Source organism: Aedes aegypti, chromosome 1, assembly GCF_002204515.2.
Source record: "Aedes aegypti strain LVP_AGWG chromosome 1, AaegL5.0 Primary Assembly, whole genome shotgun sequence".
Lineage (NCBI taxonomy): Eukaryota > Metazoa > Arthropoda > Insecta > Diptera > Culicidae > Aedes > Aedes aegypti.
Window position 1 is genome coordinate 290,977,166 of NC_035107.1, and position 54,818 is coordinate 291,031,983.

General features: G+C 41.8%; 3 protein-coding genes across 3 annotated transcripts; 1 reads left to right on the forward strand and 2 right to left on the reverse strand.

The window, feature by feature from the left end:
- Positions 1 to 1,750: 1,750 nt before the first annotated feature.
- Positions 1,751 to 18,276, reverse strand: LOC5577655 (titin). Its single transcript, XM_001656603.2, has 3 exons — positions 17,865 to 18,276; positions 17,535 to 17,687; positions 1,751 to 7,174 (listed from the first exon to the last, which is right to left on the reverse strand). The coding sequence occupies exons 1-3, from the start codon at positions 18,042 to 18,044 to the stop codon at positions 2,360 to 2,362; spliced, it is 5,148 nt and encodes a 1,715-aa protein (XP_001656653.3). The 5' UTR covers positions 18,045 to 18,276; the 3' UTR covers positions 1,751 to 2,359.
- Positions 18,277 to 24,760: 6,484 nt separating this feature from the next.
- LOC5577654 (ubiquitin-like domain-containing CTD phosphatase 1) lies at positions 24,761 to 28,254 on the reverse strand. The gene is made up of 2 exons (XM_001656602.2): positions 27,936 to 28,254; positions 24,761 to 25,693 (listed from the first exon to the last, which is right to left on the reverse strand). The coding sequence occupies exons 1-2, from the start codon at positions 28,105 to 28,107 to the stop codon at positions 24,876 to 24,878; spliced, it is 990 nt and encodes a 329-aa protein (XP_001656652.2). The 5' UTR covers positions 28,108 to 28,254; the 3' UTR covers positions 24,761 to 24,875.
- Positions 28,255 to 28,288: 34 nt separating this feature from the next.
- LOC5577653 (E3 ubiquitin-protein ligase FANCL) lies at positions 28,289 to 47,953 on the forward strand. The gene is made up of 3 exons (XM_021838132.1): positions 28,289 to 28,518; positions 46,820 to 47,719; positions 47,785 to 47,953. Exons 1-3 carry the CDS (start codon positions 28,420 to 28,422, stop codon positions 47,920 to 47,922), a joined length of 1,137 nt encoding a protein of 378 aa, XP_021693824.1. The 5' UTR covers positions 28,289 to 28,419; the 3' UTR covers positions 47,923 to 47,953.
- The last annotated feature ends 6,865 nt before the right edge of the window (positions 47,954 to 54,818 follow it).

Consider the following 54,818-nt stretch of genomic DNA (forward strand, 5'->3'; position numbering starts at 1 on the left):
TCGGCTGTTCTTTCGAGGTTGTATAATGGAAGTGTAAAAATTTTAATCAATGATTTTCTCTTCATAGAGTTATAGGCTGTTCTTTCGAGTTGTACCGTTTGAGTTGAAGTCTGAGCGACAGCGGTAAAAAAAAATCGACTGACAAATTTGTCTTGAACGAAATTCAAAGTTGACAGTGACTTCAAAAAATAAATGAAAATAAGCCCCTGTATTACTTGTCTGTATTACATCTTGTCAGTATTACAATTTCCAACAAGAGATTTGTCCTTCTTTTAGTTATCGGCTATTCTTTCGGAAGTTGCACTAGCAAAGTGATTGTTGGCATCACAGTTATTGACGCTTTCAACAGTGGTTTTTTCTTCTTTTATCATAGGCTGTTCTTTAGCGATGTACTTTTGGAATTGTGGTCAGTTTAATATCAGTTATCATTTTCATCTGACATTTTTCAAACCATAGTCTAATGACATTTTAGAATATGTTGAACTCGCATTGCCTCCAGCAATATAAAAATATAATTATGCATTACCAAATAATATATCGCTTTTGGAAGAGGGCGGGAAAGGTCTCTAATGTTAACATGTCAGCATTATCATCAGTTCGAAAAATGATTTATTGCTGTGAACACAATCATTCTCACAAAATCAAGTATACGCCTGTGAGTAAAATTTGGGTTCTCACTTGGCTCATGAAGAATAGCTGTTGATTAAAAGAATAATAAATCTTTGATAGCATGAAGAACATGAATTCAAATGAAAATCAAAATTCTATGAAATAGGTATATGGGATTCATCTGTCGGATCTTCAATTTTTCGTGCCAAGAAAATTCGGGGTTATGGTCCATTCGGGGAAATGGTATTCGGGGTAACGGACTATTCGGGGTAATGGTTTTCGGGGTATTGGTTTTCGGGGTACTGGACCATTCGGGGTATTGACTTTCGGGGTGATGGTTTTCGGGGTAATGGTATTCGGGGAAATGTTATAGGATCCAACAAGAGGGACTATGCTACCATTTAGGGTCCTTAGATATCCTAGATACACTAGTTTTGATTTATTCTACGAGTGGCATGAGATGAGAATTGTCGGTGTCGTATATCGAGGTCACAATTCTTGACTCGAGTGAAGTGACTCTCCATTTGATTTGCACGGCGAGTCACTTCACTCGAGTCGAAAATTGTGAGCTCGCTATACGACACCGACAATTCTCACCTCACGCCACTCGTAGAATAAACCCATTATTAAACAAGCAGTTAAACTTATCTGACGTGTTTTTTCTCTTGCCTGGAAAAGCCCAGTCTATAGATTTGCTATCTTCGTCGCATTTATTCTACATCTAATGAAAAATATTTGTCGATCCGACGTAATCCCACATATAATGCACAAAAATATAAAATAAAATGAACTCTTTTGCATATAAGACCATAAGCAACAAAATTGAGTAAAAAATGCGAATGATCAAGGTTTAACAACCTTTTTCACAAGTATCGTATTGCTTTGCGGTCTTCGGCAATGTGCTTCATCGTAAAATAATCCTATCAAGGTCTTCATTCAGATATTTTTAGTAGAGGTCTATGGGCGAACATTGGCGATTTTTATTGGCATTTTATAGTTTCACCGATGGAGATGAAATATTGCACAGTTGTTTTGGGACCCAAATGCAATCCAAAAAGTGGACTGGAGCGATTTTTAATATAATCCCACTCTAATCGGGCATTCGGATACGTCTAAGCCCAGTGAAAGACATTCGGAGGAATAGTTTTCAAATTTGATGATTTATTACTTTATCCAATAGCGCAATCGATATTGTAATTCACTGTGACACTATTTTACCTTGCAGTTGTTGCTACTGTTCGTTTGCATTTCCTAAATATCGAACTTATTACATTCTCTTACGATCGACATACATCTACGATGGGGAGGATATTCTACTGTTACAGTCAGAATCTATATAATATTGGGTTTCTTTTTTCTTTTTTTGCATGATAGGAATCAATCCATCAATAAAACTAAAACAGGACCAACAAAAGAGAGTACAGTGATGGGTTTCTTATTTTTTAACGAAATAAGGATTTGTTTCGGCTCCAAGAAGAGCGGTCACGAGAGGTACAAAAAATTATAAGGTGCAAATATAAAATATACAAGCTCTGTTGAACGACATTAATGAATACCCATAAACGGCAGAATGAAAACTATACTTTTGGATGGCTTATTCTTGCCGAGCAATGATTTGAAATGTGAGTGTTTGTTGGGCAGCCTAAAATCTTAATCCGATCCAATAGGCTTTCACTAAATACAATTAAAGATTGTGGGACGTGAGTGCAATAGGGGGGAAAGGAGGGGAATTTCAAAAATGCGTAATGAATTATGACGACTGCTGGCCGCTATTGCCGCTTCCGTCCAGCAGTAAATCCTGTCCTACTCCGAGCAGGCTGTTGTTGCCGTTGTCACTGATTGGCATCATTTCATGCAAGAGTTCCCGTTCGATCACCATATTGAGATCGTCTTGCGGGGGTAGAGAACTTAACGGCTGGGCCGCCTTAATTTCTTCTAATTTGTTGTTCAGCAAGCTGTCCAGATCATCCTCCAGTCCGCTGATACCGACGTTGTTTTCAACGCTGGACAATCCCGTGGAAGAACTTTGAACCATGTTCTGAACGCTGCTGGAAGGAACGAATGAGCTGTCCTGTGCCAGCTGCGTTGGATCGGGCAAAGGTTTTAGTCCACCGGTGAGAAGATTCTGCAGCTCCTCCAGTTGAGACTCCAAGCGGGCGTCAGCACACTCGTCACTGGTTGAGGAAGGTTTCGGGGCTTCTGTTATAGGTGGCGGTTCCACCACCGCAACCGATTCTTGTTGGGGCTCTTGTGATTTGAAAGGGAGATTTTCCTGCCCCAGCGAATTTTGATCGTAATCATCCATTGGAATATCGGAAATGGGCGACGTGGAATTTTCCGGCTCGTCATTCAACAGTGGCTCATTTTGATCTGGGACATCCGAACGCTCGATCCTTTCGTCGATGTTATTTTGCTCTTTCTGTTCTGTGACTTCTTCGTTTTCTACCCTTCGCCCCGCTACGTTTTGTTCTTTTTCTTCGTGCTCATCTTCTTTGTCCTGATCGTTTTGATCAATTTTATTTACTTTCGGAGGTGAATCAACGTTCTCCTTTACCACATCTGAAGGACTTTCTTCCCCTTCTTCATCATCTTCATGTTCATCAGCTTCATTCGGATCTTCGCTATTCCTCTGTTCTTCGTTTTCCAAAGGAGGTTCTGCTTTCTCTTCTACCGCTGCAAGTGACGGACTTTCTTCCTGTTCCTCTCCGTCGTTATCTTCATCCTTTTCATTCTGCTCTTCGTCAGCCTTCGGTGAATCTTTCTTTTCCTCTTCCACAAGTGAACTGCTTTCTTCATTCTCTTCTTCCTCACCATCATCCCCGTCTTCTTCGTTTGGATTTGCTTCTTCTTCTTCTGATGGAACAACTGAATCTTTCTTTTCCTCTACAACAGGGGAGCTACTTTCTTCTTCCTCCTCTTCTTCGCCATCGTCTTCGTCCTCCTCAATCTGATCCGCTTTATGTTCCTCTGATGGAACAACTGTATCCTCCACAGCAGCTCCAGCACTCTCCTCCCCTTCTTTTTCATCATCCTCTTCTTCCTCTTCCTCTTCGTCATTCTGATCTTTAGTAGCCGCTTCCGCTGGACTTTCTTCCTTTTCATCTTCACTCTTCTGAACAGTCTCCTTTTCATCTTCATCATGCTCCTCGTCCTCGCCTTGTTCTTCTTCTTGAACCGACGAAGGAACACTCTTGTGATCATCCGCTTCCCCTTCATCGTCCCCTTTCTCATCGGATTGCTCTTCTTCAGTAGACGACGGAGTTTCCGGTTCTTTTTCTTCGGCCACGTCCTTGGCGACAGGTTCTTCGTCTTGTTGTCTAGTTTCGCTTTCCGAAGATTCCGGTGGAGATTCGAGCTGCTCTTCCTTGATGGGTACGGGAAAATCTGATTCTTCCGCCTCTGAGGGACTCTCTTCGGAAACTTTGGGTGGTTCATCTGGAATCTCCTGTTTGATGGGCATCGGGAAGTCATTTTCGGGTGATTCTTCTTCGGCTTCAGCATGCGGATGTTCCTGTTGATGCTCTTCCTCGGGCTCATCTACCGGTTCCTGTTTGATTGCTATGGGGAATTCCGGTGCGCTGACCTTTTCGGCGGCTATAGAAGCTACCTGGGCGATGACCGGAACTCGTCGGTCACTTTCGCTGTCAGATTCGGCCAAGGGGGTGTTTTCACCAGAAGAGCTGGCTGAAGAGGTGGATGTGGTTGGCGCGTTCCCGACTACATTGGTAATAACCGGCAAAGGAGATGGGGCCTGTGGAGGAGCAGATCCAGCGGCAGCTTTGGCAGCAGCTTCCGCAGCCATTTTCTGTCGGAGCAACGCGAATGGATTGATTTTGCCCTTGGATTTCTTCTTCTTGTCCTGTGCTGGCTTGGGATCCTCTGGGGCAGGAATGGATGGGGGCATTTCCACATCCGGTTGAGGTGCATCCGGTTTTTCCTGTTTAATACGGACTCCGTCGAATGCAACGATCGGCGAGGCTGGTTTGTCCTTGCGAGACAATCGTGATTTCTTCTGTGGTGGCGGAGCTTGTTCTTCTTCCTCGTATTGTTGGGCCGGTTCTTCATCGGGATCTAGCCTTTCCTGTTTTATTCGGATGCCACCAGGAAGTTCGGCTTGACTGACGACGGTTGGTGTTTCAACGCGTTCGTAAGCTGGATCGACCTTCTCCTGTTTGATCTTCACCGCCAGGAAGTCGGGCTTCTTGTAAACCTTCGTCTTCTTCGATGCTTCTGACGGTTCGGGAAGGCGTTGATCCTCTTCGTCGTCGTCGTCGTCATCGTCTAGGACAATGGTCTTTATTGCTCTGGTCGATTCGGTGGCCGAGTTCAGCATACCCTTGTTGATCTTCAGGATGAGTTTGGGCGATTCTTGCGGGGCGCTTCGAGATGAACTTACAGGAGAGGCAGGTGAAGGAGCAGCAGAAGCACGGGACTCGGGTCGTTTCCGTTTCGCCGCAGGTTGTTGCGGTTCTTCTTCCAGGCCGGGTTCCTTTTTAATGGTGATTGCAAGCTGCTCATCGAATAGAGATTCTGGTTCCTTCGCAGGTTTCGGAGCTGCCACAACCGTTGGCTGTGTTGGTTCTTCGGGTTGAGGTGTTTGTGTTGCTTCCAACCGAGGGCTGTCGGTTTCTTCCTGTTGAGGCGATTGTGCTTCTTCCTGCTGTGGTGTTTCCGGTGCAATCGTTGGTTCTTCCGGTTCGACTTCCTGTTTGATTGGCCTTGGGAATTCAAGTTCTTCAGTTTGCTGATTTTGTTCTGCTGCAGGAGCTTCTTCTTGTTCGGCGGGTTCCTCCTCGTTGTCATCATCATCTTGGAAACCGGAATAATCGTTCCCAGCATCATCGTACCCATCGTCCTCTCCATTTTCAGCCATGGGCTCTTGCATTTGGGAGGGTTCCGTGTCGATTTCGGTGTATTCCTGTTTGAAGGTTGTCTTGGCAAGGACCACCAGCGGTAATTTTCCAGAACAGAACGCCAGCTGCTGATCCAAAGTCATTTCACCAACTTCCTGAGCCAACGCGTAGGCTTCAAGATCTTCCTCAGTCTTTTCTTCTACCGCTGGAGGAGGGGGAGTTGGTTCCTTAGGCTCCGGCGGTGCAGGATCCTTCTTCTGTTCTTCGACTGTGGACGATTCTGTTTCAGCCTTATCTTTGTTCTTGTCCTTCTTTTTCTTCTTCTTCTTGGCTTTAGCTTCGGAAATACTGGCAATGGCTTCCGTGACCGAACTCAGGAGGTTATTGATGGTGGTAATATCGCTATCACGGTCCAGCTTGGCTCCGGAGGTTAAAAGTGATGTGATCTTCTCGGTTTGAGCCGGAGGAGGGGGGACCGGTTTGATGGTGACGGTTGGAGTGGAGTCTTTCTTGTTTTTCTTCTTGCTTCCCGATGGGGCCGGGGTAGGAGTAGGGGCCGGAGAGGAAGCTGCAGCTTCGGGCTCGAGTGGCGGTGGGAACGGAATTTCACGTTCCTCCTTGGGCAGTTCTGGTTCAGCAAATGCAACACGACGTTTTCTCCGATCGGGTTTCTCTGTGGCCACAGTCGTTGCCGCCGCAGGTTTTTCAGCTGGATCGACGGGTTCAACTTTCGGAATAATGACTGGCTCTGGCGGTGGAAGTGTTCCGGTGCAGTACATCATGTAGTGACGAATGAGAATTTGTCTTTTGACAAAATATTTGCCACATTTGGGGCAGTTGCATTTCGGTTTGAGGAAACAACCGTGCCATTCGTACAGATTCTGCGTTTTGAACTTTTTGCTGCACAATCGACATTGGACGTCGGGATGAAGGGCCGGAGGTCGTCCCCGAGCAACGCGACCGCACGCATTCAACGACATGTGCTTGACTAGAGCCAAGTTTTTGTCATACTTTCGCTTACACTTAAAACAGGTGTACAGAGTACGGGTAAGCTGATGCCAGAGATTGTGGTCCTTGGATTCCAGGACGGTTTCGAAAGTTTCCCGACATGAGCCACAACCAAACTTGCGAACTGAAGGTGTGTGTTTTGCCACCAAATGAGCAGCCAATTCGGTTTCCGTCTTGAACTCATCCGTGCAGTACGAACAAGGGTGTTCGAATTTGATCTTTTTCGGCGGAGGAACTGTCTGTTCAACTGTCTCTGCCACTTCCTTCGGCGGAGAAGGTTCTTTCCTCTTGGATCTTGTATGCTTCTGCTCGTTGACTTCCGGTGCTTTCGCTTCCACTTTCTCTTTTTTAAGTTTATCATCTTTCTTATCCTTCTTCTCATCCTCTTTTTTCTTCTTCTCGTCGTCTTTCTTTTTCTTTTCGTCTTTTTCCTTTTGCAATTGCAATTGCTTCATACGTTCCTTTTTGGTAAGGGCCTTCACGGGAATAGCCGGAACTGGTTCATCTTTTACATCCACCGGAGCTTTGATACGTGTAGTTGGAGGAGCCGGGGATGGCGAGGGAGACGGCGGTCCTCGCTTTTTCTTGCCCTTTTTACCCCCAGTCGGGATTATGGTGTTACTGCTGCTTGTCGCCACTTCCACCACCTTCTTCACGTCCTCCTTCTTCACATCCTCCACTTTGGATACCTCCCCGAAGTTCAACTAGAAATACGCAATCAGAAAGGTAATAAAACTCATATCCGGCAAAAAACACAGTGCAAACATTTTCGAGGTCATCAAATGTAAACAAAATTCTGTCTTCAGATCCTGCAGGGACAGGCCCATACTAGCAAAACCTTATTTGGGTTTTGGAAGATTAGCTCGAAATTTGTAGTGCAATGCAACCTTTGGACGAAATGTTCTTCAAACAGAAAGGTAAACTTTAGGAAACATTTCGAAGCGATTGTTCTTATGAGCTTATGAATATAAGAAACATAACAGGACTGGGGACCCAGATAGCCGTAGCGGTAAAGCGCAGCTATTCAGCAAGGCCAAGCTGAGGTACGTGGGATCAAATCCCACCGGTCGAGAATCTTTTCGGGTTGGAAATTTTCCGGACTTCCCAGGGCATAGAGCATCTTCGTACCTGCCACACGATATACGAATGCGAAAAGGGCAACTTTGACAAAAAAAGTGCTCATAAGAACACTAAGCTGAGAAGCATACTCTGTCCCAGTGGGGACGTACCGTCAGAAAGAAGAAGAACAGGACTGCCAGACAGCAAAAAAGTAGTAACTTTAGCGACTAGATCAATAGTTTAACCAAATAGTGACTAAAAAGTGACATTAAAACGAGAAACATTAGTTCAAAAAACGGGTATGTGTCTTATGCCAAGGCGCCGTCCACAAATTACGTAACGCTCTAGGGGGCTGATACAACAAATTTAAAAAAATCATACAAAAAGTGCTACGGACGGGGGGGGGGGGGGGCATTGTCGAAAATTTTTAATTTTAGCGTTACGTAATATATGGATGCCGCCTAATATATAATGAAATATATACGCGAAACATTAACTGTAGTAATTTGAAATATTTCTCTACAATGTCTGATCTGGGACAAGACTTTAGTGCTTGAAACAGTTCGGTCTTAGTAAAGGACTCACCAAATTACAAGAGGCTTGAATCGGCATCAATGACTTAAGTGTGACTAAAAGATAATACAATAAAGATCTCACTCCTTGTTATGGGCGAAATAAGCTACGCATAGATTACAATCCTTTCGGTTTTATCAATTCAGGTCGATGAAGAACTTTTCAAATTTTTAATCCACGAACTCCGAAGAAAACAACTTGCTTATTATTCGCATTATTTGATTTTTTTTTTTCCACAGGCTAAAAACAGACCAACTCTTGCTCAGCCTTAAGCTGGAACTGTGCAATAGTTTTTAGCCTGTGCAGTTCTTGGAAATATAGCATATAACGATTTAATTTCCTTATATTCTCGAAAAATAGCTATAGGCATTTCTGGAGAAATCCTTGATGAAGTTTAAAGGAGAATTTTTGATGTTAGTAATGGAATTTTTTGACGAAATTAAGAAAAAATAAAAATTTGTCTATGTTTAGTCCAAAACCGTTTACGAAATTTCACCAGAACTTCCACTACACATTTGTCACAGAACTCCGAGAAAAAAAAAAAAAAGATTATATGTTTCAAATTTCTACAGAATATTCTCCAGAAATTTCAACAAAAATGTTTTTTTTTTACTTCGAATCCGCTACTTCCAGAGTGTCTACTCGTTTACAGAAATGAAATTTCCTGATATTTCCAGGTTTTGTCCAGATCAGGGTTCTAAATTTTCGTATCAATGATGCGCAATCTACGATTTTTCGCACGTAAGGAGAATGCTTTTTTCACTTCCTCACGTGAACATCTTTTATCGCTCACATTTATTTTCCCTGGAGCTACGATGGAGGATAACCGAAAATTACTCCACTCTGGGGATAATTTATTTTTCATTCCATCATAAGCTCCCGAGAATTATCTCTATGTGGATAAACAAAAACTAGTGCCGGCGACGGGATTCGAACCTAGAACATTGCTAAAAACAACCGCGATGCGTGCACGCTAACCATACTACCACACCAACTTGACGAACGGAGTGGTTAATTTGGTGTATAAAAGCAACTGCTGCTCGTGGCGATGGATAAAGGAAAAGTTCTCCATGTATCGGAGAAAGAGAAAACAAACTTCTTACAGCTACGGAAATGTGCAATTATCTATTTTCGCTTTGTTTTGTGGACGGATAAAATCGCAAGGCAGCTTATCGCTGAAAATTGCTGTGAGGGATAAATCCATTATCGTGAGAGTGAGTGAGAATTCAGAAGCCTGGTCCAGATTTACAAATAAATTTCAGGTTTACGAAATGCTATAAAATACATGAATTATCAAGTGGATAGGTAATTTTAGATGAATAAAAACTCATTTTTAAAGGAAGTTATTAAACAGCTTCGAAACACTTGACCAAAAATACCGTAAAGTGTCGTAATTCAGCCTAACTAAGACCCTAATTCGCGCATTTTTTGAAATTCTCCAAGAATTTGAATCGTATGCAAAATGCAAAGTGAACAACTGCCTGAAATTTTAGGAGAAATAATGAAATTTTTGATGAAATGCGCTGAATTATGGTACTTTACTTTATAAATTTGAAAGTGTTGTTACCTTTATGGTTATAGATGATTTTATATTTTCTTTGTAAGGTAAGTGGGTTTGTAAAAGCTTTTGAAAATATCTTGAATCAATTAGAACCCAAAAGAGTTTTAAAATAGTTATTTATGGAACAAGTTGCATAACGATGATTTCTTCGGCACGGGTCGTACATTTCAGGGTGTCCATTCAAAATCATTTTTCCGATTCCCGGATGCCTAAAAGATTAAAACCGGACGACATCATGGTTCTGCGATTTCATATTTTTAGATATTTTAAACAGAAAGCTTTAACATCAAATTTGATTTAAAAGAAAAAAATGTCCTACCATGGCTTTCAAAGCAATGTCTTCAAAAAACAAGTTTTTTCATCGATCAAAAACTTTATGTAGTTTGATATTTCAGAACACCATTTCATGTTTGTGTTATAAATAGTCATTAGGGTCCAAAAGCCCTATCCCAATGTTAGTATCAAACGCTTAAGTTTAGGGCAGAAACACATGTTCACTCAATTTTCAAATGATTTTCATTGATTTAAGCCCAAAAAACTTTTTTTTTATGATTTTTGAGATTTTGTCACATCTTTTGGTTTAAACTCAAATTTTAGGTATATTTTGTTTTCCGAGTCCCTTCCGAAATGTCAGATAGGAACAACTCCAGTGTTAAAACTATAAGCTCTGTGGCATTTTTATCGAAAAAGTGAATGTCAAACATGATCACAAGTGTCAAGGTTCATATTTGGAACCATTTCAAAAATTGAAGTTTAAAAATGTTATAGCCGTTATTTGAGCTAGAAAAATTGCTAAAATAGTTGCAAGAACATGCTCTTTCGTGTTATTAAATAAAAACAAGAATTCATTAAACATTTTAGGACCCAATTGTTGAATAACATTAGAAACACTATTGCAGTCCCACGAATAGTAATTTTCACATAGAAGAAGATTGTTTGAATATTTTCACTAACTCTTAGAAGGATTTTGTAAACTCTCCAATTGTTTGCTTTTGCAACTTTTTTTGTCATATAAATGTTCAAATTTTTAGGACTGTATTTAAGTACTTTACAAGTCAAAATAAATAATGAAATCCAAAATATTGTGGGTTAGAAACGATTTGAAATTTGTGAGTTTAGGACAAACAGATACCGTCGATGGGGGTGAAAATGGGTCTGGGGGGTGAGATTGGGTCAAAACGGAAAAATATGATTTATGAAATATTTTAGCTAATAACGGTGATATTACTAAAATTAATAATTCATATGTTAGGGAGCATATTATTACACATAATTCATCACAATATACATTTTTAGAAATAGTAGTTTTTGTTTACTATATCAATCTCACAAAATTGATTTTAATAATTATTACCTTAAATTATGGGTTTTCATTGTTTGTTCAATACCATGTTGTTGTTTTGGGTTTGAAAATTAATCTGACACTTTGAGGCCCGGTACTCACGCTGTCAGTTCGTGGCAAACTAGATGTTGGTAACACGAACAGCAGCGACATTAGCATTCTTAGGTTAATGCTTCTACTGTTCTAATTCTCTGGAATTTTTTGAATATTCGTATGGAAACGAGTTTGGAAACTTCACAGCCCATTTTCTCAATGCCTACTTTTTACAGATGGGACTGACTTGCGATTCACGGCAGTATAGTCTAGTTCAGGAAGCCGAAACTGCACATGAATCTCATCCGAAAGAATCTCAAGTGCACGATCCAGGACAGTGGGATGGCTCTGCTGCCGAAGCTCACGAGTATTCGGTTGGCGGAATGCAAATCGGTTGAAGAATACGTCAATGAAATTATGTCGACAAGCCACAAATTAGCCGAGGTGGGCTTCAAGGTGGGTGATACGTGGCTAGCAAGCTTGCTCCTGATGGGATTACCAGAAAACTACGAGCCGATGGTTATGGATATGGAAGCTTCGGGTATCAAGATAACAGCGGACGCAGTAAAATCAAAAAATCTGCAAGATGTTATGATCACGAGCGTTCCCAAGTCCTATGGATCGGATTGTGCTTTTGTAAGTAAATAGTAAAAGAAGCCAAGAAGAACAAACAAACGAACAGATTGCACATTTTGCTTCGGACTGTCCTCAGAAAGGCGAAAACGAAGATTCCGGTGCTAGACCGCATTAAAGGAAGAGATCGAGAAACGCCACATTCTATGCCAATATGAAATAGTTGAAGGACCAAGAACAATGAATATTTAATTCCGGTGCTACTGTTCATATGTGTGGAGACCGAAGTAAACTCATCGATGTCAGAAGCACCTCACAAGCTATCAACGTTGCCAATAACGCAAAAGTTCCGGTGGTTGCAGTTCGAAACATTTTCCTAGAAGCTGCAATACAGCCTGGATCGTATGAAATTTCACTCTCAGATGTTTTATGTGTTCCAGATATTCAGACGTGTCAACAGTGTTGACGAACAGCAATAGAAATGGAGCATTAATAACAAAACTTTCGATCCTTGAAGGCCTTAAAAATTGCGTACGAGAAGCAGCCACAAGATATGATGTAGTCATCTCTCCATAACTCAATAATGAAGGGACCATCAAGTTCGGGAGATATCGAGTTACAGAACACTAAACCAGTGCGAAGAATGTGATTCAAGGGACCATCGAGGTAGCCATGACCACCAAATTTTACTATGGTTCTCTTACACGATATTGAGATACGGATTATTGAGTAAGGGAGAGTTGACTGTACCTAAGAGCACACTTCAAGACTGCATAAAAACCTTCGAGCTGGCAAATAAATGGTCAGGAACTACCGTGAAGGCCCCATACTCTGCGCACTTAAGGCTTTTCAAATTTCAAACAGCTGTAATTAATTGAAAACAAAACACAATAGTCTGAAATTTTGGTAGCAAATACTTATTGATCTTATGTATAAGGAAAAAATATAAAAGCTTCATTAAGTAATGATTTTTATTGCAAATTTTTAATTTTTCTCAAGGGTGTCCGTGTTCCTAACTCTGCGCACTCATTTTTGCAATGCTCCTTATTCTGCGCATTTCTTTATAACAGTCGAAGTATTTTACTAAAAGCATTACTAGCAGTTAAACTCTGAATTAATCTTCATGTTCTTACTTGGAATGTCTCTAACATAGAAGTTTACTAAATGAAGTGAATTTTATCTATAATTCAATCCATGATAATTACTGTTAAGGAATGCCATTAAGTGCAACTTTCAAAATAATCGAAATCATCATATGATTTCCAAAAAGGCCCAGATAGCCGTAGCGGTAAACGCGCAGCTGTTCAGCAAGACCAAGCTGAGGGTCGTGTGTTCGAATCCCACTGGTCGAGGATCTTTTCGGGTTGGAAATTTTCTCGACTTCCCAGGGCATAGAGTATCTTCGTACCTGTCACACGATATACGCATGCAAAAATGGTCATGGCATTGTAAGCTCTCAGTTAATAACTAACTGTGGAAGTGCTCATAAGAACACTGAGAAGCAGGCTCTATCCCAGTGGGGACGTAACGCCAGAAAGAAGAAGAAGGAGATATGATTTCCAAAACATGTAATTAACTTAGTTTTCTAAAATCTAAACCAACATACAAAAAGGGTACAAACTACGTCTTTTTTTTGCGTTCACCCTTGGCGTATAAAGGAAAATTAGCTTGGACTGTTTATGTATTTTCACTAGAAAATATAAAAACCAAATTTTCTTTGGTTCGGTTCGGGTCCGATTAATGAACGATTCCTATTGCAGATCAATAACAGTACTTTAATGGTACGATTAAACCTCGATGTTCCATTACTCGATATTGACTCATGAAACTATACAAAAAATCTAAATTATGTTATTGTATGATTAGGGAGCATTCAAAAATTACGTCCATCGTTGAGGGGAGGAAGAGTCTATAAAAATGTGACAATGTATGCATTAGATACTGTTGAGTGTAATATTTTAAAGAAACCAGACTACATTAATTTGGATTACCCATGTTTTATTTTTATTTTGCTTTTCCGTTTCCGCTATATGCGACTGTAGAAGCTTTTTCTTGTCAATAAATGAAAGTCGAACAGAACACAACTGTTCTTTCTGTGCGCGAAAAATTATTCCGAATTTGCGATTAGAAAATTACAGTCCACTGATCGATATGACCAACAGATACTGTAAAAATCGCGACAGGAATTGAGGGGACGGAGTGTAGAAATCCTTAAAATATGATGGACGTCATTTTTAATCTTCCCTTACTATGATGGTCGCCTCAAACAATTTTCCAAAGCATTTCTATTCCATATCACGATGGTGTCGACAAGTCGATGGTTCCCTTCAATATCAACCTTTGGAGGGTTGATTGTTTGTTGAAAATAACGTTTTATAACTGCTGCGCATAGTAAGGAACATCGTTGAAAAATGGTTTCTTACTATGCGCACTTAAGAAGAATAAGAAAATGAAGAAAAAAAAAGTTGCAATATACCAGTGATGATTGCTCGATAAATAAACTAGTGCCTACGTACTAAAAATCTGAAATATATTCTCTTTAATTTGCTTCAAATGACTTAAGTGATGCGGTACTACCTTAGCATTTTTGCTAACGGGCAGTCAATTTGGACGTTTTTCAACATTTTTAAAGCTATTTTATTTTTTATTAAAGTAATAAACGTAAATTTGTCAAGCAAATTCTTCGCGTACTTTTTTATTACTATTGTAGCAATATATGAAAAAAAGTTGTAAACAAAAATTTAAGTATTTTACCAGATTTTGGTGGATTTTGGTAAAAATGCGCAGAGTTAGGAGCTGCGCAGAGTTAGGGGCCCTCACGGTACAAACGCGAAAACATTATCACCTGAATCCGAGCAACCGCTAGCGCAACCTAGACTTATATGGCGCTGGCCAACAAGGGGCTGTCCATTAATTATGTAAGGAATTATGGGGGGAGGGGGGGTTTGAGATTTCTTACGTGCCATACAATTTATTTTGGATTTTCATACAAAAAATCTTATGATGGGGGGAGGGGGGGTTGAAAAATCCCAAAAATTGTCTTACGTAATTAATTGACCGCCCCAAGGAGTTTATGGAATTGAGCAATAATTTCGCTAATATGCTTCATACACTGTACATCATGCAAAGATTGAACCCACAAGACATGTGCTGACATACGAAGCACCCTTTGGCCTTTCTGTGGGTTTGGTGTACATTTTGGCGGTGCAAATCTTAGTGTCCGAGTATAGAGGACATAGTGTCTGACCATAGAGGACACATTTCATTGTATACGGTTTTTGATACATAATGTAACCCACCATAAAAATGAATTGTATGAATATATTGTTAGTTCTTTAGACTTACACAAACAAACGGTAAAATTAATGTAGATTTTGAAATATCACCAAAAAACAAAAAGTGTCCGGGCACAGAGGATTTCCACCTATCTGTAGTGTTTGTACATAATTTGTATAACCACTAGCGCCGCCTAGCTGTTGAATTCCTAAAAAACGGCTCACCAAGGGGTAGTCCTTAAACTAGGTTACAACTTTGCTGAAGACACCGTTCTTTTATCTAGTGAAAATCACAAGAATATTTAACATTGAAGTAAAACTAGTTTCAACAACTACTTGGCACTTCCATCCAGCGGGCGGTGATGCGGAAGGAGGCTTTGCCCCCCACTTTCCTACATAAAATGCACCGTGATGCCAGATTAAAAAATTATAATCATGCGTATACAATTTTTGGTGCTTACAAATTTTATAACTCGTTTATTTGAAGAGCCACTAGAAAGTTGTGTTCTAAAGAAATGTTCACTGTTTCATGCCCTAAATTATCGGCTAGGGAGAGAATTTTTAGTACGTCCTTAAAGTACCTTTTTCTAATTAATTATGAAAGGTTCCGTTTTCCCATACTAAATAAATCACTTTCCCATACTAAACTTTTTTAAAAGACACGTTAATGCTTCCAGTGGGCTGTTCGCCCTTTGAAGGAAACACCACACTAGACAACGGACTAGCATGCAACGCCCAGTGGCACAGTCGAATAACATTCCTCGCGAAAAGTTTCTCGGCATGTGGCGAGAATCGAACCCACACTCTTTAGCACGATGCGCGTAAATGCCTTGGTGACACTACCCGCACGGCTAGGAAGCCCACAAACTTTAAGTCGCTTGTATAGTAGCTAAACGATTTTTTAGAATTTTAAGTTTTGAAGGGGCCCAGATAGCCGTAGCGGTAAACGCGCAGCTATTCAGCAAGACCAAGCTGAGGGTCGTGGGTTCAAATCCCACCGGTCGAGGATCTTTTCGGGTTGGAAATTTTCTCGACTTCCCTGGGCATAGAGTATCATCGTACCTGCCACACGATATACGCATGCAAAAATAGTCAATCGGCATAGAAAGCTCTCAGTTAATAACTATGGAAGTGCCCATAAGAACACTAAGCTGATGAGCAGGCTCTGTCCCAGTTGGGATGTAACGCCAGAAAGAAGAAGAAGGGTTTCATTTGGGCCCATTTCCTATCATTTGTGACTATGCGGTTTTTCGATTTCGAAAATTTGTCAAAATCGATTCAGCCTAATGGTTGGAAAAGCCTTCAGAAGAAAGTAATAGCTCCCTCGATACTTCTACCGACGATGATCCGAATTTTGGCGATGCAATCAAATCTCTGGATTGTGTGATTCGCTTTATAAAGTATGATGCTGCAGAAGTCATCCGGTTGAACGTCCTGCGCAGAATAATGATTGAAGCTGAATGGCTAAAACGAACATGCTGAATTTTTTTTTATTCCATAGTGCTAACAATGCCTATAGCCCACCTAACGGGATCCGAATAAAAACGCAGCTCATTTAAAGTTAGTGCAACGAACAAATCAATTAATCAAGTTTTAAAAAATCGAAAAATAAAATTGCCAGATAAATCTTTATTGAACTGGGAATAGAATATACTTTTACCAGCTTAGCAATCTAAAGTACTGCTTTCTAGTCTTAACATTTTTTATCCCAAATAAATAAAAATCACTCAACGGTTAAAGAACTGAACAGCTCAAGTAATAAATTCATATCGGCGCTGCCGAATGTTTTATTGAAAAGAGTTTTGTGCTTCAAAATGTTTAGTTCTCGGACGTATAATACTAATAATAATAATAATAGGGTAGAAGCACCGGTTTAGGCCATACGCCAGTTGTAGCCATAGTGGATTATACACCATTTTACATAGCCAATCAGCATGAAACCTTTTGTGTTCAGTATATCACATTCATATGATAGAGCTACATTCATTTACTCGTCCAAATTGATTCAAAACATAAGAAAAACAATTCATTTTCTTTATAATTTTAAGTTCCATACACCTAATTTGGCCAGGGCACTCCTAATTTGGCCACCCTCATGAGAAATTAATGCAACGGGATTTTGAAAGTGAAAAAATGGTTTTAGCTCAGTATTGATATTTTACACACATAATATGGATTGAAAGCTTGCATTTGACATATTTGTAGTATAAATACGGCTGCCTATTTAATTTTTATTGACATTTTCTCTTAGACCCTATATAATAATTAAAGCTAGAATCCTTCGTCGTGGATATATTCTACCATATATCAGTCATAAAAAAAATCTCTGAATATGACAAAATAGAAGATACCCTGTATTTCAAATTTTCTTGTTTTTAATATTAAAATTTAACTTCAAAAAAGTGACTTTAATCAATTTTTGTTGCAAATAGTTGCTTTCTAGTTGATCAGCTCAAAAACAGCGACCACGTCACTAAAAAGTATCACGCAACCAGCCCTGAAAGAAGCACTATGCATTCATTACAAGGAGGGTCATCCCGATCAATGTTACCCCGTTTTACGGTACTTCCAGAAACTGCAGTCAGAATTGTGTTTACATTTTGTGTGTTGCACATTGTGTGAAACCCTCCCCCTTGTTCCAAACTCACCAACTTTCGCGAGGGTTCCACCAGATTCAAGTTTAAGATAGACCGGGTCTGGAGATTGGTGGCCGCGCACATCAATCGATACTCGTAGAAATCGTTGATCTTGTCCACACAAAGCGCGCAGATGTTTTGCGGCATTTTGTCGTCCTTGTGAACCTACAACACACAGAAAGCGCATCATCAAAAGAGTTAAGGGAAAAAGTTTAAATCCCCGCCCCACTCGCTTTGGCAAAAACACAAACAATCTCCGAGAAGGCGAAAAGCGATAAAGCGCAAGAAAAACACAATCACAAACTAGCTATACATTTTCATCTTTGGCTTTTCCTCCATTACCTGTATGCCGACGCATTCTTCGATTTTTTTCGCTAGCGACGCTTCTTCGTCCTCGTCGCCTACTAAGATGGTCTCTGCCCCGTCAATAATGGGAATCTTGTGCGGCTGATCGACTCCGCAAAGGCGACAGATTTTGTAGATCCGCTTGTGCAAAATGTTGATCGCGAAACGCTCCATCATGCCGGGAATCGGTTCCGACGGCCGGAAGTCACTTTGGACACGGTTCCGACGGGTAAAAATCGATTTTTTCACTGGCACCACAACCGAGCACACACAATTCGACTCTAGTTCGGGTTCGCTTCCATGTTTTTTGACACTTTTTCCACTCCTTCTTCTTGCGCCTCCTACTCCTATCTGCGGCTCTCGCGGTCGGGAAGAAGTTTTGCTGCTCCTCTGGCTGCGATGCTTGGTTTTGGTGCGCTTGACAGCGAAGAAGTGTGGGTGTGTGCGTGCGGCCATTGTTTGGAATGCACTTTCCGGGCGTTGTGGTCGTGAAGTCTTGAAGGGGGGTTCAGTCCATTACACCGGTGTTGTATTTCACCTTCGGATACCCAGTGGGTTTGTAAGCTATTGACACGCCAAAAAATTTGTTCGGTACCACGTTTCGAGTTAGGCAATGACCATTGCTGAACAACCAGTGTTGTTCAGACTCATTTCCCCGAAAATAACATTTTCCGAACTACGAAGCCAAGAACTACTATAACCATGCTCTATCCTCCTAAGATAGAAAAGCAGATGGTTAAGCTTGAGTACTGCACACAAAATCGATAAATTTTTGATCCCAGAGAGCCACAATTCAAGTTTCGGTGAAATGAAATGAGTGAGAGAGTGAGTGCGAATCATTTCACCGAAACTTGAATAGGGAACTAAAGTGTTTAATGGAATCTTGTTTTCATTCAATATTACGAAAGAGCATGTAACTGCAACTACTTTAGCATTTTTTCCCGCTCAAATCATATTAAAACTTTAATTTAAAAATTGGATCCATAAATGAACCTTGACACTTGAGATCATGTTTGACGTTCGCTTAGTCGACAAAAATACCACAGGGGTTCAACTTTTTAACACCGGGGTTGTTCTTTTCTGACATTTCGGAAGGGACACGGAAAACAAAATACACCCAAAATTTGAGTTTAAACCAAGGGGTGTGACAAAATTTAAAAAAAACTTAAAACATGTTTTTTGGGCTTAAACTATCGGAAAACATTGGGAAATTGAGTAAACATATGTTTTTGACCTAAACTTATGCGTTTGGCACTAAAATTGGGACAGGGCTTTAGGACCCTATTGCGGCCCACCGAGATCGAAACTGTCGGATCCCATGTGCAATACTCAAGCCCAACCACCTTCCCCTCCATCTCAGGAATACAACGCACAGTTATAACAGTTCATGGCTTCACAATTCGAATTTCGGGGAAATGAGTCTGGTCAACACTGTGAACAACTATCTCAAAAATATTTCTTTTGAAATAGGGTCCTAAAGCCCTGTCCCAATTTTAGTGCCAAACGCATAAGTTTAGGTCAAAAACATATGTTTACTCAATTTCCCAATGTTTTCCGATAGTTTAAGCCCAAAAAACATGTTTTAAGTTTTTTTTAAATTTTGTCACACCCCTTGGTTTAAACTCAAATTTTGGGTGTATTTTGTTTTCCGTGTCCCTTCCGAAATGTCAGAAAAGAACAACCCCGGTGTTAAAAAGTTGAACCCCTGTGGTATTTTTGTCGACTAAGCGAACGTCAAACATGATCTCAAGTGTCAAGGTTCATTTATGGATCCAATTTTTAAATTAAAGTTTTAATATGATTTGAGCGGGAAAAAATGCTAAAGTAGTTGCAGTTACATGCTCTTTCGTAATATTGAATGAAAACAAGATTCCATTAAACACTTTAGTTCCCTATTGTTGAACGTATTTTTTCAGGATTTACTCCAATATTTTTCCTGAAACTTCTCTAAGGTTTCCTCCAGAAGATCCATTTCTAATAACATGTTTAATATCAAGCTAACTAGCTGTTCCGCCATAGAGAAGTAAAAATTTCTGCGAAAAAAAATGATCAAGAAATTTTTTACAGCGAACTGCGATCAAATAACCATTTCTTGCATGAAATCAAAACATCCAATGACCATTTCTTGCAAGAAATTTCCCATGCATGGAGATGGGCGATTATTTTTCTTATCAGGTGCATAGTCACCATCACAAGGAATTATTTCATCTACTATTTAAAGAACTCTTACCTTATTCCTCCATAAAATAATCCAACAAACCTTATTCCTCCATAAAATAATCCAACAATTTCTTTGAGAATTTCTCTAATCTAAGAAACCAACTCCTAAGCGTCATCTAAAAATTGTTAGGATTTTTTTCAGCCATTCCACCTTAAATTTCTCGAAGAATAACATTTAGAGTTCTTGAGAATATTTCATGAACAACGCCGAATGTTCATGTTTTTTTTTCAGGAATCACATGGAATTTTTTCACAAAATGTATTTATTATTTCAGAACAAGTACCATCCGTGTACCAGTATCCACCCATGCGCTTATTTCCGTTGACTAGTTTAAAAGTTAATTTTTCGAATCAAAAACCAAAATTTTTCGCACGGATATTAAATATTAACAACATTCAAATCACAGACAAACAGACGTCACACTCTCATCATTGTCCATCGACCACCTTTTTAACGATCGATTCAAAAATATGGTAGTTGGCCTATCCGCCACCCGCAGCGCTCGCATCGTTTTTGTTCGCATTTGACGTTTACACACTACCGCTATCTGTTGGCCCATCGGCCAAACACGCTTATTTTAGCATTAGGCGTACATGTCCTCGTGACTATGATTTTGATCGAGATTTGCTCTAAGTGTTACGTCTGTTTGTCTGTGTTCAAATGAAGTCCTTTGACATTATTTTCATTTGATAAAATAATCCTTTGTATTGCAAATACAAGACCTCGTGAGCAGTTATTGGGTTGCTAGGTATTTTTGTGTGTTCCAATAACCTTACTTACCTTACCAGTCAGACTAAGGCCTGGGTGGCCTCTGCTGTACGTAGGAGACGTCTCCATTCGACTCGGTCCATGGCTGCCCGTTGCCAGCCACGCATTCTGCAAAGGGTCCCCAGATCGTCCTCAACTTGATCGATCCATCTTGCTCGCTGCGCACCACGTCGTCTTGTGCCGGTCGGATTGTTTTCGAGAACCATTTTCACCGGGTTGGTATCCGACATTCTGGTGACATGCCCGGCCCACCGAAGCCTCCCAATTTTTGCGAGGTGGACAATGGTTGGTCTCCCAGCAGCTGGTGCAATTCATGGTTCATCCGCCTTCTCCACGTTCCGTCTTCCATCTGCACTCCGCCGTAGATGGTCCGCAATACCTTCCGTTCGAAAACACCAAGGGCGCGTTGATCCTCTGCACGTAGGGTCCATGTTTCGTGCCCATAGAGGAGTACCGGTCTAATCAGCGTCTTGTAGATGGTCCCTATGGTCGTGCGATGGCGAACTTTGCTCGATCAGAGCGTTCTGCGGAGTCCAAAGTAGGCACGATTTCCAGCAACGATGCGTCTCTGGATTTCTCTGCTGGTGTCGTTGTCAGCGGTCACCAGTGAGCCCAAGTACACGAATTCTTCGACAACCTCGATTTCGTCACCGTCAATATGAACTCGAGGTGGGGGGCGTGCCGTGTCTTCTCTTGAGCCCCTCGTTATCATGTACTTCGTCTTTGACACATTGATGTTCAGTCCGATTCGCCTAGCTTCAGCCCTTAGTCGGATGTACGTGTCTGCCATCGTCTCAAAGTTACGTGCAACAATATCAATGTCGTCGGCGAAACCAAGTAACTGAACGGAATTTCTGAAAATCGTGCCACTCGTGTCTATCCCCGCTCTTCTTATCACACCCTCTAAAGCAATGTTGAACAGTAAACACGAAAGGCCATCACCTTGCCGTAACCCTCTGCGAGATTCGAAGGGACTCGAGAGTGTCCCTGATACTCGGACTACGCACATCACTCGCTCCATCATCGCCTTGATCAATCATATCAGTTTGTTCGGGAAACAGAATTCCAATAACCACTCATGCAAAAAATTAAACAAAATTTTAAAGAAATGTCGATTTTAGTATACAGCCTTGTTTATTGCAGTAGCAGTTATGATTTGATCATAAAAAATATCAGTATAAATAACGAAACTCGAAATAAGGCATTTTTTAGTAAGTTCGTCACGGAATCTGTTTACTGTGAGCGGAAACAGGAACACTTAGATGCAGTAACAAATGAAATTAAATGCCGCTTATTACCTATACTTGGAGCTACAGTGTGACGTGAAGTTAAAGGAAGTGGAGAACGACACGTTTCGATGGCCAGACTGTAGTAGCGTAGCTGACCAACGTGTGCTAACCCGGCTAAGGATTGGTCACACATAGCTTAACTTTTTACTGAAGGAGCCACCGCCCAGTTGTGAATGCTGTGGGACGGTTTTAGATGTGCGTCACCTGATACTGCAGTGCAGAAAATACGATGCACAAAGACAAAATAATTATATCAGTTCAAGAAGCCCTGAGCAACGATGAAAATTGCACAAAAATATTACTGAAATTTTTAACCGAAACACAATCATATAGCCAAATATGATGAATTGTAAACTTATGATCATTCAAGTCCGACACGAATGCATTCAGGTGTAAAGTGTCGTAAACACACAATCAATCAATCAATTAATCAATCGATTTTGACTATACTTTCATCAATGTTGCGTAAAATAAATCATTTCTCGCATTAATTTTGATCTAACCCTAAAAGCCATTGGTAACCGAGTGTGTAGCTTGATGTTTCTGAACAAACGAATAGATTTAGTTATTCAACAATGCTAGAATCAAGAGAAGATCCTTCTCTATCTCCCAATGATGATAGTTTTTATCGTGATCCATTTATTTGCTTAAAAACAACGAGCTACACACTTGGTTACCAATGGATTTAAGGGCGTGTTCATAAGTTATGCGAGATTTCTCGCATACTCTGAGATAACGCCCTAAAAGCCATTGGTAACCACGTGCGTAGCTCGTTGTTTCCGAGCAAAAAAAAGAAATAGCATCAAAACCAACATCACGGGCAGGTAGATATTGATCCTCTCTTCCACATAGCGTTGTTAAATAACATGAAAATCCATTCAAATGCTCAGAAACAACGAGCTACACACATGGTTACCAATGGCTTTTAGGGCGAGATCAGAAGTTATGCGAGATTTGTATAAAATATTTGAAAAGTCGTACATATTAGATCTTAATCAAGTCCAAAATAAAAAAATGTTCCAGTTGAAACCAAGACTATATGTTTCATCAAGACTTGGATAACAATAGCAAATATTATATTAATATTTTTCAAAGTTGTTGCAGATATTTCCATCTAATGAAAACGATAGTCGTCATTAAATCAATAAGAAAATCGATTACCTGTTTTATGTTATGGCGTAAGATTTTCTGATTAAACTGGATTAAACAATAAAAAAGTTGATTTTCATAACAGCACATTAGCACAGGCAAACAGACGTCACACTCTCATCATTGTGCATCGACCACCTTTTCAACGGTCGTTTCAAAAATATGGTAGGTGGCCAATCCGTCACCTGCAGCGCTCGCATCGTTTTTGTTCGCTTTTGACGTTTACACATTACCGCCATCTGTTGGCCTGTCGGCCAAACACACTCATTTTAGCATTGGGCGTACATGTCCTCGTGACTATGATTTTGATCGAGATTTGTTCTAAGTGTTACGTCTGTTTGTCTGTGACATTAGCTTCACTCTCGGTCAACTAATAATTTAAATAATTAGCTATATGAGCATTTCCAAAGCTGTTGTCTTTGTCCCTTATTTTATAATTTCAATGTTCCATATATTGACAATAGTTTGAAATAACTTAGCACGCTTAGACAATTTGGAGCTGATGATATAGTATCTGTAGATAGCCCTCGAGCGGAAAGACCATAGCAAAATTAACTTGATAATCAATCCATTTGGACTAGCAGTTAAGGTGAAGCATCTCGGAATCCAAAGATGGCCGTCACAATGGCCGACTTATGCCCCTACTCACGTTTTCAAAGGCACTAAACTGGAGAAATACTAGGCAAACTTTCCTGATCTTCTTATTTTAAGCTCTCTACTAATGCACAAAGTCAAAATGAAAAATGCACTGTTATCGGATGCTTTCTTCGCGAGACTAGTTTCTTTGAAGTTTTTGCGTAATCTTAGAAGTTTGACTCCTTAAGGGATCGACGAAGAAATAATTGTATTTAAATTGGGTAGATTTGGGTCAAAATTATGGTAAACTCTAAGCCATTAGAAAAAAATGTTATACTTTAACAAATTCTATGAAGTTGGACCAAAATTAAATTCTAAAATCTTAGTACAAATTGAAAAATTCAAACAAAATCACGAAGATATAGATAGAAAATTATAAAAATCTGACATACATGGAAAAGAGTATGGTAGAATATGGAAATATCGAATTTTCAGTAGGATTTCAGTTGTGTTTGATAGAGTAGTTTTTCAGAGCACTGTATTTTCGAAAAATTATCTTTCCAGAAAGCGGCGACAGTTTGCTGTATATTAACCCGAGGAGAGTTTGAATGTTCCCCATATGATGTTTTTCATTAGCGTTAAATGAAAATATCAAATAAAAAACGTATGGAATAAACTACTAATAACATAATCTCATGTCTTAATATCTCTGCTAGAAAATGGATCGGATTTGTATTTTAAATTTAAAACCATTAATGTAGACAAAACAGTTGAAATTTAGCGTGACAATTTGTATACTATCCCTTGAATTGATTGTTGCAAAAGGGTTCATATTTCCCGGAAAGGAATAAACGTTTCGAAGAAAATCATGCACCACTACTCACCTCTGCTAGAATTTAAATGCAGTACCTTTTATTTGTAACCAATAACTAATCGAAACGTAATCAATTAAAGCATTCATGGAATAAGGCCATCCTCTGCATCCGGGCAAACCTTCGCCTTCCCCTAGTCGTCAGTCGTTTCACGACGCTTCTTCGGTTTGTAGCTTTCCCACTTTTTGTGGTTCAGCTCGTTAAAGTCGTTGCAATTGTCAGCGATATCTTTGAGATACTTGGTTAACTTCAGGAGCTCTTTATCCTTGTGACGGTTCAAATGCGCCTCTGCGAAAGGTTTGATCCTCAAGCCCGACTTGGGGTTCATGAGAAAGTTTCGCCGCAGGTCATCGAACATGATGGTGTTCTTGGACGAATATTGACTGTACTTGCCCCAAATCACCCCGAGTGGTTTGACTTCTATAACTCCTCGCACCGGACAATGGACTGTGATCATCGCCTCCGAGTCCAGCATGAATACCAGCTTGTAGTCGGGATGAGTCGTGACTCCCAACAGTTTCATCTTCTCTACAATCCACTTCATCGATGTGGCAGACCAAATTGCAATGTCGTAATCCTGATAGGCGGATGTCAGAAACTCGTGCAAATAAGGTCGCATTAACTCTGCTCCATTTTCGGCAGCCGATCGGTGATCAAACAAAGTGTAATCGATGTCCAGCACCAGCAGACGTTTGCCCTCTCGCGGAGGATTCAGCTCGTTGATTTTGTAGTCCCGAACACGCTTGTTGATTTTGGCCAGATAGACTTCCTTGTTCTCAAGTGGGACCTTCTCGTCATCATCGTTGTCCAAGTCGTTCACAACGTTCCCGATGTCGTCGGGCTTTGATGATGCTTCTTCGATGTCTGCCTCCAGCGAGCCCACCATCATCAGTTTGAAGTTGGCCTTCAGCTCCAGGAGACCGAGACGTACCTCATCCGTCGCGAATTTGCCTGTGAATGAGAGATTACGATTTTAGGATGGACAGTGTTAAGTTAGGCACTCAATCTAAATTGTATCTGCCTCAATACTAAGGACCTGCCTATATGCATGCGAATGATCTTAAAATCTTGGAAGAAATTTGATCACCCCAAAAGGATTAAAAGCTTTAGAATAGTCAATGCTTAATGATTTTTTTTCACAAGCATCGGATTGTCTTATGGGCATTAGCAGTGTTCTTCATCGCCAGCCAAACCTCAAATTTTCAAGACCACTAATCTCAGAACATTCTTTTGAGCTGAAAACTAGATCGATTGGTTACCATCAGTAAGTGGCCAGTAGAGTGATGCAAATTTTGAAATTTTAGCTCCCCTATGCTTAAACGATTTTATTTATGGAAAATAGCATCCTCCCAAAGTTTGAGGTGATTCGGAAGAAATTTGACTGTGCACACGCCATTTGAAGTTTATATGGAGAATACTGTGGTGGATATTGTCAAGCGCATAAAACACGGCAGGCTGCGTTGGGCTGGTCACGTTGCCCGTATGCCGGAAGAACGACAAGCAAAGATAATATTCAACAGAGAACCCGGACGAGGCCGCCGACTTCGTGGTAGGCCGCGCACACGATGGCTTTTTGCGGTTGAGGAGGACTTAAGGGCACTTAACGTTCAGGGCGACTGGAAGCGATTGGCCCAGGACCGAGCCCAGTGGAGAAGACTCATCCATTCGGCGCAGATTCATCGTAGCGAATTGTAGCCCATCAAGTATCAAGTAAGTATGGAGAATACTGTGGAAAACGCCAACCTTTAGTGTTCAGCCCTCTATTTCTTCGTCATAAAATTTTATGGAAAAGTGAACCAATTCTTCTAATGTGAAATCCTCCCAGTTACAACTTTGCCGAAGACCACTTTTTGATTGAACGTCAGGATAAATTGTTATTCATCATTATAAAGTTGGTTTGCATGTAGCATGCTTCACCAACTGTTCGGCAGGCAACAGTGGTGCTCCTGGCGAGGAGAATAGATCAAAGTAATCCAGGCTACTATGTTCTACAGCAGAAAAGCAGTGTTGCTCTGAAAGTAATTAAATGATCATCTCAGCATGATTCAGACTTTGTTATCAATAATAACAAATTATCCTTAAGTCCAATCGAAATGTGGTCTTCAGCAAAGTTGTAGCTGGGAAGTTTTCACATGAGATGAGTGTGTTCACTTTTCCATAGATTATTATGACGAGCAGTTACAGGACTGAACACAAAAGGTTTGCATTTTTCATAGTAATTTCCAAATAAACTTCAAATAGCGTGTGCACAGCCAAATTTCTTTCGTATCTCTTCAAATTTTGGGAGGATCGTTTTCATCGTAATTGAAATCGTTTAAGCATAGGGGAGCAAAAACTTCAAAATTTGCATCAGTATAGTTGCCACACAGACAAACAGACGTCACACTCTCACCGATGTCCATCGACCACCTTTTTAACGGCCGATTCAAATATATGGTAGGTGGCCAATCCACCACCCGCAGCGCTCGCATCGTTTTTGTTCGCGTTTGACGTTTACACACTACCGCCATCTGTTGGTCCATCGGCCAAACACATCGATTTTAGCATTGGGCATACATGTCATCGTGACTATGATTTTGATCGGGATTTGTTCAAAGTGTTACGTCTGTTTATCTGTGGTTGCCAGTCAATCAAGTTTGCAGTTCAACGGATGTTTGGTGTTCCAGATTTGTTATCTTGAACATTTGAGCTTTGGGTTTGATGCATTTTTACCTAAAGATACCGATCTAGGTCTGTATTTAGATATTTTTATAGAGGTCAATAGGCGACTTCTGGAGATTGATTTTTGTAAAAATGTTTTCCCATAGTAAATCCCATGCAACCTCTGGCGCTCCCATACAAAGTTTGAACGGCTGGCGCTAAAATATAGCTTCACCGATCGAGCTGAAATTTTGCACAGTTGTTATGGAGCTGAAATGACAGCGATAAAGTGGACTAGAGCGAGAATTTATATTTTTCATATAATCGTGTCCTAGACTATTTGCATTTCTGGGAGACATGGTCATTTAAGGGTTAAAAATATCTTTCATTCGACTTCAACAAAGCCCACTGGGCATGCTGTTTTTGTCGTCTTTCTTCCTGATGAGATTTTAGGATAAATTAATTAAAAAAGAGAATAAATTCTTTAAAATTATGCCCAGCAATAAAAAACACATTGTTCCGATAAATCGAAACTAAAAATCCGCTAACTCACCCTTGTACTTCAGATTGAGAAGCTTCTGCCGTTCGGGCTTCACCTGTGTCTTCTTGAAGATTTCGTGCTTTAGCACCGCAACCGTATCGTAATCCGTCAGATCCTCGATCGGATACTCCTTGCCGCTCCATTTGACGATGATTTTGATCTCCTTCGAAGCCGGGGGCTCCATTTTTGCGGGGGAATTCGAATTTTAAGCACGCACTTTGCCGATTGCAAATTTCACCTGTTTATCGTTTTTGCGGTTGTTGTTGGTATAAATACGGTGCATTCTCGGCGGCCGGGCTTTGTGATGCACTTTTTGCGCGATGACGGTGTAATTGCATCTCTCTGAGTGATGATGGGCTGTCATTTTGTGTTGATGTATTGGTGTTGAGTTGATCACATCAGCAAAACAAAAGTGCCGTTCGAATTTATTTTTTCGTTGATTTGTAAATATGAGATTGAGTTGTTTGGAGTTTTACAAGTTAAGAAATACCAAATAATGGAGGAAATTGAAATGAGAAAGGCAAACTTTCTACAAAAGTATCCATTTCTAGTCGAGACAAGCGCAAAAAATCGTTTCATAGGATGTTATAACAGTGTGAGTATATTGCAAATGCATCCAGAGACCAGGGTGGCCAGAGTCAATGAACTACCAACTTTTCTAATAGGGTTGTTTAGGGATATCAAGTATTATTTTCTGTTTTATTATTGTCATAAATTTTTCATTCAATAATGCACTACGGATTTTTTTTAATTGAAGCGTTACGTTATGGACGGATGTTTTTTTAATTATTACATTTTCATGCCCATTTTTTTCATATTTTTTCTACAAATTCTTTTTTATTTTTGAAATCTGTGCCGATTGATTGATTATTGATTATTTGGTTCCAGCTGAGACGGATTTACAAAAACAAGAGAACCGCTGTCCAGCGCACTATGCCCGACGTTTAAAGAAAAATTGGTTTTTGCGTGTCGATCACACTCAATCACGATTTGCTTGTTCGGTAATTTTTTATACTGGGTACGAATTGTAAATCATAAAAACTACCGAACTTTCAGCTTTTTGATTGAAAACTTCTGAGGTCCAGAAATAATTTTTACTTTTTACTGAACTACAGTAGCTGTCAGACCCAATTTTGCAACATTGAGGCTAGTTTGCTACTGACAAGAAAAGGAATCGCCTATCTCGATGCGTGGAAAATTTCTTCCAAGAAATGGTCAAGAAAATCACATTTTTCTGATCGCAGTACGCAGTTGAGAAGAAATGTCTCTTCAAAGGGGGCTCTCTGTAGGAAATTTCTTGACCCATTCAGTCAAGGAATTTCTTTACTTTTCTTGAGCCAAACAGCATACTTAGCTTTACCGAACAGGCCGAAAAGTCAGTAAAAACAATAGACCATTTCCGTCAGATCTAACACCTAGCTTTTGTATTTTTCTTCGAAAGACAATCATTTTTAATGAATATTAACGCTTTCAGATTTTGCTCATATACACTCCTGATTTTCTTATAATTTTTTGAAAACATGGATATTCACCACATTTTGAGATAAAAATCGTCGTGCGTCACAGTTGTTTCAACCCTATGGGCATTCAAAGTGGAGATTTTTCCGCAACGTTCATTAACACCCCTGCATTGAATGTTTGTAGACATGATGAAATGTCAAAACAATAGAGGTAATAAACTATAGAGGAAGAATGTCGCTGGCGTCGCTGCAGGAACATCTTTTGCTGGCGGAGATAGGCGGGGCTATAAATGTCAACGCGAAAAAGTATGCAGTTTGACACTTATATACCCGACATGTTTCTGAGCGAGAACAAAGGGAGAACAACATTCGTCCTCTATAGTTTTCTATCTCTATTGTCAAAACCCATCATTCCCACAAGCAACAGAACTGACTCGCTCGCCCATATAGAAAAAAAATGAGTAGCCATTTTTCTCGTTTATTGTTTATCAAATTGCTATTCATTGCCTAAAACCGTCTCCGGAATGATAAGGACTACCCGAAAAATGACCATCATGGTTGGAATGCAGCTACGAAATCCTACAAGACCATCGCCTTCATCTCGTTGCCTGAAGCTGCTGTGGTGCTCCGTGTTAGTCCTCGAAATGGATTCCGAGAAGAGTCCTGCTCGTTTCCGGTTCTGCGACCGCCGGAATATAGTGGCGAAGATCTAACTGTGCGGTAGCATATTGTAACAGATTCCCAGGGAAAATCCGGATCAAATGAGGAGCTCTTGAAACCTCGAGACGGGAACTCTTCCGGATTGGGATCAAACAGATTCAAAAACGATATACTGACACGCAGTGAAATTTTCATCGCCATTTTTCCACTGGCCACAAAACTAGGAGAGAGCAGGACCCTTGTTGAGAACCATTCAACCCGAACACCACAGCAGCTTCATGCGACGGAGATGAAGGATCTTGGTCGTGAAGGATTTTGTCGTGATGATGGCAAATGTTTGATAAAAGCAAAAACGCGGAAATATGTATGCTGGCGCAATGAAACTTGTGGCTTCGTTGAAGAACCTGTTAACAACAGCCGTCAACAGCACCAACAATGAGGTTTCCGGGATGGATGTGGGGATTTCAGCCACTGTGGAAGAGGCATAATAGGAGGAGATAGATGTAACCTTCAAACTTCAAATAAAAATAATGTTAACAATTCCTGCAGTGAATGAAAAATCCTTATGACAAAACGTAAACAATTCTAGCTGGGAATGTCAAAGAGCAGGATAGTTAGTTGACCATGATGAAAGAGCAACAGAGATAGCATTTGTTTTTGTGACGTTACCATGCACAAATTCGAAGAGTAACAAAGTGTAGACCGCGGAGGAACAGCTGATCAAAATTCACCACAACGTGGAGATAAATTCATAGGGGAAAAATGGGTTCCTTAAAACATCGGAGAGATATAAATTCTAGGGGACCGTGGGGTGAACAAGTGTGCCGCCAGTTTTTCGTTGTTTTTCAATAGTTAGAGGCTTCAAAACATATGAGTTCCTTGGGAGACTTGGTCCAGTAAATTAAAAGAAAGCTTATGAGCAAATAAAAAATTTTACGGAAATGGTCTATTACCGATTATTCAGTAGTTGATGTTTTTTACTGACTTGTCGTCAAAATCAAATCAAAACAAACTGATGCACATGCGGGATAGTGTCAAATGAGAATCTCCTGCTGTAAAATCGTCCGGCACCGGGACACACGGCTATGGCAACCAAACTTTTCCTGCACCTATTTTGCGCTTTCTCGTGGTAAGTAGTCGAAATTTAGTGAGAAACTCAACCATTTTAAACAACCAAAAAGGCTCAGGACTGCTTAGTGTGCAACACTAAAATACCGCTAGCAATCACCCAACATGCAGCGTCTGTGGGGAACAGAGTTCCATCGCTGAACACCTACTGCTGACTGACTGAGGCATGTAAGCGTATTGAGGATACGGTCAATACGGCCAGCCAGTAAACGCTTAGGCTGGCTCATGCTATAGACTGGTCCATTTTACACACCACACATTCTCCCTCTTCTATAAAAAAAAAGCTTCGTGTGTACTCCTTCTTTAGGATTTGTCAACTTGGAATTGCAACAACCAATATAAGTATTATTCTTATATTCATTGGCTCATGAAAACTCCAAGAATAGTGATTATCTGCCTGGGACTACCTGCCTTTGGAGACGTCTGAAGAGACTCCTGTTGTTACTTCGGTGGACACATCCGTAAAGTGCTCTGTTTTTTTTTCGCGTAACGCATAACTAATAACAACATAATCTTCAACTTTTAAACACAGTTTATCAACTAGACAAAATTCTATCCATCTGGGACGGCTTTTCCATTAATTATATCCTGCTGGTTTCAGTTTGCTGTAACAGCCGCGGGCGTACAACTACCGTTGTGCTCCAAAGAAAACAATAAACGAGAACATATAAGAAATAAACGTTACAGCTACTATAAAAGCACGCTCTCAATGTTATCCTTGATAATCTTGCATGGCCTATCACTAAATATTGAATACTACTAGGCAAAATTCATCTAAATCGTGTTCTACGTGGACTAACTCGTTATTTTCAACATCAGAAAATAATCGTTTGAAGAACAGTCATGCCAAATATATCATTCTTTATTTATCATCAACACGATTCCGTGCATTCTTTAAACAATATCCTCTAAAAGGATGGTTGGCTGAAAATACATTTATTATTATTGTTGCGTGGTCGTCCACAACACAACATACTCTCAGTAAATGTTCATCCCGAAAAACATGTTTTTTTAATCAACACGACTTTGTCTTTTGCTTTGATAACATCCTTTCAAAGCATGGTCGTCTTGAACAATATGCCATTCCTACTTACTGAGGTAATCCCGATCAACACGCTGTGTTTTCGTTACACAACTTTCTCTCAATGCATGTTAATCCCGAAAAACATGCCTAATTTTTCGTGGTCATCCCGATCAACCCTTTTTTTTCCTTACACAATTTCGTCTCAATGCATGGTCGTCCCGAACAACATGCTTTATTTTGCGTGGTCATCCCGATCAACACGCTTTTTTTGTGTTTTCCTTACACAGCTTCCTCTCAATGCATGGTCGTCCCGAACAACATGCCTTGTTTTGCGTGGTCATCCCGATCAACACGCTTTTTTGTGTTTTCCTTACACAGCTTTTTCGCAATGCATGGTCGTCCCGAGCAACATGCCTTATTTTGCGTGGTCATCCCGATCAACACGCTTTTTTTGTGTTTTCCTTACACAACTTCCTCTCAATGCATGGTCGTCCCGAACAACATGCCTTATTTTGCGTGGTCATCCCGATCAACACGCTTTTTTGTGTTTTCCTTACACAACTTTCTCTCAATGCATGGTCGTCCCGAACAACATGCCGCGTGGTCATCCCGATCAACACGCTATTTTGTGTTTTCCTTACACAGCTTTTTCACAATGCATGGTCGTCCCGAGCAACATGCCTTATTTTGCGTGGTCATCCCGATCAACACGCTTTTTTGTGTTTTCGTTACACAACTTCTCTGTTGGTAATTTCAGTATTTTTTCAAAGCAGGTAAATTTTGATAACTTTTCCATACTTAAGATGCCGCAAAAAAAAAATCTAAAATAAAACTGATCAATATCGTCACCCAATAAGTGAAGTAGGGATTTAAAAAATAAAGGACTCTTAAAAATTTCTCCCAATTACCAAAGTAATTTTGACAGCTTATTCAGTTGGAGCGAAATGCCACTTTTGATTGAGGAATAATTGAACGGAATATTCTTCCGTTTGAAAAACGGACAGCTCTATTTGATTTTCATTGCAGGAGTTACTGACGTTACGAAATCGGCGCTACTTATCAACTGTGTAATGCTCAAATAATTCCAGAAGCGGAATCATTCCTTGACCATTTCTTGTCTTATCCTTTTGCAGTAAGTGCTCCGGTACTACCTAATAGTACTGAAGTCTATAATAAGTGTTAAATACTGATTTTGAGAACATAAGTTTCTTCCATGCTCCACTGTGCAGTGCACTTCTTATCCCATCTCAATGCAGCAAGCAATTCACGAGAAATATCTTGAGTGACTCCCTTTGAACTGCAAATTAGCCTACACTCACACTCAGTTCATGTATCACAATGTATCATGTAACATTCACAATACAGCTCGGTTGCATCTGACAATCTATCACAAATTATCACTCATCCAAAAATAAAATCATAATTCACAGATTTATCGCGCAATACTTTCATAAGCAAGTTGCTCTGGTCAACACATACACGGAGCCACAAATCAACCTAACTTTCACTTCTTTTAACTCAATTTGGCTCTTCCGTGAGATAACCTTTAACTGACATATAGCTCTCAGTAGGTAGTTTTTTTTTAACACACCGACACGTTAATGCTTCCAGTGGACGATATGCCCTTTGAAGGAAGCACCACACTAGATAACGGAATAACATGCAACGCCCAGTGGCACAGCCGAAATACGCTCCTGACGAAAAGTTTTCCGGACTGAAGCGGGAATTGAACCCACAGTTCCTGACACGATACGGCTAAATTCCTGGTGACTTTCGAAGTGTCTGTAGTGTGTTAAAGCAACTTAAATTTAGGTAAACTCGGAAGAATCAAAATTTGGCTTATTCCATCGATATTCGAAGCCAGGTCGGTGCGTCTCTCTCTCTCTGTTTTTGATAACATTGCTGTTGCAAGAGATGCAAAACAACTCAACTGCGGATAAAAATTAAATACAGTTCACTCAAATTTGAGTTAAAAGAACCTGTTTTTAGGTATTCCGACTTCTCCGTGTACACTCTCTCCGCAAAATATACTCACAAAACTACTGATCAATGTATTTGTGTGAAATTTTAGAACTCAATGTCATTTGAACGTACGAACACTCGCATACGCTCGTCATTAAGTTTGTTTTTATTTCCCTCTGAGAAACTTGCACATGCTCTCTTGACTCATTAAAACGCATAAATATTATCCAGTACAACCTTCAACAACGACAGAAAACAGATTTAAATACGAGGCGAAACTGAGCCATAAATGTCCAGCGGGATCACAAAAAAAAACAGCTTACCTCCATCATCACATTGCTGTCATTCCTGTCGTTAGCCGCTCACCACACAAGGCACCAACCATCCACCAACACCATTCCTATTTCACACCATGATCCGAACATTGAGATTAAAAAACACTAACACAGGTACACTGCTTCACATTCGGATCCGTTTTCACTTTTCACTTCTCGATCATGCCGAACAAGACGTTTCACAACACACAAAAAAAAAAAAAAAACTTCAATTCGCCTACATGCTGGGTGATTGCGGACAGTTTCGTAAATTTTATTCAATTACACCTGGCAGGTTCGCCAATGTGCAACACTAAAATACCGCTAGCAATCACCCAACATGCAGCGTCTGTGGGGAACAGAGTTCCATCGCTGAACACCTACTGCTGACTGACTGAGGCATGTAAGCGTATTGAGGATACGGTCAATACGGCCAGCCAGTAAACGCTTAGGCTGGCTCATGCTATAGACTGGTCCATTTTACACACCACACACTTAGGGTTCATTCAAATATTACGTAACGCAAAATATGACAATTTTAGACCCCCTCCCTCCCCCACGTAACAGCTTTTGTATGGAAAATTTTAAATTTTTGTATGGACCGTAACACCATGTAAGACCCCCTCCCTCCCCCTGTTGCGTTACGTAATATTTTAACGATCCCTTACGTTGGTAAATTCGGTTGGTTTCCATACAAGAGGTGAAGTCATCTGCATCATTGAGTTTGCCTCTTGTATGCAAACCAACCAAATAATGATTTTGTCACACATTTTTCGATTACTTCCACTGAGATATGAGCATACCGTAGATGTTTATTCGTACGAAAAATGCATGTCGATGTCGATTGGGTTTTAATTTGTATTGATTTCTGAAAAAAACAGTATCCGGAAAAGCATAGCATGGAGCATGGGAAACTGGAAAACCAGTAAAACGCTCTACAATTTTACTGACTAAGTCAGTAATTTCCATCAATCAAAACATATTTTGATTTACTTGGTGTTTTCGGTAATCGTAAAAATTACCGAAAAAAAAACGTAGTTTACTGTAAAATTTTACTGGGGTCGGTAATCTGAATTGGCTGTGATGGTTCCGACTTTCAACTGGAGACACGAGTATGCTGTAGAACAGACTCAAATAAAGTTTTCCTAGAAACTTTGTTGTCAAAGTGTTCTAATTAGGTACTACAAATCGGTTTTAAACTACTTTCAAGCCTCATTTAATGTTACTTGGGCTCAGAAGTAAAACAAGACTTTAAGATATCATTGAATTTTGATATTTCAAAACTGGACAGCACCGATACAGGTCGGACTCGATTATCCGGGGACTCGATTATCCGGAATTTTAGACTCGATTATTCGAAATTTGTTTTTTAATGTTCTTGTTTTTTTGTGTAAGCTGGTCAAAAAATTTGTTTTTTTCTTGTAAAGACCCGTACTCTTTCTGGCGTTACGTCCCCACGTGTTCTTATGAGCACTTCCACAGTTATTCACTGAGAGCTTACTATGCCAATGATCATTTTTGCATGTGTATATCGTGTGGCAGGTACGAAGATACTCTATGCCCTGGGAAGTCGAGAAAATTTCCTACCTGAAAAGATGCTCGACCGGTGGGATTCGAACCCACGTCCCTCAGCTTGGTCATGCTGAATAGCTGCGCGTTTACCGCTACGGTTATCTGGGCCCCATTTGTTTTTGTAAAAATCCATATTGTTCCTAGAAAAAATGCTGGCTACGCCACCGCATCATATAAATAAAATAACGAAAAAGAGCCTTAATGGATCAATGCACGAGTTCACCAATTTGACGTTTGAGCGGTGCCGAATTCATTCGTTACCATGGTCACGTAAATAACACGGCACCACTCAAACGTCAAATAATGAACTCGTGCATTGATCCATAGAAGAGTGCATGGTGACGTCACGAAAACTTCTCCTTCTCTGTCCCTCTTTCATCACGCTCAATTGACTGTCATGCTCTTTGACACTCACTGCTGGAATTGTTTAGATTTTTTTATAGGGAGTTGACAATCACTGCTGGAATTGTTGACATTTTTTATATGGAGTTTCGAGGTTAGGTCAGGCGTGCAACGATCTATACTCCGTCTAGCTAGCTGGCGATTATCGGTATGGGGCACTGCACAAAAATATTCCTCTCTCTTTCACTCTTACATAAAATTTATAAACAACAAGCCCAGTAAACATCAAAATCCCAAACAAAATCAAAACAGTGCAGAGCCCTATAGTCGGAACTCTTTTATTTCAATATCTTCTCCCGATCTTGTATTTCTTCGATCAGCTTGTTTGGCGAGTGCCAACTGCTGGTAGTTTATCACGAATTATTCTACCAAACGACGGAGCAGCTCCTGTTGTTGTATGTGGTGTTGAATTATTAGAATAGAATGCTCATCCTCAAGTCCCCCCAAGTAACCATTGAGCATTATATCACTGCTTATATAAAGCAGCGGCATTGCCGTAAGCCTACCATTAAAGTAGTTTAAAAGTGGAAAAAGGCCCTGATATAGTCGAACTAATGCAAGAATGTTTATAAAGCAACCAAGCAATAGTTATTCATAAAGTAATATTAGTGCATTGATAGATTTGTAATGTAGCGTTAATGCTCTTTTGCAATGTTATAATGCTTGGTGTTACTTGGGCCATTTCCATTCGGTTTCCTCCAGTTGGCTTTTTTTCAAATGTTTATCATCCCATTGACGCGTTCCATTTCCCCATTTCGGTAACCCTTCCGATGATGTCCTGATTCAGCAATTCTTAAAGTCTCTTCTCAACCATTTTCTCCATCGTGATCGGTGTTCTTGTGATACGGCTGTTGACCCGGTTGGACAGATTCATCGATTGGGATCTTCAATAATACTCCTTTTATTTAAGGAAACGCATTCACGCTGCCGCTCACAGAATTTACTTCATAGCCAATTTTGAGTACATGCAACACTTCGGCCGTTTTTGCTCCAAAAAGACACTGACCATCGACAACATAGAATTTCGCATCTGTTTCGTTCGAACCAGCTGTGATTTTAGCTTTGAACATACCGATGAGGTTCAATGGGCTATCCGACGCATATGCCTTGAGAACCCTGTCCGGTCTACCTTGATCAGTAACGTGTAATCCCGGGTTCCTTCATTTGTGGCCATATGTCTCCTTAGGTACCGTCGATGGGGGTGACAATGGGTCTAGGGGGTGAGATTGGGTCAAAACGGAAAAATATGTTCTGTGAAATATTTCAGCTAATAACGCTGATATTACTAAAATTAATAATTCATATGTTAAGGAACATATTATTACATATAATTCATAACAATATACATTTTAAGAAACAGTATTTTTTGTGTACTACATCAATAAATTTGCATGTTGAAACCAGATAAAATTTACAACATTAAATTTCTCCTGTACAAAGTATCACGCATGTACTCTAGCCTCTATCGTTGTATTAGTAGAATGTTGAAAGTCTTTTCATTACACATCACAGGTATTTTCCGGAATCTGTTTGATTTTCCCACAAAAAAATCATTTTTTTCTGTACGATGTCTAAAACATTGAAAATGGGGGTGAGATTGGGTCAAGCAAGAACGATAGTAAATGAAATTCCAAGTCCACTTTTTTTGACATTTTACAGTGCCAGGTGTTCTCTTTTTTCATTATGATGTGTTTATTTTTTCTAAATACAGCATCTCTGAAACATCAAACAAGTCTACTTGAGTATTCCGTGCATTTTGACAACTTCACAAACCAGCAACTGTGTTTCGTGCGCAGCAACATTGTAAATTTTTATCAAAAGGGTGTTTTTTCTAAATTTGATTATTTATCAGTGTTTTCATATTATAGAAACATCTCACGGAAGTACAAATGAGTTGGATCGCTGAAATACTGGGATTATGATGTCAACTTCTGCCTGAAATTTATTGATCGTGGAATGTCGCACCGAAATTTAACTATTTGCGAAGGTTTAAAATAATCACTGTTCCAGCACACCTTTGAGGAAACTGAATGGGCTTTATAGCAATGGGGATGAGACTTTGAAGACAATTTGAGGGAAAAACCAAGAAAATTTATGTAAACTTGACGATAAATGTTAGGTTTACATATTTTTTTTTCATAGCTCTTCAATTTTGAGTATAATCTTTCTTTTAAGTGGGTTTATCATACTTGTGAAACATCTTAGATATCTTTTTGTCTTGTTTGCATCGTTTTTTGTCAATATTTTTCAGTTGTGAATGGTTTTGAAATCATATTCTCAAAAACAAGTTATTTCAATTACAGTGACCCAATGTCACCCCCTCTATGGAGTGAGATTGGGTCATTTTTCATTCACTTGTGGTGCCGCTGTGAATAAATGTTTGTCTTCAATTTGTTGAACATTTGTTAATGTACCATCAAAGTACATACACACCAAATTTGAAGTTTTTTTGAGTTCAATTGCGATAGTTATTCAAAAAATAAATCGCACATATCCCTTTTTGACCCATTGTCACCCCCAACGACGGTATTATGTTGGCATCGACACCCGAATCGATGGTCATCCGAATGGTGACTCCTACTGTAAACTGAAACTCCGTTGCTGCCCATGGCATAGAACACATGAGCCTCTGTACGTGCCATAAAATCTTTTGTTCTCATGACTTTTACTGTGCGCCGTGTGTTGGTGCTGTCTCGCTCTCTCTCACGGGCAACATGAAAACAGAGCGCACAGTAAAAGTCAAACGTTTTATAGCATGCACAGGCTCATAGCCAACGTCTCTCTCCAATAATTTCTCTTTCTCGTTTTCTTCAGCTACTGCATGAATACGCTTTGCCGGTCTACCGTGACCCTCATTTCCGAAACTGTCACTCCTGAACTCCGGTTTGCGTTCACCCAGTCTGGAGTTCCGAAAATTTCAACGTGTTTCAACGTTTTAGCAAAGTGGCCGTACGTCTGGCATTTATTGCATTGTGCATCTCTAGCTGGACAAAATTTACTGGCTTTCAAATGGCCCAGACGCCCACACGCGAAACATGTCATAACTGTTCCTTGGTTCATTGCCACCTTCACCGGAAACATTGATTTTGAGCGCAAATTTCTGTCCCTTACCGCTTGAATCATAGATTCATCGGACATTTCACTCATTTTGCTCATTTGCATTGATTTTGTCTTCGTAGTTCCCAAAGCAATGATTTCCCTCAAGGATCTGCGATCTTTCTTCAAAATTTCAACTCTCAGAGGCTTAGAGTTACATTTTTCGAGAATTTGATCAACAATTATTTCATCAAAATATTCAGGAGTGAATCCACAGCGTTTTGCTTGGATCCTCAATCGCAAAGCAAAATCAGACAGCCTTTCCATTGGTTTTTGGGCCATTTGCCTGAATATATAACGCTCAAATGCTATCATACGCTTAGGTTCGAAGTGATCCTCTAAGGCTTTGACCGTCGCGTCATAATGACGAGGTTCAGCTACTACCAACGGAACCCGTTTTGCATCCGGAACGTTGTCGTACAATTCTTGTAAATCTGGCCCTCCCAGGTACAAAAGCTTCGCAAGCTTGTCGGACTGGTCTAAAACTCCACAAGTAGTAAAATAGCCCGCAGTTGAAAAGTACTGTGCAAATGGATAATGGCCGGTACGCTGATCATAAGTACTGTGCAAAAGGATAGGACAAGAAACGGTCAAGGAATGATTCCGCTACCGAAATTACTTTAGCTGTACGCAGCTGAGAAGTAGAGCTGATTTCGTAACGTCGGTAACGCTTGCCGTACAAATCAAAGGGAGCTGTCACTTTTCCGAACGGAAAAATGTGCCGCTCAATTATTCCGCAAGTAAAAGTGACATTTCGCTCACACTGAATCAGCTGTCAAAATTACTTTGGTAAACAAGAGAAATTTTACTTGAGTGATTTACGTTTCAGGTCCGTACTTGGCTTAGAGCATCTTTAACGGGAGCGACTATTTGGGTGATTAAAATGATCACCCCCAGAGTTGTCATTTTAGTTTAGTCACTCATTCTCACACCGGTGGCTACCATATTTAATAACTCGTTTCCGTACCGGTCGTTGCTTTTTGGGATAACATATGAGTTGTGAAAATAATGGTGATCAATACAGGTTGGGAATTTTTGTAACTCTGCTGGAATATCTATTATATTCTGGTGCGGAATTTTTAGAATGCCATCGGAATCCTTGGGATTCAAACTGGAATCCTTGGGATTCCGACTAGAATGCTTGGGATTCCGACTGGAATCCTTGGGATTCCGACTGGAATCCTTGGGATTCCGACTGGAATCCTTGGGATTCCGACTGGAATCCTTGGGATTCCGACTGGAATCCTTGGGATTCCGACTGGAATCCTTGGGATTCCGCCTGGAATCCTTGGGATTCCGCCTGGAATCCTTGGGATTCCGCCTGGAATCCTTGGGATTCCGCCTGGAATCCTTGGGATTCCGCCTGGAATCCTTGGGATTCCGCCTGGAATCCTTGGGATTCCGCCTGGAATCCTTGGGATTCCGCCTGGAATCCTTGGGATTCCGCCTGGAATCCTTGGGATTCCGCCTGGAATCCTTGGGATTCCGCCTGGAATCCTTGGGATTCCGCCTGGAATCCTTGGGATTCCGCCTGGAATCCTTGGGATTCCGCCTGGAATCCTTGGGATTCCGCCTGGAATCCTTGGGATTCCGCCTGGAATCCTTGGGATTCCGCCTGGAATCCTTGGGATTCCGCCTGGAATCCTTGGGATTCCGCCTGGAATCCTTGGGATTCCGCCTGGAGTTGTCATTTTAGTTTAGTCACTCATTCTCACACCGGTGGCTACCATATTTAATAACTCGTTTCCGTACCGGTCGTTGCTTTTTGGGATAACATATGAGTTGTGAAAATAATGGTGATCAATACAGGTTGGGAATTTTTGTAACTCTGCTGGAATATCTATTATATTCTGGTGCGGAATTTTTAGAATGCCATCGGAATCCTTGGGATTCAAACTGGAATCCTTGGGATTCCGCCTGGAATCCTTGGGATTCCGCCTGGAATCCTTGGGATTCCGCCTGGAATCCTTGGGATTCCGCCTGGAATCCTTGGGATTCCGCCTGGAATCCTTGGGATTCCGCCTGGAATCCTTGGGATTCCGCCTGGAATCCTTGGGATTCCGCCTGAAATCCTTGGGATTCCGACTGGAATCCTTGGGATTCCGCCTGGAATCCTTGGGATTCCGCCTGGAATCCTTGGGATTCCGCCTGGAATCCTTGGGATTCCGCCTGGAATCCTTGGGATTCCGCCTGGAATCCTTGGGATTCCGCCTGGAATCCTTGGGATTCCGCCTGGAATCCTTGGGATTCCGCCTGGAATCCTTGGGATTCCGCCTGAAATCCTTGGGATTCCGACTGGAATCCTTGGGATTCCGCCTGGAATCCTTGGGATTCCGCCTGGAATCCTTGGGATTCCGCCTGGAATCCTTGGGATTCCGCCTGGAATCCTTGGGATTCCGCCTGGAATCCTTGGGATTCCGCCTGGAATCCTTGGGATTCCGCCTGGAATCCTTGGGATTCCGCCTGGAATCCTTGGGATTCCGCCTGAAATCCTTGGGATTCCGACTGGAATCCTTGGGATACCAGCTGGAATTCCAGTCAGAATCCCGAGGACTCTAGTCTGAATCCCGAGGATTCCAGCCGGAATCCCGAGGATTCCAGTCAGAATCCCGAGGACTCTAGTCTGAATCCCGAGGATTCCAGCCGGAATCCCGAGGATTCCAGTCAGAATCCCGAGGACTCTAGTCTGAATCCCGAGGATTCCAGCCGGAATCCCGAGGATTCCAGCCGGAATCCCGAGGATTCCAGCCGGAATCCCGAGGATTCCAGTCGGACTTCCAAGGATTCCAGTCGGACTTCCAAGGATTCCAGTCGGACTTCCAAGGATTCCAGTCGGATTTCCAAGGATTCCAGTCGGACTTCCAAGGATTCCAGTCGGACTTCCAAGGATTCCAGTCGGACTTCCAAGGATTCCAGTCGGACTTCCAAGGATTCCAGTCGGAATCCCAAGGATTCCAGTCGGAATCCCAAGGATTCCAGTCGGAATCCCAAGGATTCCAGTCGGAATCCCAAGGATTCCAGTCGGAATCCCAAGGATTCCAGTCGGAATCCCAAGGATTCCAGTCGGAATCCCAAGGATTCCAGTCGGAATCCCAAGGATTCCAGTCGGAATCCCAAGGATTCCAGTCGGAATCCCAAGGATTCCAGTCGGAATCCCAAGGATTCCAGTCGGAATCCCAAGGATTCCAGTCGGAATCCCAAGGATTCCAGTCGGAATCCCAAGGATTCCAGTCGGAATCCCAAGGATTCCAGTCGGAATCCCAAGGATTCCAGTCGGAATCCCAAGGATTCCAGTCGGAATCCCAAGGATTCCAGTCGGAATCCCAAGGATTCCAGTCGGAATCCCAAGGATTCCAGTCGGAATCCCAAGGATTCCAGTCGGAATCCCAAGGATTCCAGTCGGAATCCCAAGGATTCCAGTCGGAATCCCAAGGATTCCAGTCGGAATCCCAAGGATTCCAGTCGGAATCCCAAGGATTCCAGTCGGAATCCCAAGGATTCCAGTCGGAATCCCAAGGATTCCAGTCGGAATCCCAAGGATTCCAGTCGGAATCCCAAGGATTCCAGTCGGAATCCCAAGGATTCCAGTCGGAATCCCAAGGATTCCAGTCGGAATCCCAAGGATTCCAGTCGGAATCCCAAGGATTCCAGTCGGAATCCCAAGGATTCCAGTCGGAATCCCAAGGATTCCAGTCGGAATCCCAAGGATTCCAGTCGGAATCCCAAGGATTCCAGTCGGAATCCCAAGGATTCCAGTCGGAATCCCAAGGATTCCAGTCGGAATCCCAAGGATTCCAGTCGGAATCCCAAGGATTCCAGTCGGAATCCCAAGGATTCCAGTCGGAATCCCAAGGATTTCAGTCGGAATCCCAAGGATTTCAGTCGGAAACCCAAGGATTCCCGTCGGAAACCCAAGGATTCCCGTCGGAAACCCAAGGATTCCAGTCGGAATCCCAAGGATTTCAGTCGGAATCCCAAGGATTTCAGTCGGAAACCCAAGGATTCCCGTCGGAAACCCAAGGATTCCCGTCGGAAACCCAAGGATTCCCGTCGGAATCCCAAGGATTCCCGTCGGAATCCCAAGGATTCCCGTCGGAATCCCAAGGATTCCAGTCGGAATCCCAAGGATTCCAGTCGGAAACCCAAGGATTCCAGTCGGAAACCCAAGGATTCCAGCTGGAATTCCGAGGTATCCAGTCGAAATTCCGAGGATTCCAGTCGAAATCCCGAGGATTCCAGGCGGAATTCTAAGAGCATCTTTAACGGGGGCGACTATTCCGGTGAGTAAAATGATCACCCACAGAGCTGTCATTTTAGTTTGGTCACTCATTCTCACACCGGTCGCTACTATATTTAGAAACTCGTTTCCGTACCGGTCGTTGCCTTTTGGGTCAACATATTGGGTTGTGAAAATAATGGTGATTATTTCAGGTTGGCAATTTTTTTGGAACTCTACTGGAATATCTATTACATTGAGGTGCGGGATTCCGACTGGAATCCTTGGGATTCCGACTGGAATCCTTGGGATTCCGACTGGAATCCTTGGGATTCCGACCGGAATCCTTGGGATTCCGACCGGAATCCTTGGGATTCCGACCGGAATCCTTGGGATTCCGACCGGAATCCTTGGGATTCCGACCGGACTCCTTGGGATTCCGACCGGAATTCTTGGGATTCCGACGTGAATCCGTGGGATTTTTTGAATCCTTTTCTTGGAATTCCAGTCAGAGTTCCGGGGATTCCAACCGGAATTCTTGGGATTCCGACGTGAATCCTTGGGATTTTTTGAATCCTTCTCTTGGAATTCCAGTCAGAGTCCCAAGGATTCCGGTTGGAATCCCAAGGATTTCGGTTGGAATCCCAAGGATTCCAGTCGGAATTCCGAGGATTCCAGTCGGAATCCCGCACCACAATGTAATAGATATTCCAGTAGAGTTCCAAAAAAATTGCCAACCTGAAATTCCGGTTGGAATCCCAAGGATTCCGGTTGGAATCCCAAGGATTCCGGTTGGAATCCCAAGGATTCCGGTTGGAATCCCAAGGATTCCGGTTGGAATCCTCAGGATTCCGGTTGGAATCCTCAGGATTCCGGTTGGAATCCCAAGAATTCCAGTCAGAATCCCAAGGATTCCGGTCGGAATCCCAAGAAGTCCGGTCGGAATCCCAAGGATTCCGGTCGGAATCCCAAGAATTCTGGTCGGAATTCCGAGGGTTTCAGTCGGAATTCCGAGGGTTCCAGTCGGAATCCCGAGGATTCCAGTCGGAATCCCGAGGATTCCAGTCGGAATCCCGAGGATTCCAGTCGGAATCCCGAGGATTCCAGTCGGAATCCCGAGGATTCCAGTCGGAATCCCGAGGATTCCAGTCGGAATCCTGAGGATTCCAGTCGGAATCCTGAGGATTCCAGTCGGAATCCTGAGGATTCCAGTCGGAATCCTGAGGATTCCAGTCGGAATCCTGAGGATTCCAGTCGGAATCCTGAGGATTCCAGTCGGAATCCTGAGGATTCCAGTCGGAATCCCGAGGATTCCAGTCGGAATCCCGAGGATTCCAGTTGCATTCTGGTTGGAATCCTAAAGATTCCAGGTGGAATACCAAGAATTCTGGTTGGAATCCCAAGAATTCCGGTTGGAATCTCAAGGATTCCAGTTGGAATCTCAAGGTTTCCGGTTGGAATCCCAAAGATTCGAGGTGAAATCCTGAAAGATAAATTCTTGCGATGCATCGAATAATTCAAAAACTTCTCCCGGATTTCCAATAATCACATCAGATTCCTATTATTCTTAAAAAACCTTGAAATTTTACCAGAATTCCCAAAATTTCATAATTTCCACTTTATGCGCATCAAATTTTCAAAATTCCCACCAGAATCTCAGAACTCTCACTGTATGCTTAAATTAAAATCGAATAGCAGCGCTACTATCGCGCAACTAAATTTGCTCACCCGATGCTTCCCGAAAGCAGCGCTGTCTTTTTGCTACCCCGGTTAGCAGCGCCCGGTACGGATCAGCGTAATGATGCTGCGCAATGTAATTTAGTTTAGTCGCGCACCGTTAAAGTTGCTCTTAAGGCAAGAAACGGTCAAGAAATGATTCCGCTATATAAATTATTTGAGAAGTCCGCAGCTGATAAGTAGAGCCGATTTCGTAACGTCGGTAACGCCTACCATGCAAATCGAATGGAGCTGTCACTTTTCCGGGCGGAAAAATGTTCCGCTGAATTATTCCGCAAGTAGAAGTTTGTTCAGAGTTGTCAAAATAACTTTGGGAGAAAGCAGATTTTTTTCTTGAGCGCTTTTCTTGTCAACTGCGAACTACGCTAAATATCTAAATATATTGATCTTCCTTCCTTATCCTTCGGCCCTCCCATAAATGCGAACCTGGGTTTCAGGGATATTTTGAAATTCCTTGGGGGACCGATACTTTTAACCACCACTACGTAAATATCTCAGGATACAGATTCTTCTTAAGTTCGACTTGTCAATGAAATATTTTGATGGGAGTCTGCTGTTAAAACATTAAGCAAATTGGTGCAAGCGTTTTCAAGTTATAATCATTTAGTTTTCTAGCATAACTCTGGTCTCAGGGTAATTCGCCACTTGTTAATCCAAGATCGGTCGCATTCGTGTACTGAGTACACGCACCTCGTAAAAAGCTCGCATTTCATACACAGCTCGAGCGAGGTGGTGCCGGCAATGGCTGAATGCGTGACCGTTAAACAGTTCAATTCTCGTTATATATTGAACAGCCCGTGCGGCGTCAAAAATTTAAGCAAAGTATGCAGTTTCGCTCAAGAAAAGTAAAGAAATTGCTTGACTGAATGGGTCAAGAAATTTCCTACAGAGAGCTCCATTTAAAATTACCTTTTTTCCCAACTGCGATCAAAGAAATGTGATTTTCTTGACCATTTCTGGAAAGAAATTTTTCACGCATCGAGATGCGGAATTACTTTTCTTGTCAACAGCAGACCAGCTTCCAACGAGAAATTCAACTGTTCAACAATTAGACCGTTCAACAATTGGCGACTTTGGGGTCTTTAAAATTAAACAGATCATTTTGAATTTTCAGAGAGATTCTATAATCAGAAGAGTTTTTGGAGAACTTGTGAAAAAGTGATACTAAATATAATAAACGATAGTTGTCGGTAGGAAATTTGGTATATAGGTAGTTTATTAATTTAAGCCTACCGAGAAATCGGTACGCCTGGTCACCCTGATTCAGAGACCGGAAAAGGACATTACAGGCCTAACTGAATTTAACGAACAATCTTGCGTTACAGAAATTTACAATTCACCTAGCGTTACCTGCGTTTCCGGAAACTGATCGATCGAGCGTTGGGGTTTTCCATGGAATAGAGCCGCTGGATGTTCAAAGTATGCTTAAAACTGCAGATGCTTTTGAATTTATGGACAGCTTACTTCAGTTTTTGGACAGTTATCAGGAAAAATCTGTAAAACAAGTTGACATGAATGTGGACTCTGTACTGAAGGTTTTCCAACAATTGGAATCGGTGAAGCGCGATCATGGCTGTAAGATCTTCACAAATTCAGACGTTTCTAAGCTCAAACTGTCCGGCTTTAAGTCAATCGATGCCCATTACCTTGAAATGGTGCGCATATCGGACATCGATTTCCAAGTAACGTCCCATAGTCTGCCTGATCTGGGATCATCGGTTGAGTTGTTCAAATGGCATGCATCCCCGGCGGCACATGCTGTCTCCTTCGTTCAAATACTGGATCAGCTGGAAGAATTCTACAGCAATCTCCACACACTGGACGAACTGTGCCACGTGGTTGAACCAGTCAATGTGGACACGCGGAGCACGTGGCGTATCATCAAGTTCAACCAGAAGGTGTTCCTGAAGATCACGCTTCATCCTTTGCAGCCGGCTTCGGTGGTAGTTGCGTTTCTTGGACCCACCATCGAGATCGAGTACCTTCGAGAGCTTTACAATGCCAAATTGGACGACTGGGACCCGGAGAGTGACGTCTACACCAATCTACTGAGGATTTTCGAAATCATGGCATTCCCTATGCGGATCGAGTTGACCGGTAAGGACGACGAGGCGATCCAGTGCGGGATTTGCATGTCGTATCGAGACGATCAGAACAAGATTCCCATCATATCGTGCGACAATGAGAAGTGTTCGCTGATATTCCACATTGGTTGTTTGAAGGAGGTAAGATATCAAACTTTACAAGCTTCAAATTCTAACAATTGATTTACGCCAAATCTCTTTTACAGTGGTTCATGTCACTGAAGGACAGTAGAACGTTCTTTGCCATATCCGTTGGAACGTGTCCTTACTGTAAGCAAAAAGTGTCATCCAGCTTTGATGAGTTGCTGAACAATTTGGATCTGAATCGAACCAATCCTACGTGAATCCAAAAAATACAAAGCAAACTTAACCAAATGCATTTCACAAAAACAACGAATGATGATGACTTTCCTTTTCAAACATGCAGGGCACGTCTTCTGAAAGTAGTTTAACTGCGATTTTACTTTTTGTCGCGACTCACGACCGATTTGGCACTGCGCAATGTTGTGAGATGGTTTCTGCAATATGTGCCTATGTCGTTGTTGGACTCGCTTACATGATCTCAGTAATAGATGTTAATCAGCAAGCTTTCTTGTTTCGTAATCAACGTTATCCTAATTAGTAAAATAATAAATTTCACACGCTTCTATAACAAGAAAATTTAAGCAGAACTGAAACAGTTGCTATCAACCAACTTTCGCTGCGGAATTTCGTTAAAACGTTGATTTGCAATTGCGGTCACGAATCCTTCCCGGTGTCCACTACAAACACGCCAACATTGCAATATAGGTACCCCCGCACGATTGCGCGCACAGGTGATTTGTATTTGGCGCGTCGTATTCGGCGGCAACATCAGTGCTCATCGACGTTACAGCAAAGGACACAAACGCGGTGGCGAGGGTGGCTCATGCACTGATGATCGATCGGATCAATCGATGTGGTGAGTGAATGTACCGATACAACAGAGGAGGAAGCAATAAAAGTGAAGAGCGATCGCGCGCGTGATTGCGGTCGATTTTCAGTTTCGAACCGACGACTGCGAAATTCAAATTCGATTGGTTTGCAAAATTTATGTTGTTATTCTATCAGGATGGAAGCAAGGTCGGTCACGCAAATGAAGGGACGGACACAATTAGAGGTGGCTTAGAACAGTGTCGATAAGTAAAATTGCGCATAGAATTAATTGCTCAGGGAATCAATAGACATTCAAATCCCTAGTGAAAATCAGGGTCCGGAGAAATGTATATCCTTATAAATCAGCGAAATGTCATCCCAATAATAAAACTTAGAGGTTTTGAGGATAAAGTAGACACTTCAAACTACATATCTGTAATTCACTGAGAGGAAATTGAACGTTGTCATAAATATAAATATTGTTGTGTAAATGTTATGTTTAGGATCGAATCTCACAATTATAAGCTCCAGGTTGCCAAATTTGTATAAATTCCTGTTTTTTCAATGTTCAATTTCAACTAAGATTTATCACATACGTGCTTTCACCAAGCATGCAAAATAGGACTCATCTTCTATTTAGGATATAGTTTGGTTTAATTCCTCGATTATATATTGATTTGGATACCGCGGGGCAAGTGGGTAAATGGGCTAAGGGAAAATAACATGTATATATGAGCAAATGTGTTAACTTATCGATTGGGGCCTTTCTTAGCCGAGTGTTTAGAGTCCGCGGCTACAATGCAAAGCTTTGCTGAAGGTGTTTGGGTTTGATTCATGATCAGTCCCGGATCTTTCGTAAAGGAAATTTCCTTGACTTCACTGGGCATAAAGTGTCATCGTACTTGCCACACAATATACGAATGCAAAAATGGCAACTTCGGCAAAGAAAGCTCTCAGTTAATAACTAGAAGTGCTCATTAGAACACTAATCTGAGAAGCAAGCTGTATCACAGTGAGGACGTTAATGCCAAGAAGAAGTAGAAGAAGAATATTTTGTTGCTACCTTTTGCGGTGTTGAGTTACAGCTTAGTAAAAGCAGCAAAAGCAATAACTGGCTAAATATGTATAGTCAGCTAAGATTTGTAGCTGCAAAACGTTTACGTTACAGCTGTATTAATCGCTGTAATCGTTCTATTTCTGACAGGTTTCATTTTTTTACAGTGTTTGCTGCTTCAATTCAACTGTTATACAGCAGAAAACAAATAATCTTGGTTTATAGCGCTGAAATTGTTAGTTGGGACAGTCGAATTTCGATCGTTGCACTATCATTAGGTGGGCTTCGTTTTAATTTGGCTCCCTTTAGGCTATAGCTCACTTAAAACGAAGACAAACGTCATTTTCGACATAAAGTTCAATTTACCAATGTTGGTAGTTCCGAATTTCTATTGTATTAAATATTTTGACAGCTTACTCAGTCTTTCACTAGGTGGGCTACAGGTTTAGCGCAACGAATAAGTTAAAGGGTTCAATTGACATAAGTTAAAACCGGAAAATATAACTAACCTACGATCGATTCTTATCAAAATTACTAAACGAATTTTCTGTTGAGTTCTAGAGGAGTTCCTTGAAAAATGTATGTTTTGAACTTCAGTGAACTTTCCAACTTATTTTCTGAAAAAGTTTTGTTGAGGTAGAAGGTAAGTGAATAATATCTACTGGTTATTACTCTAGAAATTTGAAAAGAAATTATTTAAACAGTTCCTCAAACTTTACCTTTGTTTCCACTACAAATTTCGCCTAAATATTGACAATTTGGCGCGGTAAATGGCTGGGCATGGCGTACCATTGGTACCTCGCGTACCTGCAGGAATAAAATAGACCCCTTTGTGCGGTCCTTAGCCTCTTGCCCAGCAACTCCTATCCCTACCTCCTCGTGGTACTGGCCGGGGTACGAGTAACCTTGGGGAAGATCGGGTAACCAACCCCCGGTGGGAACTTTGGTCGTATGCTGACAGGGAAGGGGGGGTTTGCTTTTGCAAACCTGGAGCGTCTGTACTCCACGTTAGGAGCGGCTCACAACAGCGTCTGTTCCCCATGTCAGGGGCGGCTGATCATCGTCCGAGTGCCAGAGAAGGACTCTAAGCTAAACTGCGCACTATGGCCCTCCGAATGGTCCTCCGGAAATCTAGGGGGTTGGTGTCAGGCCCTGCAAGCCAACCGTAAAAACACATCAGCACAGGAACGTCAACGAGAGAATACGGACCGGAACAATCGGCAAAGACCACAGCGACGAAAATGGACTAGCGATTGGAAACTCGGTACGTGGAACTGCAAATCTCTTAACTTCATTGGAAGTACTCGCATACTCTCCGATGTACTGAAGACCCGCGGTTTCGACATCGTAGCGCTGCAGGAGGTGTGCTGGACAGGAGCATTGGTGCGAACGTTTAGAGGTAATCATACCATCTACCAGAGCTGCGGCAACACACGCGAGCTGGGAACAGCTTTCATAGTGATGGGTGATATGCAAAGGCGCGTGATCGGGTGGTGGCCGATCAATGAACGAATGTGCAAGTTAAGAATCAAAGGCCGATTCTTTAACTTCAGCATAATCAACGTGCATAGCCCACACTCCGGAAGCACTGATGATGACAAGGACGCATTTTACGCGCAGCTCGAACGCGAGTACGACCGCTGCCCAAGCCACGACGTCAAGATCATCATAGGAGATTTGAACGCTCAGGTTGGCCAGGAGGAGGAGTTCAGACCGACGATTGGAAAGTTCAGCGCCCACCGGCTGACGAACGAGAACGGCCTACGACTGATAGATTTTGCCGCCTCCAAGAACATGGCCATTCGTAGCACCTATTTCCAGCACAGCCTCCCGTATCGGTACACCTGGAGATCACCTCAGCAGACAGAATCGCAAATCGACCACGTTTTGATCGATGGACGGCACTTCTCCGACATAACCGACGTCAGAACCTATCGTGGCGCCAACATTGACTCCGACCACTACATTGGTGATGGTGAAACTGCGCCCAAAACTATCCGTCATCAACAATGTACGGTACCGACGCCCGCCCCGGTACAATCTCGAGCGGCTGAAACAACCGGATGTCGCCAATGCGTACGCGCAGCATCTTGAGGCAGCGTTGCCGGATGAGGGCGAGCTCGATAGGGCCCCTCTTGAGGACTGCTGGAGGACAGTCAAAGCAGCCATTAACGACGCTGCCGAAAACGTTGTCGGATATGTGGAACGGAGCTCAAGAAACGATTGGTTCGACGAGGAGTGCCAGGAGGTTTTAGAGGAGAAGAATGCAGCGCGGGCTGCAATGCTGCAGCATGGTACGCGGCAAAATGTGGAACGATACAGACTGAAGCGGAAACAGCAAACCCGCCTATTCCGGGACAAAAAGCGCCGCCTGGAAGAGGTGGAATGCCAAGAGATGGAGTTGCTGTACCGTTCTCAAGAAACGCGGAAGTTCTATCAGAAGCTCAACACATCCCGCAAAGGCTTCGTGCCGCGAGCTGAGATGTGCCGGGATAAGGATGGGAGCATCTTGACGGACGGACGCGAGGTGATCGAAAGGTGGAAGCAGCACTACGATGAACACCTAAATGGCGCAGAGAACACAGGCACAGAAGGACAGGACAGCGAAGGCGATGGCTACGTCAGCACAGCGGACAGCGGAAATCAACCAGCTCCCACGATGGGGGATGTTAAGGATGCCATTCAACAGCTCAAGAACAACAAAGCCGCTGGCAAGGATGGTATCGGAGCCGAACAGGTTGGCCGCTTGTCTGCATCGGCTGATAGTCAGAATCTGGGAAACGGAACAGCTACCGGAGGAGTGGAAGCAAGGCGTTATATGCCCTATCTACAAAAAGGGCGACAAACTGGAGTGTGAAAATTATCGTGCAATCACCATCCTAAACGCCGCCTATAAAGTGCTATCCCAGATTCTCTTCCGTCGTCTATCACCTATAGCAAACGAGTTCGTGGGAAGTTATCAAGCAGATTTCATTGACGGCCGCTTGACAACGGACCAGATCTTTTCCGTGCGGCAAATCCTCCAGAAATGCCGTGAGTACCAGGTCCCTACGCACCATTTGTTCATCGATTTCAAGGCGGCATACGATAGTATCGACCGCATAGAGCTATGGAAAATCATGGACGAGAACAGCTTCCCCGGGAAGCTCACAAGATTGATCAGAGCAACGATGGACGGTGTGCAAAACTGCGTGAAGATCTCTGGCGAACACTCCAGTTCGTTCGAGTCTCGGCGGGGACTACGACAGGGCGACGGACTTTCGTGCCTGTTGTTCAATATTGCGCTTGAAGGTGTCATGCGGAGAGCCGGACTTAACAGTCGAGGCACGATTTTCACGAGATCCGGACAATTTGTTTGCTTCGCGGACGACATGGATATTATTGGGAGAAAATTTGAAACGGTGGCAGATTTGTTCACCCGCCTGAAATGCGAAGCAACAAGAGTCGGGCTAATGGTGAATGCGTCGAAAACAAAGTACATGCTGGTTGGCGGAACTGAGCGCGACAGGGCCCGCCTAGGAAGCAGTGTTACGATAGACGGGGATACCTTCGAGGTGGTGGACGAGTTCGTCTACCTCGGATCCTTGTTGACGGCTGACAACAATGTTAGTCGGGAAATACTAAGGCGCATCATCAGCGGAAGTCGTGCCTACTATGGGCTCCAGAAGAAACTGCGGTCAAGAAAGATTCACCCCCGCACCAAATGTACGATGTACAAAACGCTCATAAGACCGGTAGTCCTCTATGGGCATGAGGCGTGGACTATGCTCGAGGAGGACTTGCAAGCTCTTGGGGTTTTCGAACGCCGAGTGCTAAGGACGATCTTCGTCGGCGTGCAGGAGAACGGCGTGTGGCGGCGAAGGATGAACCACGAGCTCGCTCAACTCTACGGCGAACCCAGTATCGTGAAGGTAGCTAAAGCTGGAAGGATACGCTGGGCAGGGCATGTTGCAAAAATGCCGGACAACAACCCTGTAAAGATGGTGTTCGCCACGAATCCGGTCGGAACAAGAAGGCGTGGGGCGCAGCGAGCTAGGTGGATTGACCAGGTACACCAGGACCTGGAGAGCGTGGGTCACAGTCGAGGATGGAGAGAAGCGGCCATGAACCGAGGGAATTGGCGAAATATTGTTGGCGAGGCTTTATCAAGATAATTGATGTAAAGCCAAATAAGTAAGTAAGTATTGACAAAAAAATTTCAAGCATTCTGCAAGAAAATTGTACAAGGTGTAATGCAGAAAAATCTCCAGGAATAGCTTCCTTTCTCGAATTCCAGATGTCAAGACAGAAAATAATGTTTGTCTTTCGCATAATAAAAATCCTTACGTCTTTCTGTTTCAGATAAAAAAGATTATAATTGCTTTATCTTCATATCATGGAAGTGGTGACTTAAGTGACCAATTATTGTTTTGAAAATAGTAACTTCAGTGACTTTTTGATGTAAATGACATTTTAGTGACCACGTCAAAAATAGCGACTAATTCACCAAAATCGTCTCGCTACCAACACTGTCTAATGGCTAATTAAACTCCAAGAACACTCCAAATCCTCTCCGGGTTAACACTTCTTAAAAGCTAAGTGCACAGTGCTAAACAGCAGTCTTCGAAATATGCTTTGCATTGCGTTGCTTTGATTAATTAATTAGAGAGTAAGAAAATGCACTCTCCTCTTTTCCCAATCTAACATTGCTTTGATTTGCTCCTATCATTCCGTGAAAATACTGCATCAAAGATCTAAACAAATACAAACTCCTTCCGTTGAGCAAACATGGGCAGTAGGCATAGCGACCATGCGATTATCCTTTCATTGTGTGGCTGAAAAGTGTCAGACAGCAGTTCTCGGCGATTGAAAATTTGAAAGAATATAATGCGGAACTTTTTTTTTATTTACTTAGGGTTTTATTGGATTTTATGTTTACTAATTTGCTAATTCTTTATTTGCTTTTAGGGGACACCTGAAGAAATTCTGTATGCTCCTAAAAAGATTCCAGTGCAGTATAAATTTAATTTTAATCCAAAATTAAAGGATATTCCTAAGGCTAAGTAGCCCATCATTCATTTTGGCAGCCATTTTGATTTTGCAGTTTGCAATTTCAAAGAAATAGAACTCAGTCATCTTAAGTAATATTGATTCAGAAAAGTATTACTACTTGCGCTCACATGTAGAAAGTATGCTGATACTTTTTCAGCTATTATAGTGCAAAACTAAGTGCTCTTTTTTTATTAGCAAGACGAATTAGCCACAAACATCGATGACTAGTACAAATTTCAATGACGGCCTATTTCGCCTTAA

Coding starts and splice junctions, on each gene's coding strand:
- LOC5577655 (XM_001656603.2), bottom strand. CDS start 18,044: ATGATGGAGCGTTTCGCGATCAACATTTTGCACAAGCGGATCTACAAA. Junction 17,688..17,864: donor AAGAATGCGTCGGCATACAG/GTAATGGAGGAA, acceptor TGTGTGTTGTAG/GTTCACAAGGACGACAAAAT. Junction 7,175..17,534: donor TGGAACCCTCGCGAAAGTTG/GTGAGTTTGGAA, acceptor GCGTATTTCTAG/TTGAACTTCGGGGAGGTATC.
- LOC5577654 (XM_001656602.2), bottom strand. CDS start 28,107: ATGGAGCCCCCGGCTTCGAAGGAGATCAAAATCATCGTCAAATGGAGC. Junction 25,694..27,935: donor TCTCAATCTGAAGTACAAGG/GTGAGTTAGCGG, acceptor TCTCATTCACAG/GCAAATTCGCGACGGATGAG.
- LOC5577653 (XM_021838132.1), top strand. CDS start 28,420: ATGGAGGAAATTGAAATGAGAAAGGCAAACTTTCTACAAAAGTATCCA. Junction 28,519..46,819: donor TCATAGGATGTTATAACAGT/GTGAGTATATTG, acceptor CTTGCGTTACAG/AAATTTACAATTCACCTAGC. Junction 47,720..47,784: donor ACATTGGTTGTTTGAAGGAG/GTAAGATATCAA, acceptor TCTCTTTTACAG/TGGTTCATGTCACTGAAGGA.